Here is a 69,902-nt window from a genome sequence, read left to right on the forward strand (position 1 = left end):
GTTTCAGGGGAGGAACCTGATAATGTTGTCGATGAAGAAGGGGATGCCTTGGGCATCCCCAAGATTAGACGCTTGAGTCTTCTTAGAATATGCAGGGGTGAACCACCGGGGCATCCCCAAGCTTAGAGCTTTCACTCTCCTTGATCATATTGCATCATACTCCTCTCTTGATCCTTGAAAACTTTCTCCACACCAAACTCGAAACCAACTCATTAGAGGGTTAGTGGACAATAAAAATTAACATGTTCAGAGGTGACACAATCATTCTTAACACTTCTGGACATTGCATAAAGCTACTGGACATTAATGGATCAAAGAAATTCATCCAACATAGCAAAAGAGGCAATGCGAAATAAAAGGCAGAATCTGTCAAAACAGAACAGTCCGTAAAGATGGATTTTATTGAGGCACCAGACTTACTCAAATGAAAATGCCCAAATTGAATGAAAGTTGCGTACATATCTGAGGATCACGCACGTAAATTGGCTTAATTTTCTGAGTTACCTACAGAGAATTGTGCCTAGATTCGTGACAGCAAAGAAATCTGTTTCTGCGCAGTAATCCAAATCTAGTATGAACTATACTATCAAAGACTTTACTTGGCACAACAAAACACTAAACTAAGATAAGAAGAGGTTGCTACAGTAGTAAACAACTTCCAAGACTCAAATACAAAATAAAAATACTGTAGTAAAAACATGGGTTGTCTCCCATAAGCGCTTTTCATTAACGCCTTTCAGCTAGGCGCAGAAAGTGTATATCAAGTATTATCGAGATACGAAGCATCAACATCATAATTTGTTCTAATAATAGAATCATAAGGTAACTTCATTCTCTTTCTAGGGAAGTGTTCCATACCTTTCTTGAGAGGAAATTGATATTTAATATTACCTTCCTTCATATCAATAGTAGCACCAACGGTTCGAAGAAAAGGTCTTCCCAATATAATGGGGCAAGATGCATTGCATTCAATATCCAAGACAACAAAATCAACGGGGACAAGGTTATTGTTAACCATAATATGAACATTATCAACTCTCCCCAAAGGTTTCTTTTTAGCATTATCAGCGAGATTAACATCCAAATAACAATTTTTCAATGGTGGCAAGTCAAGCATATCATAGACTTTCTTAGGCATAACAGAAATACTTGCACCAAGATCACATAAAGCATTACAATCAAAATCATTGACCCTCATTTTAATGATGGGTTCCCAACCATCCTCTAGCTTTCTAGGAATAGAAGTTTCAAGTTTTAGTTTCTCTTCTCTAGCTTTTATGAGAGCATTCATAATATGTTTTGTGAAAGCCAAGTTTACAGCGCTAGCATTGAGACTCTTAGCAAGTTTTTGTAAGAACTTTATAACTTCAGAGATGTGGCAATCATCAAAATCTAAATCATTATGAGCTACAGCAATGGGATCATCATCCCCAAGGTTGGAAAAAATTTCAGCAGTTTTATCACAAGCAATTTCAGCAGTTTTAACAATTTCAGGCAGTTTTGTACGCTTTGCACTAGGAGTAGAAACATTACCAACACCAATTATTTTACCATTAATAGTAGGAGGTGCAGCAACATGTGAAGAATCAACATTACTTGTGGTGGTAATAGTCCAAACTTTAGCTACATTTTTCTCTTTAGCTAGTTTTTCATTTTCTTCTCTATCCCACCTAGCACGCAATTCAGCCATCAATCTTATATTCTCATTAATTCTAACTTGGATGGCATTTGTTGTAGTAACAATTTTATTTTCAATATCCTCAGGTTTAGCAGCCATTTTATTAATTAAAGAAGATTGTGACGCAGACATGTATGAGATTCGGTTTTCAGCATTTGCAAGTTTAGTTTGCAACCCAGAAATCTCCATATTCAGATTTTCAAGTTGATTTCCTATATTCTTCAACAAGGTAGATTGTTCATTCATAGTTTTAGTAAACAATTTATTTTGCTCATATTGTGATTGCATAAAGCTCTTGGTGGATCTTTCAATTTCTAACATCTTTTCCTCATTAGGTGAAACATATCTACCATAAGAGTTACCATTAGCAGGATATGGCCTAGAATTTTGAGCAACCAATGAGGCTAACGGAACATTATTAGGATCAACATTAGTCCTATCATTCACAAGCATAGACATAATAGCATCAATCTTATCATTCAAGGAAGAGGATTCTTCAACAGAATTTACCTTCTTACCTTGTGGAGCTCTTTCCGTGTGCCATTCAGAGTAATTAATCATCATATCATCAAGGAGCTTTGTAGCCGCCCCCAAAGTGATGGACATAAAGGTACCTCCAGCAGCTGAATCCAATAAATTCCGCGAAGAAAAATTTAGTCCTGCATAGAAGGTTTGGATGATCATCCAAGTAGTCAGTCCATGTGTTGGGCAATTTTTAACCAAAGATTTCATTCTTTCCCAAGCTTGAGCAACATGTTCACTATCCAATTGTTTAAAATTCATTATGCTACTTCTCAAAGATATAATTTTAGCAGGGGGATAATATCTACCAATAAAAGCATCCTTGCATTTAGTCCAGGAATCAATACTATTCTTAGGCAGAGATAGCAACCAATCTTTAGCTCTTCCTCTTAATGAGAAAGGGAACAATTTTAATTTTATAATGTCACCATCTACATCTTTATATTTTTGCATTTCACACAATTCAACAAAATTATTAAGATGGGCAGCAGCATCATCAGAACTAACACCAGAAAATTGCTCTCGCATAACAAGATTCAGTAAAGCAGGTTTAATTTCAAAGAATTCTGCTGTAGTAGCAGGTGGAGCAATAGGTGTGCATAAGAAATCATTATTATTTGTGGTTGTGAAGTCACACAACTTAGTATTTTCAGGAGTACCCATTTTAGCAGTAGTAAATAAAACAAACTAGATAAAGTAAATGCAAGTAACTAATTTTTTTTTTTGTGTTTTTGATATAGCAAACAAGATAGCAAATAAAGTAAAACTAGCAACTAATTTTTTTGTGTTTTGATATAATGCAGCAAACAAAGTAGTAAATAAAATAAAGCAAGACAAAACAAAGTAAAGAGATTGGGAAGTGGAGACTCCCCTTGCAGCGTGTCTTGATCTCCCCGGCAACGACGCCAGAAATTTGCTTGATGCGTGTAGTTGACACGTCCGTTGGGAACCCCAAGAGGAAGGTGTGATGCGCACAGCAGCAAGTTTCCCTCAGTAAGAAACCAAGGTTTAATCGAACCAGTAGGAGTCAAGAAGCACGTTGAAGGTTGATGGCGGCGGGATGTAGTGCGGCGCAACACCAGAGATTCCGGCGCCAACGTGGAACCTGCACAACACAACCAAAGTACTTTGCCCCAACGAAACAGTGAGGTTGTCAATCTCACCGGCTTGCTGTAACAAAGGATTAACCGTATTGTGTGGAAGATGATTGTTTGCAGAAAACAGTAAAACAAGTATTGCAGTAGATTGTATGCGATGTAAAGAATAGGACCGGGGTCCACAGTTCACTAGAGGTGTCTCTCCCATAAGATAAAAGCATGTTGGGTGAACAAATTACAGTCGGGCAATTGACAAATAGAGAGGGCATAACAATGCACATACATGTCATGATAAATATAGTGAGATTTAATTGGGCATTACGGCAAAGTACATAGACCGCTATCCAGCATGCATCTATGCCTAAAAAGTCCACCTTCAGGTTATCATCCGAACCCCTTCCAGTATTAAGTTGCAAAACAACAGACAATTGCATTAAGTATGGTGCGTAATGTAATCAATAACTACATCCTTAGACATAGCATTAATGTTTTATCCCTAGTAGCAACAACACATCCACAACCTTAGAACTTTCTCACATCGTCCCAGATTCAATGGAGGCATGAACCCACTATCGAGCATAAATACTCCCTCTTGGAGTTAAGAGCAAAAACTTGGCCAGAGCCTCTACTAATAACGGAGAGCATGCAAGATCATAAACAATATATAGGTAATAACTTGATAATTAACATAACATAGTATTCTCTATCCATCGGATCCCGACAAACACAACATATAGTATTACAGATAGATGATCTTGATCATGTTAGGCAGCTCACAAGATCCAACAATGAAGCACAATGAGGAGAAGACAACCATCTAGCTACTGCTATGGACCCATAGTCCAGGGGTGAACTGCTCACTCATCACTCCGGAGGCGACCATGGCGGTGAAGAGTCCTCCGGGAGATGAATCCCCTCTCCGGCAGGGTGCCGGAGGAGATCTCCAGAATCCCCCGAGATGGGATTGGCGGCGGCGGCGTCTCAGTAAGGTTTTCCGTATCGTGGCTCTCGATGCCGGGGTTTCGCGATGAAGGCTATTTGTAGGCGGAAGGGCAGGTAAAGAGGCGGCACGAGGGCCCCGGACGACAGGCCGGCACGGCCAGGGCCCGGCCGCGCCGCCCGGTGTCTGGCCACCTCGTGGCCCCACTTCGACTCTCCTTCGGTCTTCTCGAAGCTTCGTGGCAAAATAGGACCCTGGGCGTTGATTTCGTCCAATTCGAGAATATTTCGTTACTAGGATTTCTGAAACCAAAAACAGCGAGAAACAAAGAATCGGCTCTTCGGCATCTTGTTAATAGGTTAGTTCCAGAAAATGCACGAATATGACATAAAGTGTGCATAAAACATGTAGATATTATCAATAATGTGGCATGGAACACAAGAAATTATCGATACGTCGGAGACGTATCAGTCATGGACTCGAAAAGTAAACCCCTTGCGGCGTGGGGGGGAGGGGGGGCATGGCTGATATCCTCCAGAGGTAATTTCAATCAGTATGACTGTATATCGTCAACTTTCGTTTTTTCCCGATATCAAGTAATTTATAATTCTTTTATTCATTTTTTTTGCCGGGCATGGCTTGGAAACGGCTCACCAACAAGGGTTCGGGTGAGTGGAAAAGCGAGCTTCAACTTAAACAAATACTGGCAAGTACTACTAGCTAGGTCTGAGCATCTCTTTGATTCTAGTTTCAATACCATTACCATCCTTGAATATTATTTTGATTTAACTATGTTCTCTTAAAGTACTTGACGCAAAAAGACGGGAATAATTTATGTGGATTCTACGTTTGCGAGTTCATTCGCTAGACGACCTGCCAGACGGGGAATTTTTTTAGAACAACTTCAAGTACGTAAACAATATTCATAATTTTATTTTATCACCATCGATCAATCTTGTTGTGTTTCATTCATATATATATATATCGACAACCTTCTTTAAATTATTAGATCGGACGATTATGGGACGGTCTTCTAGCAACCGAGCGAGTACGAGCAATTCAAGAAGAATGGGCGGGATTTTTACTTGATCAAGTCATAGATCCAAACGGAGAATTCCATCGGCGCCCAATCGATTACGGAAAACTATGATCCATAAAAATTATATTGTACATGTATATGCATGAGCGTGTACCATACCACTATGTAATATGTTCGGCCAAGCACGATGAAATATGCCACTTCGATCTATATATTTAATATAACTAGCAAGGTGGCCCTCGCAAATGCGAGGGCATCATCTTTGATAGGTTAGCTCTCAATGTTAAAAAAAATTATGGTGTTATATATCATAGAAATTTTAAATTCTCCCACAAAAATTATATGAGGTAAAATATCACATTTGTGATATTATTTTTGAATTATTTAGATTTGTGAAGAATAGTTACTATGACATTTCCAATAATACCATGTCACATATTCTATAATTTTTGTTCTATTTTTTGATAATTAAAACTCCACTGATTTGTTGAGTCGATATCAAAGGTGTAACCTTGCATTTGTGGATTCTTATCATAACAATCCAACATATTATTATTGACCCTGCATGTACATATTGTTCTTACTCTCTTTTCTGTTTCATCCAAGTATGTAAGCGGATTACTTATGTATCACTGAGTTTGACTCCAATTAAGAACTCTATTGTTGTTGTCACATGATCTTTCTAAAACTAAATGTTAAGGTACATGGATCAATCTTGTCCTGATTCTATATCCTTTGTAAATGTGGAAATTATGATAAAACAACTTAAATTCACGCAAAACACTACTAAAATAAGATAAATTAGCAATATGAATATAACTTTTGTTTATTTTACCATGTCGCACGCTCTCACCCGGAGTCTGAATCTATATAACGATAAATTTTTCTGGACCAGCTTAGAACTGGGACATGTCTATCTTCAAATTACCATATGAATAAATTCATAAATAAATGTAGACAAACACGCCAGTGAACTTTAAATACAAAATTATATAATAAAGTATTTGTAATCATTTATAAAGCTTTTTTCTAACATGTTTCTTTGAATCATTGCACTCTATCAAATATAATTTGTCTAACATGGGGTTATTCACCTTTTGGAAACAATTACACCCTTTTCTCATGATAAATAATTAAGAATGAGATGTGATAGACCTCCCGATGGCATGTATGTGTGACGAACACACGTTAACATGTGGTCACCATGTGTATGTGTGCTTAGGGCAATGCCAATCGTATTATGGAGAAAGAGTTAGTATCGCTTCAAGCTAAATAATGTGGAGCAAGATTCGACCTCAATATTTATGCATTTTTTTGTATATCGTAAATAGATGTGCTCTACTTTGTACTACCTTCACCCAAGAAGGATGTCGCAAATGTTTCTAAATTTAAATGAATCTATGCAATATTTCGTGTAAAGATACATCTAAATTTAGACAAATCTTAGAGAAGGGATTATATTTCTTCTTCCACTTGTTTAAATATAACGAATTCATCAATAGTATAAATCGCTTCACACTATTTAACGTAATGTGTACCATCATCTTTTGGGCTGCCGTGTTCGACGGCAGGATAATGGTAGCAGCTCGCACAACACGTCATCCAAGCCGGCACTCTCGTTTTGCTCTGGCGGGCATGATTTTACTAAAAGAAAACTGAATTCTGATTTTATTATCTTTCACGTCTTAGTCTAGAGAAATTACCATATTTCCATGCCCGTGTGGTTTTAGAAAATTTACACACGCGATAGCTTATCCGGTGTTAGCATAGTACGGCAACTCACACTTGGACGTTAACATTTTTTTGCCTAGATGTGACGCAATAGGCAAACATACACGTACAGGTATGGTTCAATATAGTCTGTAGATCTTGCTTAAACGTAACCAAGTAGAACTCTAATGATGAAAAAAAGCAATAGTCTTCACTCGTATGGGAAAGGGACTTTGGTTTCCTATTTTTCCATAAACGTGACTTAACTTTTCCGTGTAAAAATAGATCGTGTCAAGTTCACGTCTGATCTGTTTCACACGTGCGCATGTTTACGTAAATACTTATCTCTTATTAAATCCTGGTCACATATTACGGATCTAATGGTTAAAAATAATTATGATGATGTGGATTAACCTCGTGTCTCTATTTAAAACTTCGTATTTTGCTTTTAGTATATAATAGATGATTTTCTATATGTGTGCATTAACGTGTTTCAAATGGAGCGTGACAGCAGACTACCGCGGCAGCGTTTTGGTGCACTTCCCTGCCGCGATAGGAAACACACCAAAACATTGCCGTGACAGAAACATTTAGCACCAGCTCGTTCCTCCGCCCGGGCGCTCGGCAGCCAGCCACGTGGTGCCCCTTTAGCACCGGTTCGTAACACAACTGGTACTAGTGGGGGGGGGGGGGGGCTTTAGCACCGGATGCTTTGCACCGGTTGGACAACCGGTGCTAAAGCGCCTTACAAACCGGTGCTACAGTCCCGTTTTCCACTAGTGTGATGTTCCACTTGCTTAATTTCTCTAATCGATGATAATGCAACCGTAGGTGATTTCCCAAGCGAAACCCCTAGCCTGCTAGCTCTATGGACAACCGAATTATGTGAAATATTTAAAATAGAAAGTTTAGGTTCAATGCTCGAACCTGGAACATGACGTTGTTACGCTAGGTGCATGGCCCTCTCCAACTGCTCTGATCCGCATTAGGTTGTGCAACGTAAATGGTCACCGATCGAATCCCAATCGCCGAGCTCTCCGAAATGCCACCATATGCAACAATATTTTCATAGGAGTGCTGAAAAGGACTCGGAGAAAAGTTCTTTTCCATCAAATTCAGACCCCCGCATGGTGTCTTAATTTTTGGTGAAGGTGTCTGCAAATATTTTTGAAATTTATTTGTATTAACACTTGAAACCAAAATGGGAGCTTGCAGAGATGGAAAAGCATCATAATTTAATACAATGGTTCCATACATAATTTAATACCATGGTGCCTTACATATAAGCTCTGGTAAATGTATGCCACTGCAAGGTATTTACTTGAATTGTGTTCCACCCCGCCTCTCTAACATCCAGTTCATCCTAGGGAAACCACCGTCCTTTTCTAGTTCTTCACTTACAAGCCAAGTCATAACACTAGCGTAACCTCAGTACAAATAGCACTTTTTTTGTTGAGAAAATACATTTTTTTACTAGGAGAAGATAGCCAAAGCGCTCTTCTTTTAGGGGTTACAAATAGCACTCATAATCTTCTCTCTACGGATTACAGCTCAGGTAGCCCATCTAGGCCCGATAACCATCTTGGGGCCTTTGGGCTTCTCTTGGGCCTTGTTGTTCTTGGTCCATCCGTCTCCAGCTCCTTGGTATCCTTGTCGTCGCTGGGCGCTGGCAAGGTGAGCCATGGTCGCTGACAAATAGCCTAGTCTTGCTGATCGAATGATAAAAGTGCCAACGATTTAGCCTCTAGAAAAAGGGACAACATCCAATAGAGCAATCAGATGACCGATAAATTAGATTGTCTGGCTAACCGAGCCAGTGAGATGACACATTCACCAACTACAAGTCTATATCGTCATGCTCCGAGAAGAATATATTCTTCTGCCGTAATTTACACAAAGAACAATACATGAAAAATTCAGCTGACGTACACACACCACATTTCCTTGCCAGATATGTACATGTAAACTAAAAAAAACTGTCTTTTGGTATTATTTTACAAATGCGCAAAAATGATCCTCAACCCAGCATTCTGCCAAGTGGTTATGTCCTAGTCGAGCTGATCAATTGACTAAAGCGCCAATTATTCAGCATCTAGAAAAGGACAGCATCCAACATAATGGATCAATAGGAACACAGATAAATTACATGGTCTGGCTAACTGACCCACTGAGGTGAAACATTCACCCACCACAAGTCTATATAATCATGAACATATGTATACCCTCCAATCATTGAACTCCGAGAAGAATATCTTCGATCTCCTGTCGTAATGTACACAAAGAACAATACATGGAAAATTCAGCTGATGTACACAGACCACATTTCCGTACCAAATATACATAGAAACTAAAAAAAAAAACTTTGTCTTTGGGTATTATTTCACAAATGCGCAAAAATGATCCTCAACCCAGCATTCTGCAAGCCAGAATGCACCTATATACATGTGTCCATGCTTCAGCCGGTGTTGGCGAGCGAGACGATGAGCGAGCGGAAGTACTTGGTGACGGCGCCCTTTTGCCACCGGAGCCGCTTCCACCGGCTGCCGAGCAGAACAGGGTGTAGCCCCAGGATGTGCTCCGGCATGAAGTCGTGCCTCGTCAGGATCCCAACCACCGGTGACCTCTGCAATTTTATCTTACTGGTCAATCCTCGATCGATCGGTGGTAAACCCAATTTCCAAGTGAACAAGTATAGTAGTACGTGACTTACATCGCAGGCCTTTGGCACGACGAGGAGGTGGCGCAGTCCGACCTCCCGGAAGAGGATGAGAGCCTTGGCCAGTGACATGGTTTCGACGACAGTGTAGGGCGACGCGTTGGTGAATGGGTGCAGGTCGACGTACATCTCCATCTCCTCTGCCGACAGCTCCACGTCGTCGATGGTGTCCTGCTTCCCGGATCCCCGCTTGTCGAAGTCCTGCGCCTCGAACCTGGCCTCGATGTTGTATTCCTTTGGGTACCGCTCCTGCACCGGCAGGAACTCCCTCTTCTTCAGAAGAACCAGCAGGTGCGCCCTGAGCACCAGCCCGTAGAGCACTGGCGCCGTGGCGAAGGGCGGCTCGTCGATGACCGGGAACGCATGGTGCCTCGTGGTCCGGAGGATGTGCATGACGTGGCCAACCTTCTCCACGCCGTTGAAGCTGCGCAGCGGGCCGGTCACCACATCCCCGACGGCGAGCTGCCGCGTGTAGGGCTCGGCGTGGCCGTCGAGGTGCGGCAGGCCCTTGAGCTGCAGGATGAGGTCGTAGATGCTGGAGTTGAAGGAGTCGGCGACGGTCTTGGAGATGAGCAGCACCAGCATGATGAGCGGCAGGAGGAGCAGGTTGTTGGTGAGCTCCAGGATGATGACGCACACGGACACCGTCATTCGGAGCGTGCCGCCGAGGAAGGACGCGGAGCCTAGAATGGCGACGAGGCCATGGTCCAGGTCGGAGTGGTTCCCGAGCAGCATGGCTACGAGGCGACCGTAGGTGGCGCCAGTGAGGATGATGGGGACGAAGAGGCCCGATGGTGCGACGACGCCGTAGCTGAGTATGCCGAAAATGTAGGAGGCAATAAAGAAGGCGATCATGGAGCCTGGGTGGTAGACGTCGTTGGTGCCGGTGGTGTAGAGGTTGCGGATGGCGTCGTCGTTGATGTTGAGGAAGAGGCTGGCCAGGTCGTTGTAGTGGTCTGGTGGGCAGTGGAACTGCCGGAACCGGTTCAGGGAACCGCAGGAGCCGTTGGGCGCCCCCGGCTCCGTGGGGCAGGGCCGGCATGGAGCGAACCAGGGAAGGCCGAACAGGCAGCACGACGTCAGGATGGACACGGCTGCCGCCAGCAGCAGCTGGTGCACACGCCCTCTCCTGCGCGCGTGGGAAGCGAATGTGACAATTAGCAAGGAAAAGCTACATCTGAAACTTAAGAGAGCATCGATTGATTGAATTGAACACATGCATACTCGTTGATGACGTTGTAGATGCGAAGTACATTCTTCATGAGGAAGTTGTAGAGGGCACCGAGGAGGGCACCGATGACGCCGATGAGGATGACAGTGGGGATGTCCTTGAGATGGTACGTCATGAGGTCGTCGAACAGGGTGCTCACGTCGTACATGACCAGCCCACCCTTGCCGAACATCCCGCAACTCCCCGTCCCACAAAGATCGATGAACAGCCGCAGCACCACCGCCACCACCGCCGTCGTGAAGAACGAACGCCAGAGCAGCGCGCTCCGCCACCTTGATTCAGTTCATTCAGTATAAACACATGGTCCCAAGTTGTTTTGATTCGATGTTTTGGAAAGAAATGAACCTCTTTTACTTACCACGAGCAGAGGGATTCGAGAGCGAACAGGACGCCTCCGACCGGCGCCCGAAATGCGGCGGTGACACCGGCGCCGGCACCGATGGTCACAAGGTCACGGCGGTCCCGGTCGTTCTTGAAGTAGCGTAGCCAGCGCCAGGTGAGGCCGTACTTGCGTGAGCCGCCCTGGCCGAAGATGGCGGCAATGCATGCGCCCGTGTGCACCATTGGCCCAGCCTTGCCGACGTGCAGCGATGACGAAACAGCGGCTATGTTACCGATGACCTGCACGGTTCAGAGTTTATCAGAGTATTGATCCATTATCCATAGATGCATGAACTTGGTTCGTTAAAGATTTAGTCTCGATGGCGTTAAAGATTCTATAAAAGACAAGTGTTGCAAAATTGAACTCTCTCCGAACTAAAATGTCAAACACAAACGATGTTATTTGATTACAGGAGCCATATACTCCTGTAACAGATGATTTAAAATAAGTCTCGTGCCAAAAAGTCGGTGCTCCAGTAGATGATGTATCTTTATCCTGTGCCCAAAAAATTTACATGATGCCGTAAAAACTGCTGCAAGTGAGGGACATTTTGGGCACCTCTAGTAGCTACCCTAAAACCAAAAACACTGGCGGGAACCCCGCCGTCAAGTGAAACTTCCGTGTTGCCAACCCTTGAACTCCACACCGATTCCGCCCGTTCACACCACCACACGCAGCCACTCTGACCCTGTCGGCCGAAACTTCCACACCATCACCTCACCGCTCATTCTCGCCACTCGGGACGTCCGTCGTAACCCCGCGACCGCTGCCGAATCTTGGGACGCCGATGCCCAAATCTAAGGATTCCAGCCGTTCCTCGCCCCACCGCTGACTGAGATGGTCGCCGTAGCACCGCCGTACCCAACCCACGTCGATTAGCGGCCGCCACGACCTTAAACCCCCATGCGACCGTCGGCGAGTCCTTGTCGAGCTATTGACACTCGGTGAGGGCAGCGCTGCCAGATTTGGCCGCTTCCCCTCGCTCCCATCCAGTCCCAGCCCCACTCTCACCGCCTTTTCTCAGCCTCTGACAACCTCCGCCCTGGCCAAAATCTTGCTCGGCGCCCGGCGATCGTTAGAATCGTCTCCCTCTCTCCCCAGCTCATGTTTCAATTGCTTTCCAAATTTTATGGCACTAGTTCAGGGCATAAGAAAAAAAATCTAGTGTCTTATCTTACATCATCTACTATGGCAGGAAATTTTCTGATGCCCTAAAACCTACTCTTTGGTGCCCCAAAAAAAATTCAGGGTACCCTATTATACATCTGTTGGAGATGCTCTTAGAATGGTATTCCCGTGTAATAATCATCCTACGGTTTACTGAAACATCCCCCGAGCCAGGGCGTAAGGTTGGGTCATAGTTAGGTACTACCTCCATCCCAAAACTTTAGGCTTATATTATTTATTTTTAGAAAGTCAAACTATGTCAAGTTTGACTAAGTTTTACCAAAAATCATTAACATGCAAAATACAAAATCAATGTCATTAGATAGGTAATGAAATATAGTTTCATATGGTATCTACAAATTATTATATTTGTTTATATATTTTTTCCTAAAAGTTGTTCAAACTTTATTTGGTTTGAATTTTTTTTTTAATAAACCTTAAGCTTTGGGATGGAGGTAGTAGTATCAAAAATCAAACAAAAGATGTTCTGTTTCATTTCACTTTCAGCAAGATAAATAAAGATCGCGAGGTTGCAGCTCCAATGATTGATCCGCTGAATTATCTACCCACCCAATAAGAAGACAAATCGATCCGGATGAGGACCGATCTGAACAAAATGTAAATAATACAAGTCCTCAATTATTAATGATGGCCCTTTTATTTAGCTGCGGATAAATCAGGTCTAGTGTGCAACTGGCAATCGTGCGCTCAGGAATTGAAGAGGTCCCCTTAATAAAAGAAATGAATTGAAGAGGCGATGGTGAGCTGGATGAGGAGGTGGACTCACCTTGACAGCGAGGGTCTTGAGCGAGAAGATGTTGGGTGCGTCCACGCCGTTGAGGTAGGCCTTCACCTCCGGGATCCCCGATCCTCCGGCCGCCGGCGAGATGGACGCCGTGATCGCCGTCGCGAACAGCAGCAGGGCCAGGTTGGTGCCGGCAAACACGAAGAAGGCTGTCCAGTAGCTGCACAGGAAAGAACATCTCTGACATGAAACTTTGGTGGAATGTTTGGGATTAGGACACAGAAGTCAGTGGAGACAAAAACATAGAGCAAAACCAAGAACCAAGTGGGTATTTTTCTAACACGAAGAAGGTAGGTAGCACCTGCTGGATTCCATGAGGGTGGACACGGCAGAGTGCTTGAGACCGGCGACGTTCTCGACGGCGAGGTTGATGAGGAAGCCGACGACGCCGGTGAGGATCCCGATGGCGAAGCAGAAGGTCCATTTCAGGACCACGTACCGGACCTGGTCAGCTTTGGCTCTCGTCCTCCAGTTCTGATCGAAGAGATCATTCTCTATAATCCTGAACAAATCCCAAAAACAGAATATGAGGATGTGTGGGTGTCATAACTGGAGACATGTAAATGTCCAAGTGGAGCAAAAGGATAAGGCAATTGGAACCAGAGGACAGAACATGACATGAGGATCTTGAGTACTGGCAAGTAATGGAAGGAAGTAGAGATTGCTTACTCGTAGTCCAGGCTCTCGATGGGGCATGCTTTGGAGCCGACCATGGCCACCTGAGAGATGTTGTTGGTGGCGCTGCGGTGGAGGAGAGCCCGCGCCAGGGGTGGGCGTTGCTCCTCGTCCTCCATCACAATGTCCTCCCGAGGAGCAGTGGAGGCCATGGAGGGAGGGAGACGGGGAAACTCGCAATTGCAGAGGAGGCAGAGATGGCTTAATTGGGAGCCAAGAGGGCACACAGGACAGATGAATTATGACAGGGGTCGGTAGGTAAGCCTGGTCCATAGACCATGAGACTGAATAATAAAGAATGTTTCTTGTCAATCATCTATGACTTGGCTGCCACAGGGAAACCATCTATCTCAAGGTAAACATCAGCGACAAGAAAAAATTGACACAATCTTTGTCAGGCTGCTGCTTAGACCATGCAAATTTATCACTGCATTTGCCCGGCCATCAACTGGGAAGTTTTGCTTACAAAATGCCGCCCGCCTGGCCTGGTTACCAGAAAGTAACTACATTCCTCAGCAACACGTCAGTTTCAGTTTTCTGCATAGTTTGAGATCCATGCCGGCCCTTAGCCCTTGAACTGCCACTCCCTGCGGCACATGGGGCAAAGGGGCGTCGACGTCTGGGAATTCACCCACTTGAGAATGCAGTGGAGGTGGAAGGCGTGGTTGCAGGCGCCCCAGATGATCGGGCAGTCGTCCCCGGGGAACTTGCAGTCAGGGCAGCAGCCGTCAAACGCCATCCTGCATATGCCGCACGTCTCGTCCTGCGCGTCCCATGTCCATGAAGCCACCGCGTGCCACTGCAGAACCTTCACCTTCATTGCACCTGAAGTACATACAAGAAGAGTTGCAATGCATAAGTCATGAGATCATTGTATCAGTTGCAGCTTGTCAGACGATGAACGATCCGACAGGGAATAAGGTAGTAGGTAGCCAAGAAAACAGAGTTTCACTGAGGCATAAAAGGCACAATATGTATCAGGTTTACTTTCTTCGTTTTTACTGCTATAATAGTTGCAGGTGAGGATAGACAGCTACAAGGATGCAAGTCATACAGCAGAGTGCATAATTCAAATGGCTCAAAAGTCATATAACCAAACTAGTAACATTCTGAATGGACATTATACAAGGGGGTGACATGGCAACAGAGTTGAATCCCCAGATTCAGACTGAAATGGAGAACACCCTATGGTTTCCTGCCCGTTCTGATAAACCTCCCACTGACCAAAACACCTGCAAACTACGTGACTTCATCCTTTTCTTAAGCAACATTACCTAGCATAAGTTTCAGCATCTTCACCAAGATCCATCAGTACATGCAGTTGTATGAAAACTCCCTTTTGTGTCAGAAGCTTTATCATCATAAGAACCAGTTTCGATGCTATAGCATTTTCCATTACAGTGCAAGCAATCTTGGCCCCACCAACTATCTGATGAGGATCTTGAAACTTCTCAGCATTAGAACAAGAACCAGCTGCCTGCTACAGTTGCATTCAGTCCCTTAGTTCTCTCTCCATCCGCTGTTCCAGCTCAGCTTGACTTGAAGGAACTTCTTCATCCATTCCCACTGTCCCATTATAATTTTCAGTCTCCCTCATCCCAGCAGCAATATTCCCATCAACAATTGGTCCTCCATGTTCCACTATCTGCTCCAGCTCAAACCTGATATCATATATAAAGGGATAGTCAGTCAACTGTGAGTAGGGATGGCAATGGATACCCATGACCCGCGTACCCGCCGGGTAAAAACCCAATAGAAATACGGGTATGGGACACAATATTACCCATGGGTTTGTAAACGGGAAAATATCATACCCATCGGGTAGAGCGGATATGGGTATGGGATTGTACAACCCATACCCGCGTACCCATTTACCCATATAAATTTGACAAGTGGGCGCCGTAATGTTTTGAACTACTTAATTTTCCCCTAACCACGCCTTCACATTGCTTGGTTGAACCTCACACTTTCTGATCTGACAATCGCTGGTAGGTTAGTGAGGATTAGACCACTATTTATGATCACTTTACCTCATTTCATATTTTTTTGAACAACTTTACGTTGTAAGCGCGGGTATTTTTTACCCGCGGGTACCCATTTACCCTGCCGGGTGACGGGTATGGGAAAAACTTGTACCCATTCGCGGGTATGGGTACGGGTGACGGGTAAGATTGAAGGTGACGGGTACGGGTATGGGATGGCTCTACCCGTACCCATACCCTGCGGGTGCCATCCCTAACTGTGAGACCTTGGGTATCTTAGTGGGATCTCTAACCCCAACTAAAACTTTAATCAGGTTATTTTCTTTGTATGCAGCCATATCAACATCTTGTACAGTCCCCAGCATGGACCCAAACTCATCAAATCCTTCCTTGTCAAGCAAAGTTTCAGGCACCCCAAGAACCCTGACCAAGACAGTGTAAACTTTGAATTTAGCTGTGGATGCTGGTGACCATTATGTGACCTTAACAAGTGCAGAACTCCCTCTCAATCCAAAACAATCAAATGCACTCATTCCCTCAAGCTTGAATCTTGACAGGAAGCTAGCCAGAAACATATTGCTCCCAAAACCTGAAATCTTCCAATCTGCTCCCCAAGGGAACTGCCTGTTGAAACCTTCTCTAAGCTGAGACCCATCAATTTTATCAGCCATCACTGTCACTACACCTGTAACTTGCTGATCAGTGTCCCCCTCATCTGGTTTTCTGCTACTTTTAGCTCTGCAATCTTTAGCAGTGCTCCAGCACGGTAAGCACATCTTTTGCAAGCCTTCAGTAGCATCAGTAGCTCCAGCCCCCTTCCCTGCATCTCCAAGCACATCTATCTGAGCATGATTTTGTACCCCGCCATTGCTCTGAACACTACCTTTCGACCCCGATGGGACTGGGTCACTGGGACGCCTCCTACCACGCCATCGCTACCACCGCCGCGAATGGCACACCAGTCCAGATGCGGCCGCCTCCTCCAACCTCACCCAGCCGTGGCCACTCGTCCCTTGAATTTGCGCAGCGGCCTGCCCTAACCCTAAAACTCTGTCCAAATTGACCGGCGCAAGGCAAGGGCGGATTGGGGGTTCAAGAGGCTACTCGATTCCTAGGGTTTTCGTGAGAATGCAGGCACGGGGAGCTACGGGAGAGAGAGCGGGGAGCTACGGGAGGCGGCTGCTGCGCATGGGGCGGGAGAACGAGGAGGAAGAAGGCTTGATTTGAGGGGGCGGCGGAAGCGGAGCTCACCTCGCTTTGGCTCCGAGACTCCGGCGGGTTCGCCGGCCGCTTCCGCTCTCCACTCTGTTCCAGCGTTGTCAGAGTTGTAATAAGAGAATTTCAACTTCTTTCTTTCTTTATATTTTCAACATTTCGGCCATTTCCATGGGCTATAAATTATACGTAAAAAATTACACGATAACCCAAATAATCCACAGAATCACATACATTTAAACAACGTAGTTTACACAAGCAAATAAATTTAAATTGGAAATCCTATTATTTGAATAAATATTGAAACGAAGATTGGATAGCTATCGATTTATTTGGTGAATTCATATATGCTCAACCAAATCTTTTTTTTTTGCGAAACTGCTCAACCAAATCTTCTTGAAGTTGAATATGAGTTGTCTAAGCGAATTGTATGGTGTACATAAACTCATGAAACATGGTCAATCCCACGTGCTCAATCAACTAGCTCTGAAAGTGATCACACACAAGAAGTTATCACATCCCACATTGTTTAGACCTTTCATGTTCTAGCAATGTGTCTAACAACTGCCCAACGAGTTTGTAGTAGCACACCAAATGCTCGTGCGCCATCCTTCGTAGCACTCTCTTGTTGTCTAGCAAAGGTGGATTTTTTGTTATCTTAGGAAGAGGACGTTCTCTTCGTAGAAGACCACTAACGATAGTTAGATACAATCACCCACATCTAGTGAACACTGGAGAGCGTTCAAGTACATTATTGTTATTGTGAGCTGCCATGCCCAAAAAGAGTGCCAAATTCAGAGATATTGTTATGCCATAGGCTCAAATATGCATATGCACTCTCCAACATGTCACCTACATTGTCCTGCTAAGTTAATCTTACCAACGACATCTATCTTCAATTGGAAGCAATCATTATGAGCCCTCACTCTCTCCAAAATACACATGAACACATGCATTGATATTCGGAAGCGTCGCTATAAAACATGCAAAGGGTATAGCGGCCTCTTATGCTTGAAGTAGTCATTGTAGAGTTGGAAATGGTCAATCTCTCTATTACTATTCAACGCCCCCGCATGTTCCTTTACCGAGCCATTGAATATTTTGGAGGTGTTTTTTTTCCTTTCGGTCATGGATGAGCACATCCGCGTCCATCAAAACATCACTACTATCATAATTGAACGAGTGGTCAGACAATGTATTGATGAAATAATTGTAGAAAAACTCGTCGGAGCTATCGACCATGATATATGCATACATGAAAAAAATGGAAGAACACTCACATATACATCACCAGCTAATTATCGGTGATAATGTGTGATAAATTTGTGCCTCACAACTTGGCTGGGTAATCAACTGAATAAGTTGTGTGCAACACAGTTGGTGGGTCTTGACGAGTCTAGCGTTGACGAAGACAAGCTATCTTGACTGGATCCGGGAGCAGAGCCATCGAGCTTGACCCGATTCGGTGATGGCATGGACTCAGGTGAATTCGCGGCGGTGACAACGGTGTTGGCTGTAGGCCCCGAGCTCCTCCACCTGTGGCACGACGTGTAAACAACACCGTCAAAGAGGCCCGAACTCCTTTTGCTAGCAGCGATGCAGTGGGGTCGCATAATTGGGTAGTAAAATATGCTGGCAATACCTTTGCCCTACCTAGACTTCTTCTACTCAGCGTCAGACTCATCTTCAAAGCATTTTGGATAATCTCTAGACAGCTTTGCATGAGGCATTCTTCATGGAGATGATTATGTTGACTGCCTGGTCGATTTGGACAACCAGGAATGATCTCATTTAAGGGAATTCTACTATAGATGCCGAAAGAAGTTCAATGATGAGCTAGCTCTTCTAGAGGAATGCAATCATGGGTAGAGAGATTTTGCTAGATCTTCTAGTTTCTTTCTTTTCTTTTTCTTTGGGCTTGATGCCTTTTAGCTAGCTTTTTGGTGCTTCCCTCAAGCAACTTCTTTTTGTACATAACTTATTTGAAAATTAATAAAAAAATCACTATCCACAGGTTAGCTTCAAAAGAAAAAATTTGGTAAGAAAGATAGAGGCAACGGCGTGACAACAATGATGAGGGAGATGTGGTATTCAGAATTGGGAGAGAAGGTGGAGTGACATGGGTATCCAACTTGCGGGACACTAGAGGACAAGGGAGGGGGAGGACAAACATTTCTATCAGTTCGGACCCAAACCAGCCCTATTTAATTACGAAAATGGACCAAAATAGACCTTGTAGTAGGTTGGCTCTATCCATAAAACACAAATATGGACGAAATGAGTGGTCAACCTTAGAATCGCCTTAATGGAGTGATAGTCGAAGCGTTCACGATGAAGCATGTGTTCAGCATTAGCTAATTTTATCCGTGCAAACGGAGTTTAATTTTAAAGTCTGATGTAGAAATGAGTCAACCATACTCATGCCATGACCTTCAATGAAATGTGGCCACAACGAGTTTTTACGGTTTTTCTCGAGATGGCGAGAGCAATCAGAATACCGGTGTTTGCCATGGTCCAAGAATGACTAACATAGCAGCTTAAGATGTTTGTTTTCCAAGCAATTTGATTGCATTCGAGTCGACGAGTCATCGTGTTTTTTTTAATCGGAAAAAGCTTATAAACGATGTTATTATTGTCAGATGATCAATAAAGCTACCACTCCTTCCATCCCGGTTTATTAGAGTATTACACACTTCGAGAAACAACTTTAACAATTAATTTAGTCAACAAAATATAAGGTATAGATCATAAAAATTATACAGTTGAAAACTTCTTTTGAATATAATTTTTGTGGATATATCTCATATTTTGTTGATCCAATTAATGGCTAATTTTTTTCTCAAAGTACGTAATACCCTACTCCCTCTGTTCTATAATAATTAACAGAGATTTTATACTAATTTATTGCAAACTTTCTACTAAATTACCAACACTTATTTTGGAGAGAATAATAAATGGAGGTAGCAGGGACGGTGTTCTCAGGAATGGAAAAAGATGAACATGAGCATTAGTTAGGTTTCAGCCGCGCACGAGCGCGCCGTAGCATATTTGTGTCCCATATCGTGTTTCGTTCGGAGTCCAGGCTCCTGTCCTAAAAACCGAACCTTGGCAGCTTGGCCCTCCCCGCCGGAGCGTCGCGCCGCCGCCAAAACCCGCCGCCTCCCACCGAAGGCCGCCTGCTAGCCAAGGACCTCTTACTCGCGGTCGTCCTCCCATCCACCAATCCACCCACCCGTACGCGCCTCCCTTCGCCCTAGCCCCGTGCCAGCCCGATGGAAGAAACCCTAGCCGCCGCCGCCCCCGCCGCCGCGCCGGAGCAGCCGGCGCCGGAGACGCTCGAGGAGGTCATGTCCAGGCACAGGTTAGCCTCCGTATCCTTGTCCTCGTGGATTTGGCGCATAATAATAAGCCTGCTCGTTGGATTGTGCCCGCGGGACATGTCCCGCTCTTGTTGATTTAGGAATTAGGAGGCTGCGTCGGCAACGCTTGTGCTTGTAGTGGTGAAATTTCTCTTGTCACTAAAGGTTGTGACCGTCGGAAACAAAGATTGTGTGTGTTTTAGTTCATGATCTGGACAGGTTTGTTAGATTCGTCGTCCTAGTTAGTCTGTGGATTGAGAATAGTGGAGGAAGATGCCGTTTTCATCAAGCAAGTCCACAAGTTCCACATACTGTGTAGCTAGGGACTGATAATACTATCTCAACGGGTGTTTCTGCAGTACCTTTTTGTCATTACTGTCCGCATTGAATTAGCTGGGGAGTATTAACTGAGAATTGTGATTATATCACAACGGCGTTTCTACGAATATGATCGCCTTTTTATGGTTTTCCGATTAGTGTTGCATTAAATTATGTAGTGAAGTAGATACCACATGCTTCCCTTTGCCATCTCTGCTACATAGCTAACTAATCGTGATTATTTCTCAACAGTGTTTATCCCACATTAACCTTTTCTAGTCTGACAAGTTAGTGTCACATCGGATTAATGGATTAGGGAAGTAGATACAACATGTTTTCCTTTACCATCTGACAGTTAACTTAGGAATTTGATTGTGTATCTTAATACTGTTTCTGCATTACCATTTTCTAGTTTTCAGACTAGTGTTACATTGAATTATCTAGGGAAGTAGATACCACAGGCTCCTCTAACCATGGCAGCTATGTAAAAGGAATGTGATTATATCCTAATAATGTTTCTGCATTACCTTTTTCTGGTTTTCTGAATATTATCTGGGGAAGTAGAGACCACATGCTTCCTTTACTTAGATGCTTGTAATTCCTCTTAGATTACTGAACAGAAATTCATATGAAGAGTCAGTTACGGTGAGGTTTTATCACAGAGCAGGTGATTGTTACAGATGAGTGACACCGTAGTTTGGTGCCACATGTCAGTGTGACAACATGCTTGATATTAAATGCAACATACTACTTGAGAGAGCTTCTGTGGGTTATACTTCTGTAGTCCTGCAGGGTCTAGATAGTTGCTGGCAAATCACTCTACTCCCAATTGATTGGTTCAGCATTATACGCCAATGTATCATATGCATGCCTTCTATAGAAGGTGATGTGAAACCCATTAAGATTAGGAGCTAAACGGTTATGCTTCATTCCTTTGTGTAGCTCATCTATCATCCTTCAATTATATGTCTTTTTGTGTCACGTGGTTAATAAAAGGTCCTTTTTTTACATATGAAAACAGGAAAGAGAAATCCAAACTCCAGGATAAGGAAACAAACCTCAAGAAAGCAGCTGCCAAAGGCAGCAAAGCTGAGCAGAAGGCGAAGAAAAAGCAGGTGGAGGAAGAGATATCACGCCTCTCAGCTGAATTGGAGGCGAAGCATGCTGCAGAGCTTGCTTCTTTTGGGTACAAGGCTGAAGGCAGCTCTCAGAAGGGGAACCTTGACACCTTAGTGAAGGCTATAGCTGGTGTTTCTGTCTCCAGCAATGCAGATTCCGCAAAGCAGCCTGGGAAGGCTGCACGACGGCGAGAGAAGAAGGCAAAGGAGGAAGCTGCTCGCGAGCAGCGAATTCAAGAAGAACAAACCAATCTCGTGAGTGATCGCATGGTAGAAGACGAGAAACTTGAAAAGAGGCTCGAGCCCTTGGGGCTGACCATTCATGAGATAAAGCCAGATGGCCACTGCTTGTACCGTGCTATTGAGAACCAGCTGTCGCTCCATTCCAAAGGCACTACACAGTACAGTCACCAGGAGCTACGGCAAATGACAGCCAAGTACATGAGAGAGCATGCGGCAGATTTCCTTCCATTTTTCCTTTCAGAGGGCAAAGCTGAGGCTGGACCAGATCCTTCCGAGAGCTTCGAGAGCTACTGTGAGGAGATCGAATCCACCGCTGCTTGGGGCGGGCAACTTGAGCTCGGTGCTCTCACACACTGCCTAAAGAAGCACATCGTGGTCTACTCGGGCTCATTTCCAGATGTAGAGATGGGCAAAGAGTACAACAAGAAGCTGGAAGCAGGAGGTGACCCTAGCATCAGGCTTTCCTACCACAGGCATGCCTATGGTCTAGGCGAGCACTACAACTCAGTGATCCCTGCTGAGTTGGAAGCCTGATGTTTTTTGGTCTTTACTTAATGTGTTTTATCCATGTCATTCTCTGGTTGAGTGTACCAATCATAGTATGTTTAGAGGGGAGTTTACTTCCCAAACAATTTTGGTTGTAAAACCGTGTTATTTTTACTGTTGATGTGTGGCGCGTCGACTCTTCTCATCAGCTATAGCGAGCCTGCTTCGTTCATACAAATTACTGAACAAAATATATGCCTTTGCCTTTCTACATTTCTTGTTTGCGTACTCCTAGAAAGCAGAGATTGATAGTAAATCTTGTTTTTGTCAGACAGGCACTCCACTGTAATATGAGCTATGAAATAAACACCAAACAAGGCCATCCACCCAGCTTGCCATCTTCATTGCAATTGTGCGTGCTACATTGTTGGAGGCACAAGTCGCTCACTATTTTCTGTTGGAACTGGATTCATTCATAGCTGCAGTACATTTGATGATGGATACTGAAACCGGTAAGTTCAGTCCGTGGTCGCTAACAGCGACAGGGACAACTAGTTATCCCTGCTGCCAAGTTTAATTTAACTGTCTGCAACGGTACAAGTTGCATTTTGCGATCCTTGATCGACATAGTGCAAATCTAATAAGCTAAATATAAACCAAGTGGGAGCTTCAGGTAAACATGACTGCTGGCACTCAACTTTCAGGTAACTAAACATGTTGCCTTGTAGTGGCACTGCAGATTATGCCATCATGCATGTGGGTTGTGGCTCAGAACTGCTTCCTATTTCTGCTACTTCCACTGTATAAACAGAAATGCAGATGCTACACCGAACGGATTTGTTTTAAGTGCTTAATAATTCATCATCAGACTAATGAGTTTCTACACAGCATGCCAGCAGGACGAACAACAGCTTTCAGACCTCAACATAAGAAATTCACGTGCTCCAAACAGGGTTAATATCGGAGCAAAGTATGAAGATTGAAGAATCCACAAAAGGAGCTTCTAGAATGTGCATAAGAATGTAAGACAACTCCACTCCACGCATATAAGGATAACAACGAGTTAAGTCTCTCCACTTCAACATCAAGCACAACAAGGGAAAGCCACCAAAGAAGTTCATCAAGAACCAGCTTATGTCTCCGTCTTGTAAAGTGGCTGCTGTGCTAAAGGAGAGAGAACCTTGAGTATACTGCAGGGTGCAGGCTAGCAGAAGCTCGTCATAGCGCGTCGCTCGACACATTGAGAAGTAGAGTCATCGCGTGAAACCGGCGGGAGCGGAGCTCGCCTAGAGCCTGCAAATATCATCTAGTTCCTCTAGTTCCTTATTGAGAAGAGCCGCAATATCACTATACTGTTTCCGGAGATCCCGGTTCTCCTGGCGATCGCTCTCACTCTGTCGCTGAAGCTCGGCTAGCTGTTTCCGGATATCCCGGTTCTCCTGGTGATTGCTCTCACTCTGTCGCTGAAGCTCGGCTAGCTGTTTCCGGAGATCCCGGTTCTCCTGGCGATCGCTCTTACTCTGTCTCTGAAGCTCGGCTAGCTGTCTCTGAATCTGCTGGAGATCGCGCTCATGCTGTCCCCGAACCTGCTGGAGTTCACGCTCATGGTGTTCACGAATTTGCTGGCAATCACTCTCACGCTGTTCCTGAATCTGATGGCGATCACTCTCACGCTGTCGCTGAAGCTCGGCCAGCTGTTCCTGAATCTGATGGCGATCACTCTCACACTGTCGCTGAAGCTCGGCCAGCTGTCCCTGAAGCTGCTGGTGATGGCTCTCACTCTGCCGCTGCTGGGGATCACGCTGATGTTGTCCCTGAATCTGCTCAAGATTAGCAGGCTGACGATCAACATGGCTCTGCAGCATGGGAGAATCATCATCGTTGGCATGACCACCCGACCTTCCTGCCTCTGCATCGTGCACCCCCTGCTGGCTAAATCTGAACTCATTAGGAACCGAGAATGGCACCATCTGTAGGTTGTCTTCCCTATTAGTGTTCTTCCCAAGTGCATCCTCCTCTAAGCTCGGGCTAAGTGTGTGGTCCAACTGTGTATTCTCACGGTCAAATCCAGCTTCCACCTGAGGTGAAACTGACCTTGTCCCAACACTCCTTGTGGCCTTAGGTTTCGGAGCCTTGGGCGACTTGACATGCTTTTTGAGCCTCCTCTTGCTGTCGGGGTTGGGATATCGCTTGAGGCGCTGACCGAAATCGATTTTCATGCCATGCTCAAGCCAGCCTTTCTTGTCAAACAAGTGAATGAGATATGGGGCGTAGGGCAGCAGGCGGCGCTTGATGTCGAGAATGATTTCCTGCATCACTCCAATCATCAAGTCCACTACGTCCACAGGCTTGGCTGACATCAACAAGTGCAGAATCCAGATCTCAATTGTGGTGAGTGTCTCGTGTCCAGATATAGGCCGGATCGATTTCCTGACAATCTCGTACACAAGGGCTGCTTCATGGTTCAGCTGATTGCGATCTTTACAATGCTCCACCACCACGGCATCAGGATTCTTGTAAAGGTGGCGGATGCTCTCTAGCGGTGGCAGGTGGTCTTCCTCCCTGCTCCCATTGGGGCAGGCCAAGCTGTGCACCCGGGCACCACCTTGAGCCAGGCCAAGATACTTGGCGAAATCATCTCTGGTCAGCTCACGCCGCTCGTTGCCAAGCATGAAGGTGATCCTGGACCTGTCCGGTTGAACCCACAGCGTGGCGTAGAACTGCCAAACGTGCGAATCAGCCCACCTGAGATCACGCCTCTCCAACAGGCCGTCGAGACCCGGGGTAGCGGCGAAGTAGCCACGGACATCCGGGCCAACCAACGCCCAGTCGATCCACGCCATCTCGCTGAGCTTCTTCTTGATGGCAAGGTACAGGTCCTTCTGCACAACCGTCCAGAACTTGCCGCCTGTCAGGCGACGCTCCTGCCTCTGACGCGGGAACCACTCCTCCTCCGGAACATGCCTGAGCTTCTTCATCATGTTGGCGTCGTGCTTCGAGTAGTCCACGTCGGCGTGAAGGTCAGGGCGCAGGCGAGAGCGAGAGCGGGAGGCTGAGAACAGAGCTGAACCTGGGACAGCAGGGCGCGGGCGAGAGCGAGACCCGGCGGGTGAAAATGGAGCTGCGCTTGGGTGAGTAGCACGCGGCCGGTAGCCAGACCTGGTGGCTGAACAAGGAGCTGCGCTTTGGACAGCAGCGCGCGGGCGGGAGACTGACCAAGGAGCTGCAGTGGCTGGCGAGGCGGCCTCGGCTGTAGCTGGTGTGGCCTTGGCATCATCCCTGTCCTCAGAGGTTACCGAGAAGAGAGCTTTAGACGCCCAGCTTCTCAAGTCAGACGCGATGAACATCCCGCTGTCAGTGTCACACAACACCAGCTGATCTTGCCCTGTTGGTTGGGTTAAGGCTCACAGGACACAGGCAATCAGTAGCGCGCGCTGAATCAATCTTGCCTTTTCTGGTAGTCCTAAACCCACTGTCTCGGCAGGAACAAAGCAGCTGTGATTGCCTGATTAAACAATTGCAGAGCTCCTTGCCTTTTTTGGTGTTAGTCCTAAACCCTGAACCCTGAATCCATGGAGCCAAAGCAAACTCTCTCTGTGTTTCAAAGCTGAGACAACTGCTCCTTGTTCTCTCCCTGACCTGAACACAAACAATCCGTAGCAGGAGAAGTGATTTAGAGCTCGAGCTAGGGTTTTGCTTCCTGCACAAATTAAATCAACAGCGAGGAGGGGTGTGGCATACCAAGAAAGGGCGGCCGGAAGGAGCGAGAATCCCGCCGGGAGATGAGCCAGCTTCGCGCCGCTGGCGTCGGGTTGGTCCACCGGCGGCTGCGGCGGCGCGGAATGCGGCAGGCGGAGGCGCTCCCGCGCGGGGACGGTGCGGCCCGGGCGGGGTATGCTTGCTGGAGCGGTCGCCGGCAGCGGGGCCGCCCGGCGGCGGCGAGAGGCGGCGGTGCAGGCGTCGCTGGCGGCGGCGACGCGGCCTGTCTCTCTGCTTCCGGCTGGGGTAATTGGTGCTCCTTCTCCCGCTAGAGGACAAACCGTGGAAGCCAAAAGAAGTGGCATTTAAATTTCAAGCCGCCCACTTTATGACAGAGAGAAGAAGAAGAGACTAGAGGATTTCGGGAGGCCGGCGAGCAGAGCAGAGCACCACCTCTCTGTCCGCCGACCGCTCGCCTCGCCTCGCCTCGCCTCGCCGCCCGCCACCGCCGGCAATCGCCCAGCCTCTCCGACGGTAAAGCTCCTAGTCCCCATTCCTCCTCCGTAGCCCTATCATGCTTACTTTTTCCTCTCTCTGTGGTTTCTTGCATTTGTGGGGTTCCGATGGACGGCGCGTGTGTGTGGATTGGGCCATTTGCTGATGCTAGCTAGTCTGATTCGCAAGCCGGCCGGAATTAGTTGGATTGGGGGCATTTCCGACGTTTTTTTCTTTCTATTTTCTCTGGTATTCCGTCGAAATAAGATGATTCGATTTGTTTCGCAAGATTTGGGTGCGGAATTAGGGTTAGCTGCGACGATGATTGGTTCTGGGCGGCATCTATGTTTAGATGTGCGAGGGGGATGTTATTAGCAGCTTCAGAAATGTGCATCTTTTGGTTTGGTGATGTACACTGTATCCTGATTCTGGAGGTGATCTGACGTTTCATTTCCTGCATTCAGGCGTGGTGTTCTTCTGCAACATGGTGGGTCGTCTCGGTGGATCTCTATGGCATACTCCGGGGAGGGCTTCCGAGTCGGGAGCCGGCGGCAACGGCAATGCTCCGTACACGGTGCTCACCCATGTGGCCGCCAAGGGCTCCGGCGCCGCGTCGACCCGGCATCGTCTCCTTGACATCCGGACGCCAGTGACGCAGTTTAAGAGGAAGCTCAAGTTGCCGGTGGAGACGCCGTTGAAATCCCCGTCCTTGAGTCGGGTTCGGCGACCCCCGCCCCGTGGCGAGGAGACACCGTCGCGGGTGAGCGCAGCAACCCCCCGCAGTGCGGTTGCTGCCCACAGTGTGCATCGTGCTAAGACCGCTGGAGCTGGGTCTGTCCAGCGGAAGCTGGCCAGGAGCACGTTGAAGCCGGGTAGGGCCAGCGGTGGACTGAAGTTGGTGGCGAGGGCGCTGCACGCTACGGCGGTGAATTCCGAGGAGGTGCCGCATTTTGAGCTCCATGAGGACCCCTCCTTCTGGATGGAGAACAACGTGCAGGTATGCACCTGCTGCTGATTTTTGCTGCTGCCTTGTGCTATTATTGGTTGGTTGGGAATTATGACAGCAAGCTCTTAGTTCACATTGTTTGCTCATTTATAACCACTTACCTGTATCTTGGAAATGCATCGTAATTCAGTAATGATATCTAGTAGTATAACTCAAAAAGTCCTCCATTTATTTATTACCAAGCTGTCCAAGAGATGAGTTTGCAGAACTTTTTTTTCCCTTTCAGTTTGCGTTTATAACAGGCAAGTGTGGATGTGTACTAAATTCGGACCAGTACACCTGTTGGAGAGTCAACTTTGCTATTCCTTACATTTGTGTTTTCTTCTCCAGGTTGTTATCCGTGTCCGCCCTTTGAATAACACTGAGAAAAACCTTTGTGGTTATAATCGCTGCTTGAGACAAGAAAGTGCTCAGAGCATCACATGGACCGGACACCCAGAATTATGTTTTGAGTTCGACCATGTTGCTTGTGAATCAGTGAATCAGGTCTGCTTCAGAAGAATTTGATTCATACTCTGATGCTAAATCTTGGATTGTGATCCAATCTTGAATTTGCATTCGCAGGAAGTGCTTTTCCGAGTTGCTGGTTTACCAATGGTAGACAACTGTATGGCTGGATACAACAGCTGCGTATTTTCTTATGGGCAGGTATATCCTTATGACCTTTGTTTTTGTTGTACTTATCATGTAGAACTGTATCCGTATGCTTCAACTTTTAATCGTTTGCAGACTGGAAGTGGAAAGACACACACAATGCTTGGTGAAATCACTGAGTTGGGAGTGAATCCTGGTCCAGAATGTGGCATGATACCACGCATTTTTGAGTTATTAATTGCAAGAATCAGAGAGGTATATTTTTTTTCAATCTCAGTAGATAACAGATAGTTGTTGCTCACTACATGGTGAAGTGTCTTATAATGCTATGGATTTCAAATTTCTTATGCGTGCATCCCAAAATTTCAGGAAGAAGAAAGCAGGAGGGATGAGAAGCTCAAGTACAACTGCAAGTGTTCTTTCCTGGAGATTTACAATGAACAAATTACAGATCTTGTTGACCCTTCATCCACAAATCTTCTGGTATGCTTTCATGTTGTTGCTTCAAACGAATATGAATATGACTTGCTAGTGCAATGCTATTATTTAATTACTTGTACTAAGCATCAAGCTAATGCATGTGTAGCTCCGAGAAGATACGAACGTTGGAGCCTATGTTGAAAATTTGACCGAACGTGAAGTTACCAGTGTCGGTGACATCATGACACTTTTGACGCAGGTAATACATTGTTCTTGTGTCTTTTCTTGCAAATATGCTATGACGACTGTGAACTTAATATAATTAAATGCATATGCCTGAAACCTTGCGCAGAGTTCTGTTAATAGGAAAGTGTCTGCGACAAACATGAATTCTGCGAGTAGCCGCTCGCACACTGTATTCACATGCACTATCGAGAGTAGGTGGGAGAAGGATTCCATTTGTAACTCACGGTTTGCAAGACTGAATCTAGTTGATCTTGCTGGGTCCGAAAGGTAGGTCAATAAACTGACTTGTCTCGCAACTTATTGTACCTAGTGGAGCCCCGATTCTTTGATAGATGCACTTAAAACAGGCAAACGGCATCTGGTGCTGAAGGTGAGCGGCTTAAGGAAGCTTCCAATATTAACAAATCATTGTTAACACTCAGGTTCATGACTAACACTGAAAATCATAGTTAAAACTATTTTAAATTGGAAAAAAATATTTGAGTGTGCCGCTATTCAGCCATGCCTACTTTCCTGGATTGTGAATTTCAGCCTTGTGATAACTAATTTAGTTGATCGCACATCTGGGAAGAAATGGCACATTCCTTATAGGGATTCAAAATTGACGTTCCTTCTCCAGGTAACAACCAAGATAATAATACCCTGCTACTGTGTTCTCTGTTACTGTTTTCTCTTGATAATTGTTTATTATAGTCCTCCTTTTACATATAGGATTCACTTGGTGGAAACTCGAAGACGTTGATTATCGCAAATGTTAGCCCTTCATTGTGGTAATGAACTGTTTGACTTGCATTTGATCTGAACTGAAGAAAGCATGAGACCTTGCTTCGTATGCTCATACAACTTTCTATGTATTTATGTAGTTCAAGTAAGGAAACACTCAGTACCCTCAAGTTTGCTCAACGTGCAAGGCGCATTCAAAACAATGTATGTATTTGTCTCTTATGTCTTGTCAGCAACCCCCAAAATACCAGCCACTTGACAATTATTTTCTGTTTGAATTTGAAGGCTCTTGTGAATGAAGACTCTTTAGGAGACGTTCAGACTTTGCAAAATCAGATATATATCCTAAAGGTGTTGTTTGCAAAATTTTAGTCCTATTTTTGTTATATATAACACCATCCTAAACTGAAAGAAAGTCATTTTTGCAGGAGAGGGAGTCTGCTGACAACGAATTGCAGATGTTGCAGTCTCAAATAGCCAAGCTTCTGCAAGAAAAAGAAAATGCGAGAGAATGCCATCTCAAGAGTCAAGAAACCATTGAAGATTTAAGTTCTCAGGTCCTTCAGTTGCAGTCAGAAATGATTGACAAAGAGAAGTGCTATGAAGCTAGACTGGAAATGTGTAGTGTTCTCAAAGGGAAGTTGCTAGTCGACATCAACAATAATTTTGGTCTTATTGCGAAGAAAGAACAAGAAGCAACTGAACTGAGCTCAAAATTGGATTCGTTTGGAAATAAAATTCTGCGTTTGCAAGCACAAGAAGAAGAAATGTTGGCACGGGCAGATTCCATGTATAATAAACTGTCCGTTTTGACTGAAGAGATTGATATTACCAACATGAATCATAACGAAAAAATTTCTGTGCTGGAGAAGCAGCTAGCAAATGCAGCTAGTGAACTAGGTGCAGTTTCTCTGGAGAACAATGAGTTGAGATCTCAGCTCAACTGTATTGAACGTCGCAGTTACTTTATGGAAGAGGAGTTAACCCGTGAAAGTAATGCCACTGAAAAAATGGAAGAAAAGTTAACTGAGCTGAAAATTTTACTTGATGAAAGGAACAGCTTCCTTCAAAAGTTGCAAAATGACTTCTCCAAGCTTTCGGATGAGAAACAATGCTGTGACTCTCAGGCGCTTATCTTGAGAGATAAGCTGGGGAGGGCTCAGGCATTGGCAGAAGAACGTGAAGCAATTGCTACAGAGGCTTGGCAGGTGCTCAGCTACCTACTTTATTTTTCTCTCACTTAGTACCGCTTGTGATAATTTTCTTGTATAACCCTTCTGTTGTACCTCTATAGATAGCAGATGAAATGAAGACATGTGCCGAAGAGAAGGTCAAAGAAGTCAAGGTGTTGGAGAGATCAGTTGATGATCTCCAAAGTACTGTATGTGCTCTAGAGGAGCAGTTGGCAAGGAAAGTTAGTCAACCTAATGCAGTTTCTGTTGCAAAGAACAAACAAGGAACTGAACTTGGAAAGAACATTATGCATCTGCATAGACAAGAAGAGGCAATGTTGTCAGGGTCAAACTCCATGCACAGTGAACAGTCTATTTTGATTGACGACTCTCCCTCAAACTCGTGTCGACGGCAGCGTGGCGGCGAGGTGGAGTAGAGTGGGTGGTGTGTCCTATGCCGGCACCTCTCAGCCGGATCCATGGCGGCGCACTGCTTCGGCTGTGGTCGCTCCCACAACCCTGCCCCCTTTCTTTTTCTTCAATAATTCCATGGCTCTGACTAAGGATTCCCTCCTGCTCGAGTTTGATTTGAGGGATAAGGAGCTGAATCAGTTGTTATGGTGTTGCTTGAAGAACTTTACTTCGAAGATGCAGCAGATCAAGATTGGGGCAGTCATGTGCCTTCCCAACTATGCCATGGGCTGTAGCTGCGGGCGATCTGTCCGTGCCTTCGCTTCTGTAGTTGACAAGGTGATGAGCATGTTGTTGCAAATGAGGAGCCTGCACACGAGGAAAGGGCATGTCCCAACTCCTTGTTTTTCTGCTCACTTTGCTGCGGCTAATCAAGAAGCAGTCTGGCGTGGAGGTGCTGATTTTGCCCAAAAGTTGTTCGTCAGGTTGGAAGCTCTGGTCTCCAAATGTTGGTATGCTAAGCTCAAACTCCATAATGTTCTTCCATTGGAGATGAATGATTCATGCTTCTGGCCTATTGCTTTTGCTGCTCATTGCCGGAAATATCAGAATTGGAATAGTCTGCTTACTGTGAACCTGTGGAAACAAGTTAATACAACTGCTGCAGTTTTACTGGACAATTATGTTCACATGCATGAGATTCTGGAATTGTACTTCCGGCCTATGGTTGTTGCGGCCCACAGTTTGCAATGCCTGAATTGGAATAATTTTCTTAGTGTGAGCTTATGGAGACAAGACAATATAATAGCCACTCTTTTGGATGATCAGCTATGCTCACACACAACAAATGATATACATGGGCAGCAGATATCTTGGAACTACACATATGCTTATATGACAATTAACAGTGGCGGCACCACACAATATTATGAGCAGGATTATGTCTTGGTGAGTTCAAAATGCATGCAGTTTTTCTTGCCGGATGGTCACCTTGTAGAAGATGCTGTCCTTCCGCTGTTCGGGCTGTGTCACCAAAGATGGACGACAACATCTTTGTCGTTGATCCCCAGATTCAATGGCGGGGACCCACTCGGATTGAGCTCGGTGATGGTTCATCAAAATCTTCAGCTCAATCCTCCTCAGCCTCGAGTGCATACGCCAGATAGACCGTCGGGAGAGCCACCCGCGGGGCATCAACTGGTATGGAGTACGTTGGAGGCCCTTGAAGGTTGCATATGCAGCAATATCGAGTCCGTGTTGTCGGCGGATGAACGATCGCTGTTTGGCTTCATAGACAATCTTTGGTATCAACTACAAGGTTCTAGGTCATCTTTATTTCTTGTTGTGCATGTAGGCACATTTGATCCCTGCTCGACGCTTTGTCGCCGAGATGTTGTAGTACCCTGAGCTATAATGTTAATATATTTCCATGTTCACAAAAGAAAACGAAGATCTGCACCACCAGTTGGACGAAGCTTTGCTTCTCAATGAAATGTTGAAGGACAGAATGCTTGAAGATCTGAGTCTGCTTCAAGTGAATAATGCTATACCTGTAAATGATATGGAAGGGTGCAGCCAATTTCAGTTGTGCAATCTGCTTGCAAACTACCACCACGAGTCAGTTGTGATCAACACAATCGCAAATGATATTGAGACTATTGTTTTGGCTTCAGAACTCAAGCAACACAAAGCTGAAGTGCAGGAACAAATGCTTATGTGTACAGAAGTTGTTGAAGGACTGAAGACCGAATCAACTTTGTGGAAAGTTGATCAGGAGCTTGGCAGTGCTATAATCGATGATTTACTTGAAGAGAGCAGCAATATAAGGACTGATCGGGAGAGCCTGAAGCGAAACAAGGACAAAATTAGGGCAACAGTAAAAAGAGCAAAAGCTGCCACCTCTCTCATGTGTAGTCTCCCGAAATGAGACTAAATATGCTTGCTCAGATGATCAAAGTATCTCACATTAAGCATGTCGAAACTAACCATGTTTTCTCTTGATTATTTCTACTGAAGTTAGCAGCACTACCCTGTTATTACAATATGTAAAAGAAGTTGACAAAGGGAGGACTACTTATTTGTTCACTTCTAAGGAGGAGAGTGGGATTTCAAACCTAGAACCTCATCAACCTCTAGACTTGGCTATGTGGACGTTCTCTGGTTAAGAGCAGCTGAATATGTATGAATACAAATTGTTGTTTGGCTAGTTACTGATCCATTTTTTTTTAGAACGTTCTTGGATTATGTTCTGTTCTGGAGACATAAATTTTGATCTCGTGTCCAAACAGGAGTCAGCAAGTGACTAATGTTAGTTTGTTAGCTTGCAAGTGACTCATATTTTGGCAGTGAATATGGGTGTAGTACTGAATCCGTTTCTGGTTCAGCGTCAGTCCTTGAAGTCCAGTCGGTCACGGTTTTCGATCCACTTGCCTACGTCCACCCATGCCATAGGGGGGCACGTCATCGTGCTCAGGGTGAGTTTGCGGTCCTCGTGCACCCCTTTTCCCCTCCCTCTTGCTCCGAGCCCTCATGCGACAAATTGGTTGCCGCTATTCGGTTTGTCGCGAAGCCCCATGTCGAACATGAACCACCATGTGTCCTCGCTGCTTTGTCGAGAGCGTGCTCAATTAGAGAGCAGAAACAGTTCTGATATAAATCATATATTTCAGTTTTTGTGTCCTATTTTACATCTTTTTGTAAAGCAAAAACTGCAGAGGTGGTATACATCCCACCTTTTGGTGATGTATAACTTTTAGATCATCTGTTTTGGGTGCCAATTTAAGATGCTTTTAGTACACAAGAGATTTCCCTTGCTCGAAATCTGAACATATACATTTTGACGGTAAAATCAGGATGCCATGACACAAACTTTCTGAACATTATGTGTGTTGGCAATGAATATGGAAGGTGCATAGTAGCGTAGCCCTGCCAACGTGTGCAATGGCTTCCTTTGCCTCGTGGCGGACGTCCGGGACGCTCCGGTCCTGGTCTGCAATCCCGTCACAGGTGAGAAGCTCGGGATCCCGGCGCCGCCCGTGGCGGAGTCCATCTCGGTGGTGGACTGGCAGGTTTTCGCGCGCCATGGGGTTCAGCCCGTCCACCCGTGAGTACAAACTCTTTCGCCTCTCCTTCCCCGAAACGTACGAGGACGTCTACATGGACGTGTGCACCTTGGGCGACAACGGCGAGTGGCGCCGCCGGCGCCCGCGCCTCAACTTTAGCCGTCACGAGATGCGATCCTGGCCGGTGCTCATCGACGGCAAGCTGTACTTGGTGACTCACTCGACGGGGTATGGCATGCCATTTGACGGGGTACTTGCCATTGACGTGGCCAGCGAGGTGGTCCACGCGCACGGCCTGCCGAAGAAACGAACGCCGCGGGTGCAAACGGCTGTGGAGACGCCATGGAGCTGCACGGCCGGCTGTGTGTCGCTGTGCATGAACTTGACGCGCGCCTCGCCCCAGGCTCACCTTCTGGGTACTCATGACTGACCTCCACCTCGTCGGCAGCCAAAACAACGGCGGTGGCGATGGATGGGAAATGCGCTACAACTTCGACATAGACGCTCAATACTGCTCGCGCATCCATTGTCACAGCCGCTGCGAGTGCCACCCGAGGGGCGCATGGCTCCATGACTGCGATGGGGTGTTGTGGCTGTACTACCTGACCGGCGGCCGTCTGTACAAGTACGATACCACGGCCAAACGCCAGTGGCAGTACCCCTCCTTTCCGGCGAGCAACAAGGTGTGGGACCACCGCCTCCGCCGGCTGCAGCCGCCATCCGGCAGTCGCTGGTGGAACGTCTACGGAGGCTACCGTCCGAGCTTGCTTTCACCTCGTCATCTCGCCTCGTCGTCGTCGTCCGTTCACCAACGCGATCGAGCTGCCACTCGAGCACCCTTTGATACGTACCATGCGGTGCCGTACACCATCCAATAAATGGCGCGACTCTTCTGTCGATGATGGCACTAACCACCGGCGAGCTACCAAGAGGCGACCGACCTTGTCTTTTGCTCCTGACGACGATGGTACTATCGACCGGTGGCGTGCTGCTAAGAGGCGACCGACATTGTGTTTTCTCGACGACTGCTCTAATCAGGGCACACTCACTTGGAAATTATACCAAGAAGATAATTTGTACTTGTACGATTAAAACAAACTCGCCTAGATTTGGGGCATGATTTTTAGAAGGAAAATATACTACAGGAGTATGAGTATTTTGTATCAGATTCAGTAGCACGTGAAGACAACAAAGTTATGACACAATTCAGAAGTTTCCACCAACATTTGTTTGATAACAGGGCGCTGCCGTGCATCCAGTCTTTGCCCTGCGCTTCCGCATGGCAAAGATGTGCACCGAACAAAACGCACGGCAGAGAGCTTGGCCACGGCAAAGATCGACACAAACGCACGACAAAGATACAATTCATGACAATGGCGGAAGAGAGCGCACGGCAAAGAACGCTCCACGGCAATGGACCAACACAGCGCACGACAAAGATTTGATGCACGGCAAAGGCGCTGGTCATTGTCGTGCCTCACCCTTTGCCGAGCTGGGACGCACGGCAACGCCGCCTTTGCCGTGCGTTCTTCCCTTTGCCGTGCGCCATATTGCATTTTTCTTCGTTTTTCCTTTCTATTTTATTTCATCTACTGCTTATATTTATTTATTTTAATTATTTTTACTTTTATTGACTATTTTTTAGTGTTACTTAAGATAATGTGTATATACCCATACTATTTGCAATACAAAAGTACTTTCCATCTTCATCCCTCCACATATATCAGGGTTTCAGAGTAATCGCGCTTCGGAGAATCTGCTAAGTATTATCGCCCGAATGTGAGGAAGGTCACACCGGAAAGCTATTTTTACACCATTACACCTTCCACCACACTTTCACACATATCATACGTCCACATGCAAGTTGTGCATACACACGGCAAAGGCGTCACATGTCGGCAGCCTGTGCTCCTGGCAGGCAGTAGGCGTGCTGGAGGAGCCTTTGTCGTGCAAACTGGGGGCAGGACGCACGGCAAAGCTCGATGCCACGGCACAGGGCAGGCGCATGGCAAAGCCTGCATGCACGACAAAACTAGCGGCGCACGGCAAAGCCTGGCCGCACGACAGAGCTCGTGACGCACGGCAGCGATTGGGACGCACGGCAAAGCCTTTGCTGTGCAATGTTGGCGAGGCGCACGACAAAGAATCTGTTGCCATCGATGGCACTGCCATGCGACCTTTACTGTGCAGCGTCGCACGACAAAGGCTTTGCCGTGTGTACAGGGGTCTTTGCCGTGTAGTCCCGCTTTCCCGTAGTGATACTGGAAACAATTGATAAGCCCAATGAAAGAAATAAATACTACAAAGTTCCCTCATAAGTCCAGCTTCACTCTATGCATAACAAACCCAAAGAGTCCTTCAAAATGGAGATTTTACGGTGCATCATATTCCATGTCCTGAAGGCTGAAACATGTCTAAGATTTATCAAATTTTAGATGCATCTTTTATACGAATTTCAGACAATTTTTATGAACTAGAATTTCAGCGTGTAGTGTATATATCATCTAATGGTTGAAATTGATTGGGCCAAATTTAGGTCCAAGGAGATGTTTGTATGGTGTAATTTCCATCCATGGATGCCTAGTCTATGGAGATAAAAAATACTCATCATTGTGGTGCACGATGGACGATCTGGTGGGAGTGGTGTGGTTTTCAAGGGCTTCTTCTGGTCGTGAGGATCTTTAGACCGTTAAGGAGCTTCATCGGCAGTTTATCCTTCTTCTTTGTCCCCGGGACATGTGGTCTTTTCGATCCATTCGGCGATTTCCCGCCCACGACTAAAAATGTCGGGCTGGCGCGGGGAGGTGCGGCAGCGTTGGCGCGCCGTCGACACGGTCTGGAGGTTGAAGATGAAGGGCTTCTCAAGGATCTCGTTATAATTCTCATTTCTCTTGAGGTGTCGTGTAGTGTTCGTTATTTCTTTTAATGCCAGGTCCTATTAAAAACAATTAAAATGACTATACAAGTTTGCAACTTCGACTTTCGTGGCGTCGATGTTGAAACCATGTAATTTGATGAACGTAATGTACATTTTCCAAAGGGAAAGAGGCTGAATCTCCAAACAATAGTGACTATCGAGTTGAGCATGAGGCAGACAATGAGCGTGCACGTGTATGTTGTAACTCTTGGTGTAGCTTCTAATACTACAACTACTGCTGAATGTGAGAGAGCAAATATTCGGGTTGGCATCGATTCAACCAGGAAAACAACATCCTGGTCAGTTCAATTGTCCTGCCATAGGTTGCAAATTGCTTCCATATACATTTCCCTGCTTAACCATAAATCGTACAAGTACCTAATTATGTGAGTGTTGCACATCTAAATAAGTTACTCTTTGTGATACACTAAGATTACCCAATGCTGAAACCAGTTAATGTTCTGCCTACATATCATCCCAAGCAAAGTTTGCACCCAATAGAAAGTCAAATAACATCCCGCTTCAGGCCAAACAAAAAGAGCATGTCAAGTACTACCACGCAAAGTGGTGCAAGCTGGGTAAGTTTGTCCGCCACAACTTCTATCTAAAATATTAGAAAGACAAAGATAAGACTCCACGGCAGCATGGGATGACAGTTGCTGGCTCTGAATAACCAGCCCAGCATGAAGCTTAAATTCTTCCAGAACATAACATAAACGCGGGTTGAGCGTCCATGACAGTTCATGTCATTCTGAGGGTTGATGACCGGTATGTTCTGCTGGTCCTGCTGTGAGTTGTGCAATATGCAGGTGTTCTGTCTGTATAGTATAGTGTATAAACGTGAGAACTGAACTAGTCCAGAAGCAGCTTCTGGTGCAGTGTATCTGTATGATGACGATGCATTGGAAAGATGAAGTTAACTTATAAAGTAAAGTCTTTGTGAATATTATCATGTGCACGTCTACTGCCTAGTCACAGCCATGAGGAGCTTCTGCACAAGTTATTGTCCACTTTTTTCTAGAGTTTTGAAATTGTTACATATATCTCAGCAGGACTGCTGAACAGCCATACAAATTCAGACATTTTTTACGCAACATTCAGTAAGATAAACAATAAACGGAAAGGACAGGCTAACTAGATTTGCTGCTCATGGAACAAGAGATCTTTAAATCGAATGCATTGTATAAAATGGGCCACCAAATCCACTTAGCGGATGGTACTAAGATATTTCACACAAACGTAGATGCTAAATCCATGTTACAGACCATGGTATATGAAAGGAAAATTATTTTCAGTCTAGGCTAGGAATTTGGAGAAACTAGCTATTTTGTTGGAGAAGATTCTTCTTAACACCAGCTAGAAGAATTTACACCAGGATAGCTATGCTTTCCAAACGACGAATCCAAGTTTTGTATCCTTTTATGAAAAGGAAAGTAGGAAATCCACATGGTCTCTTCAAGTACCTGCAAAATAACAACACCACTATACCGTTAGCAAACTTGCATAGTTTACAGCTTACAGTAAATTGTGGCAATTAAGCTCACGCAGAATCATAAAAGGACCAATTCTCAAAATTTCAAAATCAACGCACAATAATGTAGTGACAGCAAATCGACAAACAACTCACAGAAAAGGTATACTACTGTCAGAAAATGCATTATTTTCCTATACAATCATTTCACACTTTGTAGTGGACATACACAAGGAGACTAGACATTTCCGGCAGAAAAAGGTTGTAACTGCATAAGCAGTCCACACATCACGTCACAGCTTGGCAGCTACAGATTTCAGGTAGCAAAAGGTTGCAAGCAGCCCAAGCAGCACGTCACAGCTGGCGCAGTAACACAGTTGCAACTACTGCATGCTTTGTTAGTTCATCAATAAAATGTGCCAAATGATTCTAGTTCAAGTGGTTCCTATAACCTGCAACTGTGAACTAATTACACGAAAGTTTTTATTACCATGATTTTCATGATCTTATCAAGCTTTTAAGTGAAGATGATTGACAAAGATGAGTATTACCAAAAGAGATTGTGTGTTAAAAATCAGCACCTTGTTGTGCTCTACCCTGGCCTCTCTTGCATCACCCATCCTTTCCATTCCCTAACAATTCCCAACCATACATAACCCTCAATCAATTGAAGTTTCAATATTTTAACAAAATTGTAAGCAGTTTATAATGTAGAGGAACGAGTGCCAAATGTTTATTTCAAATTTCAAATTTAGTAGAAAGATAAAGCATACATACAGCAAGCATTGACCTCAAAAACTAATTTAGTGAAGTATTTTTTTTTTGCGGGGAATTTTTTAGTTTAGTATGTGACTGTTGTTTAGCATTAAAAAGATGAGTAGATAGCAAGAAACAAAAGACTGATAAACAATGGTGTCAACAAAAGAAGGAATTCTGAATGCACACATATTCTCCTTACTTCTTGAATGCAATTGCTAACTTCTAGTTTGCCAAGTACTAATTAGAAAAGGAATGCAATGGGAAAAGGAGGAGACCTACATCATCCTAGGACACAGTCCTCATCATGCTGTGCGGCCTCCAACTTCAACCATCGTCCCCATTCCCTATCAAATCCCAATTTTAATCTTCTTACATTAGTTTTCACTCAGGGTTATTAAAGAGTACAAAATATAGCACACATTGCATATAACCTGCATATACTATTCCGAATTTCTACATGGCAACACTAGCCTGACACAAGCTTTAAAACCACCCAAACTGTACATCGTGCAGATCCATTTTCGAAAGAAAGAAACGCGTTCCCATCTACGATTCCAAGAGATTAAGAGAACTGGCCGACTACAAGCATAATCCCAGAAAACCACCCATCACAGCAAACGTAGACTCTAACTCATCCAATCTAGGCACAGCAAAAAAAATGTATTATCCAATCTAGGCACATTTCAGTCTGCAACCCAGATCGCGACACGAACTTAGATCATATTAGCGATCCTGACAAGCACGGAGAAAGGAGAAGGTACCCTACCCTGGGAGAGCTCGCAGCAGGCCCGGGCGCTGGCCCCAGGGTGCGCCGTCAGTCGCGCTAGGACCACCGGCGTCGTCAGCGGCGACCCCATCAACGCCGCCAGGGGCCTGCACACACACGCACAGAGAAAACAACGGCATCAGGACATCGGATCGCCAACACACAGGGACGGCTCTCGCTGGGTGTACATGGCATTGGCGTACCGTGCGGCCCCGAGCGGGGAGGTGGGGGCGGCGTTGGTGAAGGCGAAAGGGAGCCGGCGGCGCGGGGCGGCGAGGGGAGCAGGTGCGCGGAGGGCGCCGATCGCGGGCGCCGGGCGGCGGACGGCCGCCAGGACGGTGCGAGAGGCTGCGCCGCGCCACGCCATGGTGCTAGGTTTGGGGCGGCGGAGGGTGGTGGTGGTGAATGGGGTATGACGGCGGTGGTCGGTGGTTTAGGGTTTTAATAGAGGAGGGAGTGGCAGGCCGGGCTCACGCGGCAAGTTTATCCATTTGTTAGCGTTGGGCCATTTCTAGCTCCTCTGTTGGGCCTTGAAGGGCTCCAGAGAAGTTCAAGTGAGAGCAGAGCCGGCCCATAAATGAAAGGAAAACGCTTGAAATCAGCCGACCGATCCGACGCCAAAGATCGGTCGCCGAGTCGTCGTCTCGCGCAACGCTAATAAGAAAGGAAAGGACACAGACCCTCCTGGGACCCACCCACGTGCCATCACACGTTATCATTTCTCATCCGCAGAGGCACCGAGCTTGGTCGATTCTATCCAGGCCCCCACGCCGCCTAAGCCTCCGCCCACATCAAGCTCCGGCGTCGCTGCTCCGGGCGTCGTTGCTCCGGGCCCCGCGCGCCGCCCTAAGCCTCCGCCCACATCAAGCTCCGGCGCCGCTGCTTCGGGCCCCGCGCGTCGCCCTAAGCCACATCCCACATCAAGCTCCAGCGCCGCTGCTCCGAGCCCCGCGCGCCGCCCTACGCCTCCGGCCGGATCAAGCTCCGGCTCCACTATCCGGGCTTCCGGCGCGCGCCATTTGGGAAAGCTGCTTCTCCGAGCTCCCTGGTTGTTCCTCCGTCTCCGCATAAGGCTCCGGCCGCTCGAGCTCTGCGTCGCTGCAGCAGTCGCGGGCCACGCCCATTTTAGCACGGCTGGTTCAATTGTCGTCTCTCCCTGTTCAGCCGTGCTGGATCCCCTGACGACTGCATCAATCCACCGGTTTGCACAACCACCTCTTCATGCTCTACCTATCTACTCATCAATCATTAACTATTGTTGTAAACAGCTAAAGAAAATTGTTAATTTTGTTGTTGAATTTTGTGGCAAAAGAATTATGATCTGTTGGAAATATAGTCACAGGAAAATTATTAATGAGTAGTAAACATACAGTTTTTTGTTGGATTTATTGATGAATTTTGGGGAATCTGTTGGTGCAAAGAAATTTCCCCTTAGGGAAATATTAGTGTTGTAAATGTTACCTTTTTATTGGAATTTGTTGTTGACTATTGTTGTAAATAGCTAGTATTTTTATTGGATTTGTTGTTTACTATTGTTGTAAATAGACAATTTTTCGTTTGATTTTTGTCACTGATTATTGTTGTAAATAACCATAAAAAATATGTCTGAATTGTTGTTGACTATTGTTGTAAATACCTAGTATTTTTATTAGAATTGTTGTTTACTATTGTTGTAAATAGACAATTTTTCGTTTGATTTTTGTCACTGATTATTGTTGTAAATAACCAAAAAAAAAGTCAGAATTGTTGTTAACTATTGTTGTAAATAACTAATTTTTATATTGGAAATTTTGTTTACTATTGTTGTAAATATGCGAAGAAAATATGTTGGAATTGTTGTTGATTATTATTAATAACTTAGTGATTTGCAACAATGCTACATAAGTGTTTTTCTTTTTATTGTAAAAGTATAACTTTTTTGCTCAAAACATACAATGAAGTTTTGTTGTTGTGAGCTTTTGTGGTGTAAAAGGATTTTCAGCAAAAGAGGTGAGATCTTTGCCTGTGTCCCACCTAGGCCAAAAAGCTACTTTTTATAGTCGGGCGCTGCATGCGAAAGCAACCTTTTGGTGGTCTCTGGCTGTGAAAGCGATGTTTTTGGACCAGAGCATCAACGGCCCGTGCGACCCCATCCGACCACGCGCGGGACAACCGATTTTGGCCCCAAATCGGTCGCCCGACGGCTAGCGTTGGCCTAAATGCAATTGGCCATCTTCACTGTACTGAAATCTTCAAATTTATCAAAGAGACAATTGTAAACAAAAATAGACTAAAGAGAGAAGAAATATCTATAAAAAAATAGACCAAAGAGAGACAGCTTACTAAAGAAAACCGATGTGCGTTGTCTACATGGTCGAACTTGGAGCAAGAAAATCAATGAGAGTTTCCTGTATGCTCGCCACTTGTCGCAAATGTAAGTAAAGTGGAGGTAAGGGACGTGAGAGAGAACACTGGAGATGGGAGGCCTTCATTTTTGCCTTCTTTAGAAAGACAAAATCTCAAAATAAAATATTTGGAGAATCTTTTGAGCTCCTCGCGGCGAGATATTCCAAACTATTACGGCTTAGCTGCTTTTGTACTTCGGTGAACTTCAAATATGTTGGTGTTGCACCTTGAAGTGTGTCGATGTGTGTTCTTGAGTACGCTCGTGTTGCACTTGGAAGCACGTCCATGGTGAACTTAAAAGTACATCGGTGTTGTACTTGGAAGTATGTCGTTCTGTATTTTGGAAGTACACTCGTGGTGCACTAGGAAATACGCCATTTTGGAAAGTACATCCGCTTTGAACTTAAATTATGCTGGTGTGCAGTTTGGAAGTATGCTCATGTTGCACATGGAAGTATACTTGTCATGCTCTTCACGCCCATCCCGTATTGAGTAACAGTAAAACTTAACCATCTAGGAGTCACCACAGCGTTTTGGGCCATTTTGGTTCACCTGTGCGCTGTAATGGGCCGACCCAACGTCTCGAGGGCTGCTACTCTGAAGACCTGCTTGGGTGGCCTGTCGTCAATCTTACATGAAATCGTTCGATCAGAAATGGGTGGACAGGATCCGCTCGTGTCTGCAACTGGCCCACGGGTCAAAGCGACTCAATCTGGAGGGGCGAAGGGACGCGATGGAGCGAGGCGATTGGAGTCCGCCGTCGAAGCCTCGACTGAGTTAATGGCACCAATCAAAACCAGCGTTCGTCCCCTCCTCTCCTGGAGGAGCAGGCTAGCCGCAAAAACCTAGCAACCCCTCAGTCCTCGACGTGGGATCCGCCGCTTCCCTCTCAACGCTCGCCCCCGCCTTTCATCGGGTCGTGCCCGTCCCCACCTCGCCCTTGCTGGCCGCCCCGCCGCTCGATCTGTCGCGCCCCACGGATAGAGGTGGCTATCTATCGTCGACTACACACACCGTGTGATGGCCATGGCGATCGGATTCCGACGCGAGCCCACATCTTCGAGGTGCTTCAATACTATTTTCAGTACTACATCTGAACGTATCTCTATATCATGGAGCTCAGAAGTAATTTTCTGCAGTTAGCAACTCTTTGGACTCATCCCCAATTATAAGTTCTAAAGTATGCTCACCTGCTTAGGAACTCCTTCACATGATTTTTCTTGAATTGGCTCACAATCGTAAGTGGAGTCTGCAAGTGTTCTTTATTGATTTGTGAAATTTTCATTAAGTTCTTCAACTGAACTTTGTTATGTGGCATCCCAGAATATGAAGATAACGGTGGGTCACTCGATTCATCTTCGACTTTAACTGTCTAAGGATTGTCAGATGATGGAGGGGGTATCTCATTAGAAACGCTGTGGTAATAGGTTGCTTTTCGGAATTGACATTGTTCTTTCCGGTTTGCATGCAGGATGGGGAGATCATGAGTGGCATCAACCGTTTGGGCTCGGATGCTTATAATGCTGAGGGTAAGCACGCTGTATAATTTTTACCATGTGCTATGTTTGGTGCGTGTTGCTAAGTTTCTGTACAAATCGGGGTGTTTGCTTAGTTTGCAGAAATTTTGGTGCTTCAAGTTCCGTTTGTTTAATGTTCCCATACTGCTGTTTTGAAGAACATGAATATAACTCTGCCATGAAGTGTTAAATAAATTCTTTTGAAGAACATCGTTCGCCTCCCCTTCTCTTCCAGGCGGCACAGATTGGTACCGAGGCAGCGCACCTCTACTGTTTACTAGCACCTTGCGGCGGTGAGGTGCGCTAGGTACACAAGAGGAGAAGAGAGTGGCGGTCTCCTTTGCAATCTCCTAGCCGCGAAGTGGAACGCCTGTCGCTTGGAGAGTTTGAGCAGGAGGAAAGGAGCAATGGAGATCGGAGTACAGTACCAGGCGAGCACCCTCCAAGGAGCACCAGAATATCTATCCTGAGTTGTTTTCCTTCAAAGGTACAGGTACAAGCCGTGGCAATTCCCTGCTCCCTCTTCCAGGCCTAATACCAGGGAGAAATATATGAAGTAACCATTTATATTTGTACATGATTTTATTAGGTACGAGAACCTGATCAATAAGACATTGATTCAGATCTAAGTCATCAAAGAAAGGTAGTAGGCATGTTCTTATGTCTACTTTTTTTATTGAATCGAATTACAATGTTTGTCTTCAAGCTCTTGCCAAATGTTGGCAAGTTCAATTTCCAATATGTTATTATTGAATAGCCTATAATTTTGCTACTTTGAATAAACAGATAAACTTTGGGAATTAGCCGTCAAGGTAAAAGTGCTTCATACATGAGAAGGAGGTGAAGTGGGGTGAGGTGAACCTTTGATGTATACTTCAAAGCTTTAGGGAAAGTGCATTTAATAACATGTTAGTTGGTCTGCATTTGAATGTGTTGATAAATAGACTAGAGCCAAGAATTGAAAGAGTAGTTGTTGTCATGGTAAAATTTAGCATTTTTTTATTTGTGAGCTTTAGCATTCTGAAGTCCTCTATTTTGTAGTACACCAGGTGGATGAAATAATTATTGCGCTAGGTAGTTATGTCTCTTTGGTATTGGGTTTATGAAAGATAATCAACTAACCTTCTGTATATTCAGAAGTTTGTCTCAAAAGTTGCTATCTGGGTGTGTTTATGCTTTAGTGGTGTTCTCAAAAAGGTCTTTATTTCAGTTTATTGCCCTCTATTTTCGACATCCAGGTTCGTGTTTATACACTCTTGTTTGGCTTATATGTTACAGTTCAATGTTCATTAATTTTCTGCTACTGCTGCTGTAAAATAGACAAGCTAGAGTCAAACCAGCTTAGATTTAGTAGAATAATTAGTTTTTATTATTTTCTTTGGTTGCAGATTCTGTTTTCATACTGTGCTGCTCTGTAATGTTTCTTGCAAGTGTGAAATGATGATCGATGCTGTTTTGGCATTACAGAACTAGGATGAAACCAAGGTTGTGTACATCTAACATTAGGCTGAGATGGATCTTCTTTTCTTTAAGTTGCTGCCTAGATAGTTACTGAGCTGACGGAGGAATTCCATGGTGCATGTACCCAAGGACTCCTCTTCAGGTTACGCGGTTGAAGACTGTGTACCACATTTCAGCCTCAACTTGATGAGTTTGTGTTTCTGAAATGATTTTGTCTCCTTACATACTTTAAATTTCTTTGTTGCTCAGTATGTTTGTTCAATATTAATACATGTTGTTTCCATAAGCAAGTTTGACGACTTGATTCCCTCGTGTGTAGTGTAGCGAGTTTTTCGTTATTGCAGAAACAAAAGAAACATGCTTGAGACCTCGGTAGTAAAGATTATTATTTTTTACTTTGTGCTAAAAACGTGGTATTATCATTTCAATGGGTGTGTAGTTCAGGACATATTTCTACGAGAGAGAGGTCTGTGATGTATGCAAGGCAAAAGCAGAAGATGAAAAATTTGCTTCCATCCTCTAGCTGCGCAAACTGGCAAATGTCAGCTACAGGTAATGTTACATCCTATGTATGGCTGAATTAACTCTCTTTACCTAAAAGAATGCTGGTCGACATTGTTGAGTAGTAAATGGACTTGATCGTGCTTATATCACAAACAAACATGACTACCGCTAACTATATGTTACACCAGTTATTCTTTTATCGTTGCTGAAGTTAATTGATTTTGATACGGCAATCCATAGCCTCCCCTCTGATTTGATCACACACCTTTTTCTGAAAGCTTGAAGTATTTGACTTTATTTGGTCCATTGAATTTGACGTAGAACAAAAAAGTCCATTGAATTGTTCTTTTCCTTAATCTTTCGCAGCTTATGTATACTGGTATAGATAGATTTGAACACCACATCCATTGCTAGGTACCATGCACTTTTGATTCCAGCTAAAGCTATATTATTGTGTTCTCTATTGTTTTGCGGGAATATAGTATTGTGTTCTCTATTCATTGAAGATGCTCCAGTGAGTCACTGAACCACTCTGGATACATCTTTCTTTTCATAGGTAAATATTTATGGAATTATATGCTCCGGTCACATGCAACTATACGGTAGCCCGACACTTCCACATAGTCCACTATATTAGAAGATGTGAAGGTGCAGCACAAAAACTTGTTCTCATGTGTGATGTCTAATTGTCAAGTAATGGAGACGAGAAGCAAGCATGGCTGCTCTTGAGCTCGCTAAAATTTCTAGATTGTGTGCCCTTAATGGTTTTTTAATAAATTGCCAACTATAAGAGGCGAAATGCCCACTCTGTGATCGAAATAAAGCTGATTCTTTCTATGGAAATTAATTAGCACTTTTGCATTTAATTTGTATCATAAATTATTTTAGGGCGTCATACTATGAATGCAGATTTGGTGCACATGGGCACCACTGCTCTCAGTTTTTAAAATGTTTAAAACTGTACATCTGCGTTTTAAAAAATTGTCACATTTATTCCATGAATACATACACATGTCCTAAATATTTGTGTGAAGTTTCGGTAAAAATTGCATTGTATTTTGAGCTACAGGAAAAAAACAAATTTGTGGCTACGTACATGGGTAGATATTTGTCAGAAATTTGTTTTTTTTGTATAGCTCAAAATACAACATATTTTTTCTCCAAATTTCTTACCGTACCTTCTGAATATTTATATATATGTGTGTATTTTTTAAATCCAAAAGGTATAATATTTTTAAATCAGTGGTGCTCTTGTGTCAAAGACACTTTTCGGTCATACTATTGAACTTTTTGTCAGTCCATTCTTCTATATGTGTAGCCATTTATGCAGTTCTGTTGGTAAGATTGTGCAATACTCTACTTGACACTTTGAATAGGAAATTGCAAACTGTCCAATTTATTCAAATATTTATATGGTCCAGATTCCAGAAATATTGATTTTCTTTCTATAAGATGGATGGGCTTGAAAACACGAGCATTTATCACGTGTTATTATATTATTTCAATTCCATATTTCTCAAATATTTCTACTATTTATCCTCTTGAGATGGACGGGCGTGGCAACGCGCGCTTTTATGGTCTAGTTTTAAAGTACATTGTGCGCTGGACCATAGAAGTACAACACGCGTGTTGAACTAGGAAATACGCTCGCACGCAGAAGTACAATACTCGTCGGGTATATACGCTCGGCGTGCAACATATGTCAGCACATCGGCGATGTACCGACTAGCTTTCGGGAAGGTTGGCCTTTTACTAATGTTAAATGGTAGAGGAAGATCAAAAATTATAATGTTCCAGTCATATCTACTGAAAAGATAGCTTGAAGATAATTATTTTATGTACTAATAGTAAATTTGGATATGCATCGACAATGATTAAAAAAATGTCAGCAAGAGAAAGACCGGTACTACTCATGAAAATGTTATACAAATAAACACCTACATAGTCATTTTAGGAGACCCAACACCTATGTTCCACATGGGCAGCAAGCAGACATCCGTTGGAACCAACAAGTATAGTTAGAGCATCTCTATCAGATGATGTAAAATATACAACATGAACAATATTTTACAACATTTTGGCTCTTTTTCAGGTCTTTCAAAACTCATATGTTGTAAAATATAACACTTGGTGCTCCAATAGCTGTTGTATAATCTAGGAGTTATATATTTTAGATTTGCAAACATATGGTGAAATATAATGAATTTTATGAAACAAATGCCACATATATGATAAATAACATACAAATTAAGATCAATCACACACATATCATCAAGTTCATCACAAACATATCACCAAGTTCAAGCGTTGCATAGTTCAATAAGCGAGACATGGTTCACCATACACACAAACATATACGAAGTTCGATAATCAAACATAGACAAACAACATAGTTTCACAAACACAAATGAACCATAGAAAAGGCACTCTTGGCTCAATGGCGGTCATCTCTTTGTTTCCTCACGTGCCTTCGTTGTCGGCCATGCCTCCATTACCACAATCTTATCTTGGTGTCTCCTCTCTATTAGCATCATCACCATCATGGATGGTGTTGGAAGATTTGCCACCACTCATGCCGCCGGCCATGCCTCCATTTCCACAAAAAACTCCAATCGTGTAGGTCCTCATGTCGATCATTATTTTACCATAACCTCCTATGTATGCTCCCACGCCGGGAATGCCTCTACCCATGCTACCATCCATGCCGGGCATGCCTCCTCCAAGTCGGGCATGATTCCTCTCATGTAGCCACCCATGTAGCCACCCATGGTTCGCATGCCTCCTGTGTAGCTGCCGCCCATGCCTCCTCCATAGTTGGGCATGCCTCCTCCAACGCTGGACATGCCTCCTCCCATGTAGAATCCTTGAGCAATGCTTGTCTACATAGACACATAGAGTAAACAGTGGGTCAAGCTACATATACATACCATAGAGAAAGATAGTTGTAATATCCCAGGTTTAGAGACGATCGAGGGGTAGATTTTAGAAAGGGATGTGCATTGCATCGTAAATTCTGGGGAAATTTCGCGCTTTTAAAACAAAACTGCATTGAAGGGGGACAGGTTTCTCTCTCGACATCTTACAGGGTTAGGGTTTCGAGAGTGCGACAAACTTGTTCCTTATTCAACTAAACTAGGGTTTTGAGAAGAGAGAAGGGATATTGCATCACAAACTTAAGTTGCATGGTTGAATTCAAATTTAAGTTGCATGATTGAATTCAAACCTAAGTTGAATTTGAATTTCAAATTCAAACATTAAATAATTATCTCATAATTCAATTGTGAGGAAATTCAATAAGTAAATTATAAATAATAAACAATGTTGTAGAATACAAATAACAAATAAAGCTCATTAGAGAAAACCTTGAGCTTTATTGATATTCACACAAAATACAATGTCAATTACAATATCCAGAATTGAAATATAAAATTACAACACATTACAAGAATTGGAGAAATAGAAAATTAAAAGAAAAAGAAAAGAAAATTACAAAGTAGATGATCTATCCTAAATTCTATAAGATGAGTTGATCTTCATCTTGATCATTCCAAAGTTCCCTGCACACAAACACAACAAATAGAGATTATGCCAAGTGGTAAAACCACTTGGCAGGTTAGTAGAAAAATGGAATTGAGCAGATATGGATCAGCTCTGTCGAGCTGATCATCTCACAGCCAAGGACCAAGCCAGATACCAAGTACTGGTACACACACACAGCCTAGCAGCTCACCAGGCCTTGTGCATGCTCAACAGCACACACAAGCCAGAGGAGTCACCAAATTGGTGCCAGGCCAAGCTGTCGACCAGGGAGAGCAAGGGAGCACCAAATATAAACTTTTTAGAGCCAAACCCTAGCTGTTCATCGATAGCAGCTTCACTGGGTAAGATACCAAGAACACAAGAACACAAGAACAACTACTGCTGTTCAATCTATTCCACAGTCACCAGAAACAATCCAAGCATCAAGCTTACAAGGAGGAGCAGGGCAAGCCAAGAAATCAACCAGCAGCTGAACCTCTACACCAACACCCATTTCTAGGAGCTGGAGTGAGGTATACCAATAATTCATGAGCAAGCAAGGTTTTGCTCATATAAACCCATCACATGCACAAGTCACAGAAGCAAAGTGGGTAGAAACCCTATATGTGAGTCATCATATGGCTACTAGCCAAATTGGTGCAAGTAAACAAGAGGAAAACCAATAGGAAGGCACCCTGGGAACATTGGTTATGCCAAATCAGTGGCATACCCAAAGACATCCAGCAAGGAGATAATCCTATCTAGCTAGCCAGATTCACTTAGCACCTATGGCCACTACACCATCAGACAGATAGACTATCAAGTGTCTATTCATGTTTGTCAACATCAAAAGCATCTGGCAACCAAATATGGTCAGGCCAGAGAGCAGTTGTCCATACAACTCAAGCCAACAAGTGTGGGAGCTTCCTGAACAGCCAGGAATGGCTGTTGAGGCAACCTCTACCACTTAAGCAATCAAACCACCAAGCCAGCACATATATCATTACCCAGAAGGGTTCAAATGGAGCTAGGGTCCCCAATAAATGATTGGCATCCCTCTAGCTCTACTAAATCCACTTAAATGATCATCACTGCAAAGGAGTTCACATCATTTATCTATTTAATGAATCAAAACTACACAGATAAATGAAATAGAAAAGTAAACTATGCACCAGACCTTGCAGATGATCCCATGGATCATTACAGACAATAGCAGTGGCTTGAGCAAACACAAATGTATACCAGCACAGGCCAGTGTGTTACACAGACACAAGGAGAGCACCAGCTAGACACAAGCATGGAACAACAACCATTCACCAAGCAACTGATGATCATAAGATCATCAGGGCTTGACAGAGCATGCTAGAACCAAGCCTAGCACCAACACATTAACCATATAAATTAAATAGCCACAGAACAGGAACAATGGCATGGCAGACAATCAAGTTTATGATATATAATTGTATGCAGAAGCACACTAACAAGGGATAGAGCTGTCTAGTCAACAATCATGCCCAATAGAATATTCTCAGGAATTACAACTAAATAAGCATCACACTGAGGCACTGGCACTTGCTTACTACAAGGATCATGCATCATGATCAAGCCAGGGCCAGGATTATGCACACACAGTATGTCCAAGTGGCAGTAGCAATAGCAGGAGCGAGCCAATAGGCCATGAGCATCACTGGATGCTCATGAGCAATTACAGGAGGGCCACAGTAGGAGTTCAACATGAACAGAAGTAGCTAGGAAGCACAGAAACTATACACAGCAGTAGCACAAGCACAAGCATGGCCTTAGAAACAATGGCTATGGCCAGAAGAGCACAAAGAAGAAGACACACAATAGCAAAGATAGGCACGACGGCAGATACGCATAGTAGAGCAGGCCAGGAGAAGAAGGAGCAGAGTGAGAGAAATAGGAGGAGGCGTGGAGCACTCACAGGTGAAGTGGGCCGACGAACATGGCCGTGGCGGCCACAGCGGCACACGCCGGGCGAACGGCGGCGCCAGCCAGGCCAGGCCGCGGCAGAGCCGCAGCTCCAGCACCACCTCGGCGAGGCTCGCGGTGGCGTCATGGCGCCAGAGGCGCCAGGAAGAAGAACCACGGCATCTCCCGCGCACGGCGGCGGCGAACGCCGAGAGCCAGGCGCACTGGAGGGTCGAGGGCGAGCGAACGAGGACGCGAGCGTCAGATCGACGCGGACCACCGTGTCCGCCGTCGAGAGGCGGTTCAGATCCACCTGATCTCGCCGGCGGCAACGGCCAGAGTAGGCCGGAGTAATTCGGCGAAGGGGGCGGCGACGCGAGGATCGCCAGAGCTCGAAGGGGCTAGGGTTCGCGAGCGCGTGGGGGAGAAGGGGTCGGTGCGACCGACCGAGCCCAAGTGTGGCTCGGGTTAGGGTTAACCGCTGGGCCACCCTGACTGGTGGGCCCAGGGGCAATTTTGGAATTTCACAATTCCAATTAAACCAGAAACTTTGAAAATTCATAGAAAATTATTAATAGCTCTAAAAAAATAATTAAAAATATGAAAACCACTCAGTATAAAATTCTCTATCAAAATAAAATATGAAAAGGAATTTTTGGAGACAAACCAGATTAACTCCAAATTTGATGATTTAAATAATCATTTAAATCACACATTTTATTTTCAGTAATAAACATAAGTCCATAAATTCATTTGGACTCTGAAAACACCTTGACAACATTTCAAGGATTGTATTTTACCCTAAACAGAGTATCCCTAAATTATTCTTAGTATTAACCTCTCACATGAAATAATAAAACATTGGAAGGGGGGAATAAACCCTAAAATTGGAATACATGCATAATTGCTTCTTTAACCATTGCCCTTATTGGACAATGATGCTATTTTTCAGAAACAGAGGACAAGGGTCAGTCCACACCATCCAACTGCAAAACTTTGCAGTGTTCAGGCAAGTTCATCACTTGCTCATGTCATTTGAGTATCCTTATCAAATTATTTGCAAAGTACTATGATTATCACTATTGCATAAAAACCAAAACCACTACTTTCATAACTATGAATATGACTATGTGGTGGGCAATGGAACCATGGATTGTGTTGAGATGGTGGAGGTTCCATTGCAAGGGTTTATATCCATCTAGGATTAAACAACAAATGTCGTCCAGTGATTCTTGTGCCGTAATACCCATGTTAACCATAAGATCCGGAGTGGGACGGAGTAGTCAAAAGTGTTTCCACCTCTCGTTCATCAACGGATGCGCTTTACCGTAGTACACTTGTAATCCAAGGGGGCAAGCGGTGAGGCTGGGGAGTCCTAAGTCCCCACGGCATTGTCCGTAGTACACTTGTCGCCCGAAGGAGCAAGCGGTGAGGCTGGGGAGTCCTAAGTCCCCACGGTATTGCGGTCTATGATGGGTTGCAGCTGCCGGCGTAGGAATGTATGGTAGAGCCCTGCATTGACTTCGTGGTCGGGGTCCACCCTGAAATCTATGGGAATAATGGGACCGGCGTGGACCCAGGGTCGGAGTTTGCAACAAAGGGTGGGTGTTCGAGGTAGCGGAGGAACATGATTGGCTGGACCTTATACCGGGCCTCACACCATAGGAAGTGTGGACGGGAAAGCTGCCCGGTTGGCACCAAGGTTAAGATCTCTTATGGGTAAAGCAACACACCTCTGCAGAGTGTAATGAATCGTGACCTGTCACTCCCTGTTCCGGGATATGGAACTGCGAACGCGGCCGGGAAGGAACTCCATGAAGTTCTAGTAAACCGGTGAAGGCTGACGGACATAGCTCTTTGGAATAAAAGCAACCTCTTGAAGAAATGTTTATCAAAACCTGCATTGGTATTAGACTTTCTGGTCTAATATCGTAGCTAGTGCATTAAACACCTCTTTTATATAATGAACTTGTTGAGTATGCTCGTACTCATCCCACTCTTAAATCCCCTGCTTAGATTGTCTGAACCGTCTGGAGGAGGACCACGACAACCCTGAAGGAGCCGAGATCATCGGCTATGAAGAACCAGACCTCTCTGGAGGTGTTGAAGGCGTAGACTATCTTATAGTCTACGGAACCGGGGAGGCTTCCGGAGGAGATCAAGTTTAGAATCACCGAGTAGTAGTAGTATCCGAGCAGTGCGAACTCTTAGTACTTAGCTACTCGATGGAATAAATGTATAACCTAGTTAAACTTCTATATTGTAAGTTAAGTTGGGTTCGCCTCGAACCCAGGAGTATTCCTCTTAGGACCCAAGAGGAGCTCCGAGATGATATGTATATTATGCTTGTAATAATAAATGAATGAGTTATTGACCTGCTATGTTCCGTTGTACTACTCTGAGGGATGTAATATTTGCGGAATGGTACTTCGTGAATGTTATATCAACGACTGGCATACTACAACATGAGTGGTATGCAGGGTCACCACAATTGGTATCAGAGCAAAAGCTTTGACCTTAGGTTGGAACCTAGTAAATGGGACCGAACGTTAGGATTCAAATAGGACTAGTAAAGAATTCTCTAAAAGTATGGTGTATATTCAATTGAGAATACAACAATCATATCTTTTAGTGTGATAATTCTTTATTATCTCTATTATGATGCATTATTACTAATCTTATATTCTTTCTATTTCTACAGCCAACTATGGCAAGTTCACCTCCGGGACGAAATGTGAAAGTGAAGCCGTCAAACCTGAGTGAATATGACGGAGGACTTGCAGACATTCTTCGTGCCATGTTGCTTGAATTTGGGTGCGATCCCCAAATCCAAGTAATGAAATACTGGTACTATGACGGACCAGTATTGGCAAAGTGTAGGGTAGGGCTTAGACTTCCAGAATCCCTAGGAATGAGCGTAGTGATGCCAGCAGGTGAAGCTAGGACTATCAACACAGCCTACCACATAGCCATAATGAGAGCCATCACTGATATTCGGGAGCATAAGACGAAGGAGCTTATGGGTTCCGAATTCGCTCATATTCCTCATATGGAGGAGGAAGATGATCCTATGCTTAACCACTTCAAACTTGCAAAACGCAAACCAGCAGAAGCCGCTAAGTACATGGATAACAGCCGCAACCTACTGTCATTGTTCTTTCAGTTGAACCGTCATTTGATGGGAGCAATTGATACAATGCTTGAGGAGTTCACTGAGCCTAAGGAGGAGACTAAGGGGAATGAACCAATGGAGAAAGAGGTTCACACACCAGTTTATTCAGCTGGTGATTACATTAGTATTGATCATCCCGAACAACAAACTACACCCATGACACCTAGGTACTTTCCTAGTAGTTCCCATGGAGGATATGAGGGTGGAGAGGAATCCGGAAACAATCACCGTTCCGAGACTCCTATAGAAAATTCCACGGGTTGGCGTTGGGGATCAGATACTGGAACCCATAGTGATTCAGTTAGATATAACCCGGAGATGAATGAGGACGCCACAACCCAGAACCAGAGTTATCCGTATAATGGGGAAGATGGTGGAGAGTATCCGATACAGATCGAGTCGGATACGGATGTTGGGAATACCTATGGTGGAGTCACAGGGGAGTACACCCGATGGGTGGATTATGATGCACTGAATGATCAGTTCATGAACACTGATTTCTCCCTGGGATCATCCTCTGATTCCGATTACCAGCCGACGGGGAGACCTTATGTTCTAGGTTTTGTCAGGAGGACTACACGTTCGACCGGATGGAAGCTTGGAATGTATCGGGAGTGAAGCACGACTAGAGACTACCATGGGAGGCGAGACTACAATACATAAGTACCACATGTATTGTAGTATGTAATATTTTGTAGAAATTTGTACATATACTTCAATAAGTGAGTTTGCATACTCACAACGTCACTGAGTATTGTAATAAGACCACTTATGTATGTATATACAGGGTATATGTTTTGTATGATTTGGATTTGCTTCTTGATTTCCATTGCGTGACTAGTTCTGTGCACAAAGTTGAGCTCAGAAAACTTGCGCATGGAGTAACTATGAGTACCACTTTGTGTTGCAGAACTAGGGGGAAATGTCAGGACCGGTAGGTGAGGAGAGTGAAGCACAGCGCATGGAGCGCGAAGCAAAGCAGAAGGAAGAGGCTGATGAAGCAGCCAGAAATCAGTTACCACCACCACCACCACCCATGACGCAGCATAACTTCCTCCAATACATGCAAATGTTGGAGGAGAGGCAACGTGTGACATTGGAGCAGCAGAATAAGTTCTTCCAGGAGCTGCTTCAACAAAACAGGGTGGAAAGGCCCGAAAACCAGGGAGTCACTTTGTCTGACTTCCAGAACACTAAGCCTATATCCTTCGCATACGCGCCCGAACCATTGGACGCGCAGGATTGGCTGATGGACACGGAGCGAAAGCTCAACACCGTTGGATGCAATGACCTGGAGAAGGTCAGATATGCAACACACTTGTTGTGTGGACCTGCCGCATCATGGTGGGACAATATCGTAGCCGTTTATCCGGCTGAGAAGGTATTTACCTGGGAGGAGTTTAAGAGGAAGTTCAGGGAATCCAATGTCCCTGAGAGCATAGTGGAACTGAAGCGTCGAGAATTTGAAAGTCTCGAGCAGAAGGATAAAGCTATCATGACTTATGTCAGGGAGTTTTTGAAGTTGTCTCAGTATGCGGTTGAGGAGGTCAACACCGAGGACAAGAAGAAGAAGAGGTTCTTGCGGGGGTTAAGTCCCCAGTTTAATGTTCAACTCAGGATGATGAGAGCAACTGAGTTTCAAGAGTTGGTGGATGCAGCCATCACTCTTGAAGATGACTTCAAACAGCTGCATGATGAGAAGAGGAAGAAGGCCAAGTTTGAGCCTAAGAGATTTGTCAGCAACAAGCCCAATACCAGCTTGAGTTTCAAGCCAAGGTACAACAACAACAACAACAACAACAACAACAACAACAACAACAACAACAACAACAACAACAACAGCAACTACTACAACAGCAGGAGGAACCAAGCGTTTCAAACTGCAAATCAAATAGTTTGCCGAAGCTGTGGACTCATAGGACATTTTGCCAAGGATTGCAAGAAACCAAGGATAATATGCTTTGGTTGTCGTCAGGAGGGGCACATGTTAAAGGACTGCCCCAAGAGAAATACTGGAGGAGGTCAGACAGGAGGAGGTGGAAGCCGAGGAGGAAACAACGGAGGGAATTGGAAGAACAAGAAACCCTTCGGCAAGTTAAACTGCACCAGCTTGGAGGAGGTGGTTAACTCCGATCAAGCAGTGATAGGTACGCTCCAGATACTTACTCATCCTGGCAAAGTACTTTTCGATACTGGTGCAACTACATCATTCATTTCTCAGCAATTCATCATCAAACATGGGATTAGTTGCACTAAGTTAGATACACCCATAACTATACTTTCCGCGGGGGGAACGATAGTAGTGTTGCGGTCAGAAACCCACCGGCGAGCAGCGACGGGCAACACAGTAGAGCCGGGAGGCTCCCAGGACTGCGGCTGGCCCTGGTCCCTCCGAGCGACGGCCCGCAAAGATTCGGCACGCACGTCCGATGCTGGTGCAAGGGCGTGCCACCTGACCTATACCTGGTCAGGAAGGTGATGGATGTGCCTCGCTTAGTTTCCTGCATGGCATACATGTAAACATTAAATACGAGCCTCGATCGGCTCTCAGGTTGTCCTGTGAATCGGCTCAAAGAGCCGATCCACCCATGATTCGCACGAGGTGTACGAATATATGGTGGTCCTGCTTGATCAGAATAAAGCTAAAACGACCTACTACGATTTAGGATTTTCACCACATAATCGGAACATCCTACTCGTGATTGAGCCTCGCGGCCACGCACGGTGATCGTAAACCGACCCTAGACAAGGCCTAAAAACCAACGCGAGGTTGATCCCCGGAACATCCTGTCTAGGGCTAGCAAACTACACCCTACGCGCCGCTGGATCCTTCAACCCTTTGTAAGGCCTAACTATGCAGATATTAAACTAATCCTTGAAGCATAAGGAGCAACCATAACGGATCGGATCTACTAAATAATGATCAAGCGGGGTGCCGCCCCTACACCTAAGATAGGTGTAAGGGCGGCTAGATGTCTCAGGGTTGCACGACGATAGCATATGATACGATGAACAATGCTAACCCTAACACGTCTAAGATAACTACGTTGCTCGCCATCAAAAAGGCTTCAGTACGAGCAACGCATGAACAACGAATAAACTTGTACTGCCTAGATCGCAAGATGCGATCTAGGCAGCATGATGCTTACCCGGAAGAAACCCTCGAGACAAGGGAGTTGGCGATGCGCCTAGATTGGTTTGTGGTAAACGTGATTGTTGTTTATTTCATAAACCCTAGATACATATTTATAGTCCGTAGACTTTCTAACGTGGGAATAATCCCAACCGGGCACGAGCCAAACTCTATCTAATCAACACGTATCCTACTATATTACAGATACACGGGCAAACTAGCCCAAACTTTGCATATAAGGCCGATTCACGTATATTCTTCCATGTATATTCTTCAAGCCCATCTTGATCGCGGCCCACCTCTGGTTCGGTCAAATTCTGGTGATAACACATGCCCCCCTGGTTTTGGAATTTATAATTCCAAAATCACTCTGCTTTTCTTCGTCGGGACATGTCGTGGCAGAACCGTTGCAGTATCCTTCATCATGATGCCTCGCCTTCTCAACTTCTCCGCGTGACTTGGCAGTCCTTTTTTTTCTGTTGGGCACCATCTCCTCGGAAACTGCTGCGGCATTGAATCTCCACTATATCCCCTTTTATTTAACCGCTCCGAACAGTTTGCTTTTTTATCCCCTTCGCATTAGCACTCCAAAAGCCCTCCTGCGCCACCATGTCTTCTTCCTCCTCTGCCTCATCGGATCTTTCCACCCAATCCTCCTCCTCCCGCGAGCCGACGCCGGAGTGGAACCCGAAGGAGGCCCATGCGGCCAACATCCGCCGCGCCATCGAAGCCGGGGAGGAATCCAGTCACGATTTCTCCGTCTGGTCTGAGGACGACAAGTCCTCGACTGACGGGGAAAGTGACCTCCGCTTCCTCGCCGACGGGGAAACGGAGGAGGAGAGCGATGACGATCGCTTCTCCTGTGACGACTTCACCTCCCCCGAGGAGGAGGAGGAGGAGAAGGAGGAGGAGGAGGACGACACCTCCTCCGACGAACCGCCGGCCAAGCGCTTCTGCCCCTGGCCGGGGAACCTCAGCGACTTCGACAGCGACGATGACGACGCTGACGAGGAGGACGAGGACAACGAGGGCCCGGCCGGCGGCCGCTGCAGCAGCGACGACGAGCCCGCCGGGAGTAGCGCCGACAGCGGCGACGACGGTGACGACGAGGGCAGTGACGGCCCATAGATAGGACCCTTAGCATAGGATCAGTAGTGGTAGATGGGGCAATGTATCCCCTAGGACTTCCTTTTGAGAACAATCAGCTCTTCATGTAAGAAATCCTGCTTATCAATGAAGAATTTCCCCCAATTTGATTTTGCCGATTTCCCCTCATACTGATTTTGCCGATTTGTCCCCTTAGCCAATGCTTAATGAGCCGATAGCAACGCATCGGTCCTTCACAATCCATCCTTCAATTCTTCAACTGATGACTTTGAGATCTGGTGGATAATGTGGAGTCTTCAAGAGAGCCCTTAAATTCCTCCCACCAGGTCCAGTGATCCTCTTCTGCAAGAATTCACCATTTTTTGAAGAAGGTTGCGACGAAGGATCAGCCGGTGACACCCCAATCGGCTTCTAAAACAGAGTATCTACCAGGCCAGCTGCCCCCGAGCCTCAATCAAGGCGAGAATAGCGGTGAGGATGCACATATCAGACAAAGGGCTTTGAACTCAGGTAATTCTGAGACAGCCGCTATGCCGAGCCAGCCAAACTTGCCCCCATCGATCGCCTCTTCCTCCGTTGAAAGCCGATATTGTAGACGAAACACCAACGGCTTAATGAGCAAAAGGCTGCCTTGCATGCCAAAACTGACGCTTCTGACAGTACCGCTGAACTGGCGCAAAGGGTTGGAAGTCCTCGAAGAGCAGGTTCGGGCACCAAAATCGGCTCATTGCAGCTGAGGAAGCTCTCATTGTTTATTCCCTCAAGGAAGCAGAAGGCCTCGAAGCTGAACTGAAGAACGACTTGCGTCTTGAACACGCAGCTGTGTAATTTTTTTTTACTGGCCGATTTTTCTATTGGCCCCCAATATTTCACTGCACATGTATCGCACATGTTCATCTGATTAGGTGCCCCCCGAGCCGAATCTGCCAGGTAACTGCGGATATCGGCTCTGTAGTTAGCCAAGACACTGTATTTGAACGTCGGCTCCGTTAGGACTAATGTTGACCCTCATCAGCCGACGTAAAACCGCTGCCCATTAGATCGTCGTTGAACACAGGCAGAATGTGTGGCGAGGATAATTTTGGCCGATTGCTGGAATCGGCCTCCATGTCGATTGAATCGCTCAATGAAGGTTTCATAATGTTCCTCCATAGATCTTTGGGGCCGATCCCAAGGATCGGGCTCGCCACGTTTGTCCATAGGTTTGTTCTTGCTATACGGTCAGGCCGGTGGATAAGACCAGCCTAACCCCATCCTTTGTCACGTCGATGAGCTCGCAGTCGTCCAAATTGATGCCTGAGAGTGGCTCTTGGCCTGCTGTTTCCCAAGCGTTCATGCCAGCCGTTGAAATCTCGGCTGAGTCATCTGCCTGGACGACCTCTACCTCATCTCCATCCCACTGTATTACGCATTGGTGCATCGTGGATGGAATGCAACAGTTGGCGTGGATCCAATCTCTTCCGAGCAGGACAACATAGGTGCTCTTGCTATCGACAATAAAGAACGTCGTAGGGATGGTTTTCCTTCCTACGGTCAGATCCACGTTCAGAACACCTTGTGCGTCAGACGCTTGGCCGTTGAAATCGCTCAATGTCACGTTGGTCTTGATCAGATCCGAGCTAGAGCGTCCCAACCGACGTAGCATGGAGTATGGCATAATGTTGACTGCCGCTCCGGTGTCCAGTAGCATCTTGTTGACAGGCCTCCCATCGATATAACCTCGCAAGTACAGGGCCTTCAGATGTCTGTAGCTTCTTTCTCGTGGCTTCTCAAAGATAACTGGCCGTGGGCCACAGTCGAGTTGTGCCACAGGTGCTTCGTCTAATCCTGGAGCACTAAACTCCATCGGAAGGATGAACACCATATTCGTGCCAGCCGATGTTTCATCATCGGCTTTCCTTTGCTTGGGGCGCCACTCCATTTTTTGTGGTCGACCCTCTTCATCCAGGGTTCGTTGAATTTTCGCGGCCAGATCAGGCCGCGCCTTCCTTAGCGTGTGCAGGTATAACCTTTCGGCTTCCTCCAAGCCACACAGTCGCTGAACCCTACGCTTTTGGGAACGGCTGAGTCCATCAGGGCACCACCTTGGCCGGTGGTACCTGTCTTCTTCTTCATCATCGTCTTCCAAATCCTCGAGATCTTCCACCCGAGGGGACTCAGCGTGCTTGTTCCGAGGCGGGAGAGGCCCTAGACATTGGAACACGGACACGTTAGCTGCATCCTTCCTCTTCTGTCTACATTCTGGGCAGTTGCCGATTGTGGGCAATCGGCTCATTCCTAAATCCCAGCAGTGTCTGAAGAAGGGACAGTCCCAGTGCCTATCTTCGTCGTCTTGCTCCCTTGACTTTTCCCTGGCACGGCGCTCATACTCCTCCTCATCGCGATCATGCCGACGATGTCTCCTGGCGTCCCTAGCCAGACGATCTCTTTCATCATCATCGTTGGGTCGTCGGCGTTGGTCATATTGACTCACATACTTGTTGAGGAGGTGATCAGAGAGAGGTCGCTGATATCTCACATTCCTTACTTCTCCCTCTGTGACGTAGCGCTTGCCATCGTGACGGAGCCGATCGCGTGGAACGGCTTCCTCTGTGTCCTTGCTACGAGAGCAGCTGCCCTCGTCTCCGTCCTTACCAGAGTGGTGTCCAGGTCCTACCATGTTGATGTTGAACGAGAATCCTGGCCGGCACCCTCCAGGGTAAGTGCACTCCACCATGTTAACGGCGGGGAAGGGGTGAGTGTCGACCTTCATGGCGTACTGGTTGAAAATTAGACGTCCCTGTTCTATCGCCATTTGGATCTGCTGACGCCACACCCTGCAGTCATTGGTGGTATGGGAGAACAAGTTATGCCATTTGCAGTATGGCTTCCCGTTCAGCTCCTGTACCGTGGGGATTTTGAGGCCTTCGGGTAACTTCAACTGCTTCTCCTTCAGTAAGAGGTCAAAAATTTGCTCAGTTTTAGTTACGTCGAAATCAACCCTCTGGGCGGACCTGGTGGCTTAACCCATTTGCAGGAGATGGGGGTTGCCCCCCGAGTCCATTCAGCCACTGCTACCTCTTGATCTCCCGCGGACTCTTCATCTTCATCTGCTTCAACCAAGACTACCGGACGCTTGAATTTGTCTTGGTACAAGTCTGGGTGGCGCTGTTCATATAACGTCAGTTTCTGAACCATGTGCGCTAGTGAAGGGTAGTCTGCTTGGGAGGCCATATCCTTGATTGGTGATGCAAGGCCCACCACTGCCAACTCGACTGCTTCTTTTTCAGTCACACGAGCCGAATAACATCGGTTCCTAACAGTTCTGAAGCGCTGGATGTATTCTGCCACGGTTTCTCCACGCTTCTGACGTACTTGTGCTAGATCGGTAATGCCAGACTCGGAAGCCTCTGAGTGATACTGCATGTGAAACTGCTCTTCCAACTGCTTCCAAGTCCGTATTGAGTCTGGTGGCAGCGATGTGTACCACCCGAAAGCCGATCCTGTGAGGGACTGTGCGAAGAACCTCACACACAGCTCATCTGCTGCTGAGATCGTGCCCAGCTGTGCCAAATATCGGCTCACATGCTCGATGGAGCTGGAACCATCTGATCCACTAAACTTGGAGAAATCAGGGAGCCGATATTTGGGTGGTAGCGGGATCAACTCGTACTCGTTGGGGTACGGCTTGGAATAGCCGATTGTCCTCCTTTTCGGCACCATGCCGAACTGGTCTCTCAGGATGGTACTGATTTGATCCGCGGTGCTGGCTGCAGGAGTCGAACTCTGAAGATTTGCCGGAGTGGCATACTTAGCCAGCCATGCTTGCTTTTCCAGCTCTGAGCCAACTGCAGGAGCTGAGCTCTGGAGGTTTGTCGGAGTGGCATACTTAGCTAGCCACGTCTGCTTCTCATGATCTGTTCCCGAAGTTCCTCCTGTTGTTGCAGAAGTCCCTGCTGTCGCAGCCTGGTTTGTGAGTGCCCAGTTACTGCAGTCTGGCACGTATGTGCACGTGTATGCGTGAGGGATCTCCTTAGGCGCCTCATGCAAGAACTGGTAGTCACTAGGGTCACCACCGATCTTGTAGACGACGTATGCCGGTGAGTTCGGCACTTCTGGTGCTGCCAACGCGAATGGCAGCGGTGGACGGGACTGGAGTGGCATCTCTCCTTGGTAAGTCCCGAGAGCTGGTCCTGACGGAGAGTACTGATGCCTCATGATTTTCTGGATCACCCGAAGAGCGACACGCTCCAAAGTGTTCACCAGGCTCTCAGAGTGGCGGTGCAGCGAGTGAGCTACCATGAAGTTAATATCCTGACGCAGGGACCTGGTGCGTTCTTCTGACGGGGTGGACAGGTCCACTCCATCGAGCGCGCCTTCAGGTGAGAACCCTTTCCACCTGATGCCATGTGAGCGGGTTCTGTGAAAAGAGCCGATGAGGTCGGCTTCGAGGATTGCTTTGACCTCGTCGTACTTCTTCTTGAGCTCCTCGGTCAGATCCTCGTACGTAACTGGAGTGCCGTCCGCCATCTCAGATGTAGATGGCGATGTGGTTGATGTCGCAGATGGTCCCACCGGGCGTGCCAGAATGTGTTGCGGTCAGAAACCCACCGGCGAGCAGCGACGGGCAACACAGTAGAGCCGGGAGGCTCCCAGGACTGCGGCTGGCCCTGGTCCCTCCGAGCGACGGCCCGCAAAGATTCGGCACGCACGTCCGATGCTGGTGCAAGGGCGTGCCACCTGACCTATACCTGGTCAGGAAGGTGATGGATGTGCCTCGCTTAGTTTCCTGCATGGCATACATGTAAACATTAAATACGAGCCTCGATCGGCTCTCAGGTTGTCCTGTGAATCGGCTCAAAGAGCCGATCCACCCATGATTCGCACGAGGTGTACGAATATATGGTGGTCCTGCTTGATCAGAATAAAGCTAAAACGACCTACTACGATTTAGGGTTTTCACCACATAATCGGAACATCCTACTCGTGATTGAGCCTCGTGGCCACGCACGGTGATCGTAAACCGACCCTAGACAAGGCCTAAAAACCAACGCGAGGTTGATCCCCGGAACATCCTGTCTAGGGCTAGCAAACTACACCCTACGCGCCACTGGATCCTTCAACCCTTTGTAAGGCCTAACTATGCAGATATTAAACTAATCCTTGAAGAACAAGGAGCAACCATAACGGATCGGATCTACTAAATAATGATCAAGCGGGGTGCCGCCCCTACACCTAAGATAGGTGTAAGGGCGGCTAGACGTCTCAGGGTTGCACGACGATAGCATATGATACGATGAACAATGCTAACCCTAACACGTCTAAGATAACTACGTTGCTCGCCATCAAAAAGGCTTCAGTACGAGCAACGCATGAACAACGAATAAACTTGTACTGCCTAGATCGCAAGATGCGATCTAGGCAGCATGATGCTTACCCGGAAGAAACCCTCGAGACAAGGGAGTTGGCGATGCGCCTAGATTGGTTTGTGGTGAACGTGATTGTTGTTTATTTCATAAACCCTAGATACATATTTATAGTCCGTAGACTTTCTAACGTGGGAATAATCCCAACCGGGCACGAGCCAAACTCTATCTAATCAACACGTATCCTACTATATTACAGATACACGGGCAAACTAGCCCAAACTTTGCATATAAGGCCGATTCACGTATATTCTTCCATGTATATTCTTCAAGCCCATCTTGATCGCGGCCCACCTCTGGTTCGGTCAAATTCTGGTGATAACAAGTAGTAACCCATACCAAACAAGGACAAGTCATCATGATCAATAAATGCGCATTTGACGCAGACCTGTTCATTTTACCAATGAAGGACATTAATGTCATTCTTGGTATGAACTGGTTAGAAGCTAACGGAGCATTGATCGACTGTGTGAACAAGACTGTGTCTTTGAAAAGCCCCGATGGAAGTAGAATGATCTACCAAGGAGACAAGCATACACAGATTGAAGTAGAGCTACAATTGAATAGTATGAAGGAAGTGAAGTTGGAAGACATACATGTAGTAAATGAATTCCAGGATGTGTTTCCAAAGGAATTACCTGGAATGCCACCAGATAGGGAGATAGAATTTACTATCGACCTAATCCCAGGCACAGCTCCGATTGCTAAAGCACCATACAAGATGGGGCCTAAAGAGTTGAAAGAACTTAAGGAGCAATTGGATGACTTGGAACAAAAAGGTTTCATACAGGAGAGTATCTCACCATGGGGTTCACCAGTGATCTTCGTGGATAAAAGAGATGGAGGTAGAAGGATGTGCGGAGACTACAGGAATTTGAACAATGTTACTATCAAGAACAAGTACCCACTTCCTAGAATACAAGATCTATTTGATCAAGTTAGAGGTGTGGGAGCCTTTTCCAAAATTGATCTAAGGCCCGGTTATCACCAGATAAAGATCAAGAAGGAAGACGTTCCGAAAACAGCCTTTGTCTCGAGGTACGGACACCATGAATATCTTGTAGTACCTTTTGGATTAACCAATGCCCCAGCAATTTTCATGAATCTTATGAATAAGATCTTCATGCCATATCTAGACAAGTTTGTCATCGTATTCATCGATGATATCTTGATATACTCCAAGGATAAAGCTGAACATGCTGAACATCTGAGGTTAGTACTGCAAACACTCAGGGAACACCAACTCTATGCTAAGTTCAGCAAGTGTGAATTTTGGCTAGATCAAGTAGAATTTCTTGGTCATGTCATTAGCAAGGACGGAATAGCTGTTAACCCGAGCAAGGTAGCAGCAGTTTTAGACTGGAAAGCACCCAAGACTGTCAAGGAAATCCGAGGATTCCTAGGAATGGCGGGATACTACCGGAGATTCATTGAAGGCTTCTCCAAGATAGCAGGACCAATGACCAAACTATTAAGGAAGAACACACCATTCGTGTGGTCGGAGGAGTGTGAGAAGAGTTTTCAAACTCTAAAAGAGAAACTCACCACAGCACCGGTACTAGCAGTTCCAGAAATTGGCAAGGATTACACCGTGTACTGTGACGCATCCAAACATGGATCGGGTTGCGTACTCATGCAGGATCGGAAAGTGATATCATATGGATCAAGGCAACTCAGACCTCATGAAGTGAACTATCCAACACATGATTTAGAGCTAGCAGCAGTTGTATTTGCACTTAAAACATGGAGACATTTTCTCTATGGAGCCAAGTGTGAGCTCTATACGGATCATAAGAGTCTCAAATATTTCTTCACTCAGAAGGAACTCAATATGAGGCAAAAAAGATGGCTTGAACTAATCAAGGATTATGATTTGACCATCAATTATACTCCGGGAAAGGCTAATGTTGTAGCAGATGCCTTGAGTAAGAAGAGCACTGGTGGAGTTGAACAAGAATTATCACCGGAGTTGAGGAAGGAAATAAGCCAAGCCCAAATACAACTTTGGGAGAAAGAAGCGCATGAAGGACTATCGGCTTTACAAGTAGCTGATGAGCTAAATGTTAACTTAAAGAATGAGATAATGATGGGTCAATTGGATGATCCATTCATCGTGGAGGAGATGAGAAGGATTGATGAAGGTAGACCATCAGAATTTCATCGAGGAGAATCAGGATCCCTTTGGTTTCAGAAAAGAATTTGCGTTCCGGATATTGCTGAGATCAAGGAAGTAATACTCCGGGAAGCTCATCAAACACCATACTCTATACATCCGGGAAGTACAAAGATGTATATGGATCTCAAGGAACTATTCTGGTGGAATAATATGAAGAGAGAGATAGCACAATACGTGGCAGAATGCCATACCTGCCAAAGAGTGAAGGCTGAACATCAAAGTCCGGCAGGAAAGTTACAAACTTTACCAATCCCAGAGTGGAAATGGGAGGAGATAGGAATGGATTTCTTCACCGGACTACCCATGACGAATAAAAAGAAGGACATGATATGGGTAATCGTGGACCGGTTGACGAAGAGTGCACACATCTTAGCGGTAAACCAGCAGGATAAAGGAGAAAAACTCATCGATCTTTATATCAAAGAGATCGTGAGTAAACATGGAGTGCCCAAGAAGATCGTATCAGATCGAGGATCCGTATTCACATCAGCATTTTGGAAGCAACTACATGAAGCTTTAGGATCCAAGTTAGATTATAGTACCGCCTATCATCCGCAGACAGGTGGGCAAACAGAGAGAACTAACCAGGTCCTAGAGGATATGCTTAGGGCTTGTGCCCTAGACTTCGGAGGATCATGGGAGGAGCACTTGCCACTAGCGGAGTTCTCATACAACAATAGCTATCAAAGCAGCATCAAGATGGCACCGTTCGAAGCTCTGTATGGAAGGAAGTGTAGATCACTGATATGTTGGTACGAAGCTGGAGCAAGCAAAGAGTTTAATCCTGATTATGTCAAAGAAAAGCAACATATCATTGACATTATAAGAGATAGGCTGAAAATAGCCCAAAGTCGACAAAAGAGTTATGCCGATCAGAAGAGAAGGGCATGGGAGCCACAAGTTGGAGACATGGTATATCTTAAGGTAAGCCCGATGAAAGGTCTTCAGAGATTTGGAGTAAAGGGGAAATTGAGCCCTAGATACATCGGACCTTTCAAGATACTAAGTCAAAACCGAGGGTTAGCCTTTGAATTGGAACTACCGGGGAGGTTATCCCAAGTTCACAACATATTCCATGTGTCGCAACTCAGAAAGTGTTTAAAGACCCCAGATGAGCCAGTATCACATGATGAGCTCTAGTTACAGCCAGATTTGACTTATATCGAGAAGCCAACAAAGATTCTCGAGGAAAACTGGAAACAGCTCAGGAATCGAGCCATAAAATACTGCAAGATACAATGGAAGCATCATCCCGAGAGGGAAGCTACCTGGGAAAAGGAGGAGGACCTGAGGAAAACATACCCCGAACTCTTCAGGTATTACAACCACAACTTCGGGACGAAGTTTTCTTTAAGGGGGAAAGGCTGTAATATCCCAGGTTTAGAGACGATCGAGGGGTAGATTTTAGAAAGGGATGTGCATTGCATCGTAAATTCTGGGGAAATTTCGCGCTTTTAAAACAAAACTGCATCGAAGGGGGACAGGTTTCTCTCTCGACATCTTACAGGGTTAGGGTTTCGAGAGTGCGACAAACTTGTTCCTTATTCAACTAAACTAGGGTTTTGAGAAGAGAGAAGGGATATTGCATCACAAACTTAAGTTGCATGGTTGAATTCAAATTTAAGTTGCATGATTGAATTCAAACCTAAGTTGAATTTGAATTTCAAATTCAAACATTAAATAATTATCTCATAATTCAATTGTGAGGAAATTCAATAAGTAAATTATAAATAATAAACAATGTTGTAGAATACAAATAACAAATAAAGCTCATTAGAGAAAACCTTGAGCTTTATTGATATTCACACAAAATACAATGTCAATTACAATATCCAGAATTGAAATATAAATTTACAACACATTACAAGAATTGGAGAAATAGAAAATTAAAAGAAAAAGGAAAGAAAATTACAAAGTAGATGATCTATCCTAAATTCTATAAGATGAGTTGATCTTCATCTTGATCATTCCAAAGTTCCCTGCACACAAACACAACAAATAGAGATTATGCCAAGTGGTAAAACCACTTGGCAGGTTAGTAGAAAAATGGAATTGAGCAGATATGGATCAGCTCTGCCGAGCTGATCATCTCACAGCCAAGGACCAAGCCAGATACCAAGTACTAGTACACACACACAGCCTAGAAGCTCACCAGGCCTTGTGCATGCTCAACAGCACACACAAGCCAGAGGAGTCACCAAATTGGTGCCAGGCCAAGCTGTCGACCAGGGAGAGCAAGGGAGCACCAAATATAAACTTTTTAGAGCCAAACCCTAGCTGTTCATCGACAGCAGCTTCACTGGGTAAGATACCAAGAACACAAGAACACAAGAACAACTACTGCTGTTCAATCTATTCCACAGTCACCAGAAACAATCCAAGCATCAAGCTTACAAGGAGGAGCAGGGCAAGCCAAGAAATCAACCAGTAGCTGAACCTCTACACCAACACCCATTTCTAGAAGCTGGAGTGAGGTATACCAATAAATCATGAGCAAGCAAGGTTTTGCTCATATAAACCCATCATATGCACAAGTCACAGAAGCAAAGTGGGTAGAAACCCTATATGTGAGTCATCATATGGCTACTAGCCAAATTGGTGCAAGTAAACAAGAGGAAAACCAATAGGAAGGCACCCTGGGAACATTGGTTATGCCAAATCAGTGGCATACCCAAAGACATCCAGCAAGGAGATAATCCTATCTAGCTAGCCAGATTCACTTAGCACCTATGGCCACTACACCATCAGAAAGATAGACTATCAAGTGTATATTCATGTTTGTCAACATCAAAAGCATCTGGCAACCAAATATGGTCAGGCCAGAGAGCAGTTGTCCATACAACTCAAGCCAACAAGTGTGGGAGCTTCCTGAACAGCCAGGAATGGCTGTTGAGGCAACCTCTACCACTTAAGCAATCAAACCACCAAGCCAGCACATATATCATTACCCAGAAGGGTTCAAATGGAGCTAGGGTCCCCAATAAATGATTGGCATCCCTCTAGCTCTACTAAATCCACTTAAATGATCATCACTGCAAAGCAGTTCACATCATTTATCTATTTAATGAATCAAAACTACACAGATAAATGAAAGAAAAGTAAACTATGCACCAGGCCTTGCAGATGATCCAATGGATCATTACAGACAATAGCAGTGGCTTGAGCAA

At 45.4% G+C, this 69,902-nt stretch overlaps 6 protein-coding genes and 1 long non-coding RNA gene across 19 annotated transcripts; 3 read left to right on the forward strand and 4 right to left on the reverse strand.

The window, feature by feature from the left end:
• Positions 1-9,185: 9,185 nt before the first annotated feature.
• LOC127298888 (putative chloride channel-like protein CLC-g) lies at positions 9,186-14,252 on the reverse strand. Its single transcript, XM_051328752.2, has 7 exons — positions 13,957-14,252; positions 13,589-13,789; positions 13,270-13,447; positions 11,292-11,554; positions 10,927-11,205; positions 9,697-10,831; positions 9,186-9,609 (listed from the first exon to the last, which is right to left on the reverse strand). The coding sequence occupies exons 1-7, from the start codon at positions 14,112-14,114 to the stop codon at positions 9,442-9,444; spliced, it is 2,382 nt and encodes a 793-aa protein (XP_051184712.1). The 5' UTR covers positions 14,115-14,252; the 3' UTR covers positions 9,186-9,441.
• Positions 14,253-14,382: 130 nt separating this feature from the next.
• On the reverse strand, positions 14,383-17,293 carry LOC127298889 (anaphase-promoting complex subunit 11-like). Of its 3 annotated transcripts, none has more exons than XM_051328754.1 (2): positions 17,196-17,293; positions 14,383-14,787 (listed from the first exon to the last, which is right to left on the reverse strand). In XM_051328754.1, the coding sequence occupies exon 2, from the start codon at positions 14,780-14,782 to the stop codon at positions 14,528-14,530; it is 255 nt and encodes an 84-aa protein (XP_051184714.1). In that variant the 5' UTR covers positions 14,783-14,787; positions 17,196-17,293; the 3' UTR covers positions 14,383-14,527. The 3 variants fall into 3 exon arrangements, with proteins under 3 accessions (XP_051184714.1, XP_051184713.1, XP_051184715.1); XM_051328753.1 differs by having other exon boundaries at positions 17,115-17,293; XM_051328755.2 differs by lacking the exon at positions 17,196-17,293 and adding an exon at positions 15,195-15,286.
• Positions 17,294-20,229: 2,936 nt separating this feature from the next.
• On the forward strand, positions 20,230-22,891 carry LOC127298887 (OVARIAN TUMOR DOMAIN-containing deubiquitinating enzyme 5). Its single transcript, XM_051328751.2, has 2 exons — positions 20,230-20,520; positions 21,858-22,891. Exons 1-2 carry the CDS (start codon positions 20,432-20,434, stop codon positions 22,729-22,731), a joined length of 963 nt encoding a protein of 320 aa, XP_051184711.1. The 5' UTR covers positions 20,230-20,431; the 3' UTR covers positions 22,732-22,891.
• Positions 22,892-23,641: 750 nt separating this feature from the next.
• On the reverse strand, positions 23,642-26,560 carry LOC127298886 (uncharacterized). The gene is made up of 2 exons (XM_051328750.2): positions 26,425-26,560; positions 23,642-26,322 (listed from the first exon to the last, which is right to left on the reverse strand). Exon 2 carries the CDS (start codon positions 26,028-26,030, stop codon positions 23,970-23,972), a length of 2,061 nt encoding a protein of 686 aa, XP_051184710.1. The 5' UTR covers positions 26,031-26,322; positions 26,425-26,560; the 3' UTR covers positions 23,642-23,969.
• Positions 26,561-26,696: 136 nt separating this feature from the next.
• LOC127303209 (kinesin-like protein KIN-12F) lies at positions 26,697-31,475 on the forward strand. The gene is made up of 15 exons (XM_051333964.2): positions 26,697-26,916; positions 27,342-27,874; positions 28,214-28,369; positions 28,448-28,531; positions 28,613-28,732; positions 28,847-28,960; positions 29,064-29,156; positions 29,250-29,410; positions 29,491-29,565; positions 29,675-29,762; positions 29,855-29,913; positions 30,007-30,070; positions 30,152-30,217; positions 30,295-31,074; positions 31,161-31,475. The coding sequence occupies exons 2-15, from the start codon at positions 27,362-27,364 to the stop codon at positions 31,473-31,475; spliced, it is 2,688 nt and encodes an 895-aa protein (XP_051189924.1). The 5' UTR covers positions 26,697-26,916; positions 27,342-27,361.
• Positions 31,476-38,592: 7,117 nt separating this feature from the next.
• LOC127298885 (uncharacterized) lies at positions 38,593-40,850 on the reverse strand. 4 transcript variants are annotated; one of them, XR_011744600.1, is made up of 5 exons: positions 40,628-40,850; positions 40,425-40,531; positions 39,938-40,002; positions 39,481-39,531; positions 38,593-38,891 (listed from the first exon to the last, which is right to left on the reverse strand). XR_011744600.1 is itself a non-coding variant. In XM_051328748.2 (4 exons), the coding sequence occupies exons 1-3, from the start codon at positions 40,789-40,791 to the stop codon at positions 39,512-39,514; spliced, it is 291 nt and encodes a 96-aa protein (XP_051184708.1). In that variant the 5' UTR covers positions 40,792-40,850; the 3' UTR covers positions 38,593-38,891; positions 39,481-39,511. The 4 variants fall into 4 exon arrangements, 3 of the variants coding, with proteins under 3 accessions (XP_051184708.1, XP_051184707.1, XP_051184709.1); XM_051328748.2 differs by lacking the exon at positions 39,938-40,002; XM_051328747.2 differs by lacking the exon at positions 39,481-39,531.
• Positions 40,851-43,237: 2,387 nt separating this feature from the next.
• Positions 43,238-46,035, forward strand: LOC127298884 (uncharacterized). 8 transcript variants are annotated; one of them, XR_007850172.2, is made up of 5 exons: positions 43,238-43,873; positions 43,949-44,047; positions 44,133-44,338; positions 44,429-44,813; positions 45,113-46,035. It is a non-coding gene; the product is annotated as an uncharacterized lncRNA (long non-coding RNA). The 8 variants fall into 8 exon arrangements; XR_007850170.2 differs by having other exon boundaries at positions 43,241-43,873; positions 43,949-44,147; positions 44,281-44,338; XR_007850169.2 differs by adding an exon at positions 44,916-44,969 and having other exon boundaries at positions 43,242-44,147; positions 44,281-44,338; positions 44,429-44,819.
• The last annotated feature ends 23,867 nt before the right edge of the window (positions 46,036-69,902 follow it).

Source organism: Lolium perenne, chromosome 5, assembly GCF_019359855.2.
Source record: "Lolium perenne isolate Kyuss_39 chromosome 5, Kyuss_2.0, whole genome shotgun sequence".
In the NCBI taxonomy this organism is placed as follows: Eukaryota; Viridiplantae; Streptophyta; class Magnoliopsida; order Poales; family Poaceae; genus Lolium; species Lolium perenne.

Excerpts from the sequence above, each read along its gene's own strand:
- LOC127298888 (XM_051328752.2), bottom strand. The coding sequence starts at position 14,114 with ATGGCCTCCACTGCTCCTCGGGAGGACATTGTGATGGAGGACGAGGAG. Across the intron at positions 10,832-10,926 it reads ATCTACAACGTCATCAACGA|GAGAGGGCGTGTGCACCAGC; the intron begins GTATGCATGTGT and ends CCACGCGCGCAG. Across the intron at positions 9,610-9,696 it reads TCGTGCCAAAGGCCTGCGAT|AGGTCACCGGTGGTTGGGAT; the intron begins GTAAGTCACGTA and ends ATAAAATTGCAG.
- LOC127298889 (XM_051328754.1), bottom strand. The coding sequence starts at position 14,782 with ATGAAGGTGAAGGTTCTGCAGTGGCACGCGGTGGCTTCATGGACATGG.
- LOC127298887 (XM_051328751.2), top strand. The coding sequence starts at position 20,432 with ATGGAAGAAACCCTAGCCGCCGCCGCCCCCGCCGCCGCGCCGGAGCAG. Across the intron at positions 20,521-21,857 it reads GAGGTCATGTCCAGGCACAG|GAAAGAGAAATCCAAACTCC; the intron begins GTTAGCCTCCGT and ends ATATGAAAACAG.
- LOC127298886 (XM_051328750.2), bottom strand. The coding sequence starts at position 26,030 with ATGTTCATCGCGTCTGACTTGAGAAGCTGGGCGTCTAAAGCTCTCTTC.
- LOC127303209 (XM_051333964.2), top strand. The coding sequence starts at position 27,362 with ATGGTGGGTCGTCTCGGTGGATCTCTATGGCATACTCCGGGGAGGGCT. Across the intron at positions 29,566-29,674 it reads AAATCATTGTTAACACTCAG|CCTTGTGATAACTAATTTAG; the intron begins GTTCATGACTAA and ends TGTGAATTTCAG. Across the intron at positions 30,071-30,151 it reads CAAGGCGCATTCAAAACAAT|GCTCTTGTGAATGAAGACTC; the intron begins GTATGTATTTGT and ends TTGAATTTGAAG.
- LOC127298885 (XM_051328748.2), bottom strand. The coding sequence starts at position 40,791 with ATGGCGTGGCGCGGCGCAGCCTCTCGCACCGTCCTGGCGGCCGTCCGC. Across the intron at positions 40,532-40,627 it reads TCCCCGCTCGGGGCCGCACG|GCCCCTGGCGGCGTTGATGG; the intron begins GTACGCCAATGC and ends GTGTGTGTGCAG. Across the intron at positions 39,532-40,424 it reads CTGCTGCGAGCTCTCCCAGG|GGAATGGAAAGGATGGGTGA; the intron begins GTAGGGTACCTT and ends GGGAATTGTTAG.